This window comes from Lytechinus variegatus, chromosome 1, assembly GCF_018143015.1.
Source record: "Lytechinus variegatus isolate NC3 chromosome 1, Lvar_3.0, whole genome shotgun sequence".
NCBI classification, from domain to species: Eukaryota; Metazoa; Echinodermata; class Echinoidea; order Temnopleuroida; family Toxopneustidae; genus Lytechinus; species Lytechinus variegatus.
In genome coordinates, this window is record NC_054740.1 from 717,007 (window position 1) to 789,095 (window position 72,089).

The window sequence follows — 72,089 nt, forward strand, 5'->3', positions numbered from 1 at the left end:
TACAGTTACCCACGAAGACGGTATATATTTCAATAATGCGAGCGCGAAGCGCGAGCAAATTTTTTGACATTCCGACCTTTAAAAAAATGGTCATTCTAAGCACTTTTTGTATTAATCAATGTTATAGGTATGTGACTAAACAATTGATGGGAGCGCGAAGCGCGAGAGGAAGAAAATTTAGATTTTAGACCTAAAAGCAGGATACTCTATTCATATTTTGTAAGTCATAAATATGATATAGTCAATTGGGTATCATTAATAATGCGATCGTGAAGCGTGAGCAGACAATTATTGATATTCTGATGTAAAACTGGATAATTTAAGTACATTTTAAATAAAGAACATGCACGCTATATCGCGCATGTTAAATATTTAGACCTAAAATCTGGGCATTCTGAATACATTTGTTTAATGGAACATTATGGAATACACGTAGACAATATGAACTTGGCAAACCAAACAATGTGACCACGCAGCGTGAGCTTAAAATGCTGATATGTAGACCATAACACGGACATTTTACAGAGCACTTAAATTTTAATTGAAAAAAAAGAAATAAATAATGAAAGCTCGATGTCCGAGCTAAAATATGTTTTGCATATTGACTTCAAAACCTGCTCCACATCAGCCTATTGAGCAAGATATGAATCCCATCGAACAGGCAATTATGGCGAAGCGCCAGCAAAAATTTCATATAGTAATGAAAAGATGAAAACATTAAAAGATTTTTTTGGAATTGCAAGTCTTCCCCTCACATTATTTCATTCAGTCGTCTTCCTTCTCTTATTTTCCTCTTCTTTTTTCTTCTTCTTTTCCTTTTTCTTTCTCTTTTTTTTCTTTTATTTTTTTTGCTCTGCTAATTTTTTTCTGGGGGGCACCTGGGGGGGGGCACGCCAAATCTCAGGGGGGGGGGGGCACGTGCCCCCCCCAGGCCCCCCCCCCCCCCGTAGCTACGCCACTGTCAAGTATGAAGGATTGTTTTGCACACGTGTCAGTTCACTTGATCATGGTCAAACGCCATTTTGGATCAATGGACTACATAAGAATTTTTCTTATGTGAATATTTTATTCAATAGCTGTTTTCAAAGTCAAAACTGCTGGTATATCAAATCGAATAATGCAGGCGAGACTGTCTGAGGCGTTTCATTTAAATTAGCTCATTATGCTAATTAAGCTAATTTCAACATTAACATTATTTAAAGTGAAATATATCATAAATGAATTCTTTGTCTTAGAAAATCATGGGATAGCTGTACTATTCATGTATTGGGGCATTCTTGATATAAATTAATAAAGAAATATATATTTATATTTAGATCATTGCTCATTAGTTAATTAGCGCAGTATGCTGATTACACTAATCAAAACAATAAAATTTGTTAAATGGGAAAATGATATCACAAAATAATTCCTCATCATAGAATACCATAGGAAAGCTGTACTTTTTAATTTTCAGGTTGTTGTGGTAATTTGTTTTATTTTTAGGTTGTTGTAATAAAATATTTTCAGGTTGTTGTAGTAAAAAGAATTGAAAGAATTGAAATTGAAATTGACGAACAAATCTCTATTTTGTTAATCAGTGCATTATGCTAACTATGCTAATAATTCTAATTGCAGCGACTACATTGGTTAAAATGAACAAAAATAATGTCAAAAATGAATTCCTCGCCATAGAAAACCATAGGATGGCTGTATTATTCATTTTCGATATGAAATGACAAAGAAATTTGTATTTTAGAATACATTTTACACACATTTATTAGTGAATTTTGCTGATTATGCTTATTACAGCGACTACGTCGCTCAAAATTAAAAAAAAATGTCATGAATAAATTCCTCGCTATATAAAGCAATAAAAGGGTTGCATTGTATACGTATTGGGCATTTTCTGGGTAGACATCCACGTATACACATGCAGCGTATTACACTTATGCTAATTAGCTCATTTTGATAATTAGGCTGATTGCGACAATTGCATAACTTAAATATATAAAATATTGCTATGCATGGATTCATCGTCACAGGAACTCTTAGAAAAATTATATTGTTTATGTTTATGAACTCTCCTACTGTCGATGTATTCAAAAATCGACTCAAATCCATCTTTTTTATCTACCAAAACAAGTAAGCTGTTGCAAAGTCCAGTTATCTGTTATCTTTCTATTGATTTTTTGTTATATGGTTGATATTTCATTACCTCTTTATGTCTTAAACCTTAATGATTGCCAGTTATTTGTTATTTTCTTTCTATTTCATTTATTGATTTGTTGTTTAAACTGTAAAGCGCTTAGAAACTGTATTGTATTAAGCGCTATATAAAAGCTCCATATTATTATTATTATTATTATGTTTTAGTCTTTCTGGTTTAAAGAAGTAGCGCATTACACATTGTGCATATGCTAATTACATGATTATGCTAATTAGGCTAATTAAAAATGCTCAAGGTTCCAAAAGTAGCAATCAAGCTGAATTTACTTCAATACCCATCTAGAATACAAATAAAAAAAAACAATTGTACTTAACAACTGTTCTTGGTCTTGTACATGGCTTATAAGACCGTCCACTGGACTACAATCTTCACCTAAATTTGGGACTAGATATACATGTATATGCCCAACTCTGTGAAGGCATGTGTGACACATATAATATGCAAAGTCCCAACCTACTGGAAACTGCACAGTTGTACATTAGGTAAATATTTGTTTCTTCATTATCTAGATAGAAACTATATAGAAATAAATGACTCAACTGTCAAGCATTATATTTAGAAATGGGAGCAACATACATACAGACAATGATGCTTCAGGTCTGCACATAATATCAATTTTGTTTCTTGCGTCCCCCTAAATTCAAATGCCCCTCCCCCTGAAATGTTTGTGCCCCCCTTATAAAATTGAAGTTATGACCTAATTCTTTTTAGGGGGAGGGGGGCTTATCAACAATTTTTTGGCGATAGCCTCTTAAAATCTAGGATGATGCCCCATGTTTTTGCTCGTCATTTTTTTCCCTGTGTCCATCCCCCAAGAAATGCTTTCACCGCCAATGTAAACACCTAATTTCCAACTATATTTTTTTATCAGAATGGGATGTCAACAAGTTTCATTTCGCTCCTAAAAAGAGGAAAAGAAAGATAGTAATATTTTTTTATGAAGAGTTTTGTTCCATAAGAAGCTAAATCCACCCAGGCCCTTTGTCGCAATTAGAGGGGCAAAGTCCCTTTCACCGGCAATATGCAATATATGTATATATATATATGTATATGTATATATATATATATATATATATATATATATATATATATATATATATATATATATATATATAAACATTTAGGTTTATTGATATAAAAAATAAACGCATAATGAATTACGTACAGTACATAGGAAATTTTAGTATGTGGAGATAACTATAACTATAAAAGGAACGAATTATGTGGACATATGTGACGGGAAGAGAAGGTGAAATATAAATGAAAGAGTATGTCTGGTGTGAGCAAAAAAGGAAGATGCAGAAAAGTAATGAACACTTGTGATAGAGATAAAGTGTTAGTATAAGAACAAGCAAAAGAAATATGACACAAGAAATACGTAACAAGTATTGTAAGTGTAGAGCCAAATTCCCGGGCCACATTGTACATGACGTTTTGCCTATATCTGTTTTAAGTGGTTTTTCTAGTTTACATTTCATAGACCACAGATAATTTTGTAATTTTATTATACATATTCCACCGTCTGTAAATTTGTCGGTATGACTAGTCACATAATCATAATATAAATAGAAGTGTATGCGACTATAAAGGTATTTACGACTATGAATGATAGTCGTTCCCTGAAATTTATATACGACCATGCACGACTATATAATAAGGGTGTATACGACTATAAATGATTTCACAGATTTTTTTTTACGTTGATTTACTTTGATTATGTATATTACAGTCTGTAAATTGTCATAATACCAGTCTCATAATGACTGTAATCACACAATTCTAATTGCGTAATTATTGATTATATTTACCTTAATTTTGGTTACACAAGAAGGTCTATACGGGTGTCTCTTAAGCGATTCATTTGACCGACCAGGACCCCCACTTTTGTACTGATGTGAAAAGTAGTTCTAGTGTAGTGGAAGTAGTAGTAGTTTTGTTACTCTCATTATAATTCATTAGCTCACTGTAAATTATCATTTATTATTAAAGCACATAATTTATGCAAGGATACAAAATAAAATAAAGGGGAAAAACAACAGATGAAAAAGAAATTTTTATTCCATTTTTTTAATTTTCAGTTTTATTTAATCAGGGTGGCCTCATCATTTAACAAACTGCTATCCTTGAGGGCCCTGAGATAAAAAATCAATATGTGCAATATTTACAAAGAATGAATACATAAATCAAAAAGGCATACACTAAAACAGCAAATAAAAACATTAAAAATACAATCTAATAAAAGATCAACATTGAATTTCAAGAAACAAACAAAAAGGCTATTGGAAACTGCTGCATACGATTTAACGGGAGAAGGATGGATGACTGGTGACAGAGTTATGTTCACATTGATTGATAATAATTTGAGTAGAGATTGTAATAATTGCCAAATTAGAATATGAATATGATTGAATAACGCAATATTACTCCTCTTCGTTGCAAGGCCTATCAATTATTCATTTGTTAAACGAGACACGGAATGAATTGAGGGACATAGCCTGGCGTTGATCTTTTCTAAGATTATTCCATTCTATGGTCCCGATGTACTGAAAAGTCCTCTTGCCACTGTTATTATGTAGAGGAGCACTGTTAACCTGCAGGGAGGCAGTGGACATTGATCTAGTGCCTATATCATAATTAGGTTTAATAAACCGTTCACTTAAATATGGGGGAGAAATACAATTAACACATTTAAATACTTCACACATTCGATGGAAATGCCGTCTGGAAAAGAGATCTTTCCATTTTAGAACGGAAAATAAATCACAAATGTGAGTTCGCGGATGGGCTCCCAAGATCATCCTTGCCATTCTGTTATGCAATTTGGTAAGTCTATCAAGGAGACCGAGAGAGGAATTAGACCAAACTATGTCACAATAATCAAATTGGGGCATGATCAAAGCATTACAGAGTAGTTTAAAAATATCATCCGGGATATAAGGCTTTGCGGATCGACGTAGAAATCCAATTTTTCTCGAAATCTTTTTAGCAATGTGATCTATGTGACTTTCATATGTCAAATTTTCATCGAGTATAACACCTAGATACTTAAAATCGGATACTCTCTCAATTTCCTTATTTCCAATAGAAATCTCAACATTTTTGAAATTACTGAGTCGATGTTTGGATCCAAGTATCATGTATTTTGTTTTACTCGTATTTAGTGTTAACTTAATAACCAATTACACAATTCTTCTAATCCGGCTTTCATATTTGATTCTAGATCATTAGGTGACCTGGCTTTAAAAAGTAAGACTGCGTCATCTGCATACATGTTGATTTTACATTCGATACCTGATAGTGATTTAGGAAGAGTATTTATGTACATGATAAACAGCAATGGCCCTAAAATTGAGCCTTGGGGGACTCCATATTGAATAGCTCTCACATTAGATAATTTATCATCCACTTTTACCTTTTGTTTCCTGTTAGTGAGATATGATTTAAACTATTCATATTTAACATTTCTCACTCCTGCATTGCTTAAAATATCCAATAAAATCGCATGATCTACAGTGTCGAACGCTTTCTTGAGATCGATAAATAGTGCACCAGTTATAAGACCATCATTCATATTAGTTAATACAAAATCAGTTACATCAAGTACGGTGGATTGAGTCGAGTGCCTGAAACCTGACTGCTTGGGGCATAGGAAATTTGAATTTTGCAAAAAAAATCATACAACTGGTTGTGGACCGCTCTTCTCAGTAATTTAGATACCAACGGTAAGACCGAAATCAGTCTATAGTTTTCAATTAAGTTACGATTTCCGTCCTTGAATAGCGGTGTAACTATCGGAAGTTTCAATTCTTCGGGAAATTTTCCTGATGAAAGAGAAACATCTATTATGTGTGTCAACGAAGAGAGTATGGCCGGGCAAGTAACTTTCAGGAGCTTACATGTTATATTGTCCATCCCCGTTGCTTTTTTACTAGGCATAGCACGAATTTGTTTTTCAACAAAAGACGTAGATATCGGTTGGAATTTGAAAAGTGAATCATTGTTGCCATGATTAACTGACAAAACCTGGCAATCACTACAAAACCTTTGGCCAAGTTTGCTCCAATTTCAGTAAAGTGGTCGTTAAAATTGTTTGCTAAGTCTACTTTGTTATCTGCTAAGGGTAAAGTATTTGATTTCCGAATGGAAGCAGCTTCTTTTGTCACATTCCATAATCGGTTACTATTATTTTTGTTTTCTTTCACTTCTTTGTTGTAATATTGTAATATTGTTTCTTCAAATATTTCTCCATGTTGTTAACTTTGTTTCTAACTTGCTTAGCTTCCTTCCAATCATTGGTGGTTATTGCATTTTTGAAAAGGTAATCTCTATGTCTGCCTAGTTCAATCATTTCCTTTGTCACCCAGGGTGCCATATATTTAGTACGAATCCGAATTGATCGAAATGGGGCATGAATGTTGCAAACGCCATCGAAAAGACCTTTCCATATATTCCATGTAATATCTACGTCTTGACACTCAAGTACCTCATTCCATGGCCGTAGCATCATGTCACATAAAAACTTTTCACTTTCAAAGTGTTTATAATATCGGAATTTAACGATTTCACATACATTTTCTGTTTTATACTTCATCTTCCTATTCAGGAATAGCATAAAGTGGTCACTGAGACCATACGGAATAACGTGCTATCACACGTTCTGGATGTGACACCAATGCAAGATCAATGCATGTACTTGACCTCTCAGTGACTCTAGTAGGAGAATTTACAATTTGGGAAAGCTGAAATTCGCAACACATATTATCTATCTTAGATTTATCACTATCACAAAATATATTAAAATTGAGATCTCCTATGATCACGACCTCACGATTGTTCATGTCTATTTCAGATATAATATTTTTTAATTGATGCAGAAATTTGTTTTTCTTTTTTGGAAAATAACACCAATTATAAAAGGATTACTTTCTTTAGGTGATATTTCAATCCAACATGATTCGAATTCGACCGAACTATCACCAAGGTCCAAACATATGAAATTTAATTTATGACATATATAAAAAGCAGTACCACCATGAGTATCCCTACCGGGACGATCATGACGTACAATACTATAACCGGGTACATTTATCTCATTATCATCAATCCCATCATGAAGCCAACTCTCGCTGATTGCGAGTATATGGATTTCATTTTGAGCTAAAAGTATTCGAATTTGACCAATTTTCGGGAACAAACTCTGGGCATTTAGATGAACAATTTTAAAACCAGATATGTTTCCGATGTTATTAAGAGGGTTTGTTCCCAATCTTTTAGGATCACGTAATTCTATAGACTGTTTTGTATTGTCATCATTAATTTTCAAGTCTTCAAAAAAGCTTTCAGTAGCAGAATTTTCGGCAGTCTTTGTTAGGCTTTCTTCAGAAAGGCTTTTCAGTCGGGCACTCTCTTCTTGGCCAAGTTGCTAATAGTCAGGATAGTAGAAGGGACATGATTTAGCTTTGTGGCCATACTGTATGCAGTACCGACATTGTAGCTGCATTCCGTGTCGACAAGATCGAGATCTGTGGTTTGTTTCGCCACAATTTTCACAACCAAAGAAATATGCACCATCATTGAGTGGGGGGTAAGGTTCGAGTAGGGCACGAAGAACAGATGCATATGATGGCCTTTCACTCATATTCATTGATTGATAGTAAGGGTAATTTTCCATAGGGTAGGCCGTTCGGGGCTGTGGGTCAGCTGATGTGTACATAGAAGAAAATTGGTATGGCCGACTTGCGGGAAGGAAAGTTTGCCGAGGTTGGAGGGGGGTTTAGTTGGGAGGGGGCGTTGGAGTAGGGGAGGGCATTGGTACTGGGGCTGTGGATTATATGAAGCCGTCTGGTAGCGAGGTACGTCAGAGCGTTGCTGGACCAATGATGGAGTAGGCGTCTGTTGACGAGTAACTGGTTGGAGTTGGGATGATAGAGGGAGTAGGTACTGGGTCTGGGGCTGAATAAGAGCTGGGACCGTCTGGTAGCGAGGGACGTCTGTCCGTTTCTGGTTCGGTGGTGGTGTATACACCTGCGCCGACTGCTGACGATCGACCTGATGAAATTGAGAGGTCCCATCCAAACGAGGGCGCCGAGATGGGGCACGAGTTGTCCCAGGTGGGGTAGGCTGTAAACCAGGTGAAGCATTATCGTTTTGTGTCCGGGGCTTAGCAGACAAAGAAGACTTAGAGGACAAAGGGTGGTCATCATTTGGGGGGTCTGACAAAGCTTTAATTACATTTTGGATCTTCTTCAAATCCCTTGATAGCTCATCCAGACGTATCGGAATGCATTAACATTGCATGCAAGCGTTTCCACTGGCGTCACACTTGAGATCACAAAGTACACATTGATTGGTAGAACCATTGTTTGAGGGTACTTGAGTGACAATGGGTTCACCATCGTTATCACTGTCACTGACATTGACATGACCTGCGTTACATATACAGACAAAATGGCGACAAATTTCAGGGTTCAAACTAGGGTAAATGAGGATGAGATTGTTTTTAATATTTTCGAGATCAGTATCCTTATGTAAGATGTGGGATGTGCAGATGATATTATAAGCGTGACGAATACTGGTTACAGTGATACCTTTAGGGAGTTTGTAACGAAAATTGTCAGTTCCGGGTGTCCCCTTATATTTATTACATCTTACAGACATTGTTCAGAAACAATGCTAAGAATAAAGCAAAACGTACAGAATATAAAGGAAAAAGATACGCACGTATTATAAAATGTTCAAGAAATAGACTCACTCATTGGTATTGAAGATGAGCACAAAGACTGAGAAATACATGTATCACCGATGCGCTTGTACTATATGTTCCGGTAGTATATGGGACTGAACATTCTACACGTAGAAGGAATGGTGACGATGTTCGCTCACACATTGTGGAAAAGAGTCACATCAAATCCATTCACAATTGACGAAAAATGAACAATAATGTAGACAAGACAAAACATGCACATGAAAATGTGATAATATGATAAAAAAATATCAGTGTTCACTGTCAGAAAAGCTAGAAAACAATAGATTTCTTGAGATAAATCTTGAGATAAATCAGCGGGGTCGTATCGTTGTATCGTCGTCAAACGAACTTTATTTCGTTTTCGGAAATTTGCAGAGAGAGTGTCGAGAGTACGAGAGATAGATAGATGTATAGATAGATAGATGAAGAGAGAGAGAGAGAGAGAGAGAGATGTGAGATCAGTTACGTAATACTGATAGCGTATGAATATTATGCTAGAATTTGTATTGATTTTCTTTTAGTTTGTAACTGATCTGCATTTCCTCTTCTCAATTCCTGATTTTTTTTTCTTAGTTCTTTATACTTTGCCAAGAACGCCCACATTATTTTGTGTGATTCTACACCCGGAACCCGTTAGTACTGAATCTCTCCGATCCCTCTTTATCTATATTTCAATATATCATCTTTATTTTTCTATATATTGACTCATTGTGACTGGCAATTACTTTGTTTGTTACAGTACGAAAGCCCGTATTATTATGTACGACGAATAGACTCTGACAAAATATGACCAAAATTTGCATTCATTCATGCTTTAGAACAATAGTTAAGTGGGTCACAAGTGTTTGTTGCGACACTGGGTACAAATCCCCTTCATTATCCAAAAAAGTATATAGTTGAGTGCATCATGTGTAGAAAAGTTTCGTTATACAGCGTACGGGTAAAGAGTTATGACCGTTTTAAAATCAGTAGCTGCTCCCGTTTCGTTTTCGGCCTGGCATGGTAAGAGTTAAGAATGAAGCCAAATTACAATATTTTCAGTTATGCAATGACATTGAAAATATCACAAATAATCACATTTATACGGTAAAAAAAAATAAAGAAAAGGCAGAAAATAAGATCTTTTATAAGTAGTACCATTGTAAAGTTATATACATGTATATATATATACATAGGTTCGTATAAAGGGTAGTCAATATTACGCGCCCGACATTAGGCGCCTTGTCAAAGGTTTTTGCGCGCGTCTTTACCTTTATATTGTACGGCGAACCCGTTCAGCATGCCATTGTACATTTTCTTTCCGACTGGTCAGTGCTCTTGCCCTTTTGCAGCGAAAATGGAAGCGTGCACTTTTATCTTCTCTTTTGACACCCCTTTCCGTTTTACAACCTGGCAAAAGCATTTTCCGGAAAAGTAGCCAAAAAGCGACTAGTGAAGAGTCTACGTCTACGTTTGTTTACATTATCATCTGGGCGCGCGGTCCAAAAGTCCGCACCGAAGTTATCCGCAGAACATACCCTACGTGCAAATGCAGGTGAGCTTATACTTTCCAGGTTCAATACGAATGTTTGCATTGATCATTTGCATTGCCGATTTGCTGATATTTACCCTCTCACTAGTAGCATCATCATGGAAGAAGAAGATGACATTTTGTCACCGTTGTTGGTATGACACTGCATGCTTACATGAGTAGGATGAAAAATAGACCTATGTTTATTTCAATTTTAAATGATTATTTATAACGTAATCATGATGTTTGCATTTGCCTTTGCCGAATTCAATTGCTGGTATTTGCCCTCTCACAAGTATTATCATGAAGAAAATGACATTCCGTCAACATTGTTGGTATGAAACTGCATTCTTATAAGAGTAGGATGTAAAATAGACCTGTGTTTATTTTTAGATGATTATTTATAACGTGATATGCTAACGTCATTTTTGTTGACAAGATAGCACTATTAGTAAAAAAATTTGGGTACCAAAAAATCTTGCCCCCCAAACGAGATGTTTCATTAATTAATAATTATATTAAAAAAAAGACATTCAGTATCTTTTATTGGTGTATGGATGTGACCTTTGAAAGTTTGGTTATAAAGGTCTCAAATACAAATAAAAAAAATCCCAAAAACTAAACTTGGGCTATAACAGACTTAAACATTTGATTTCAGTTGTAAAACCTAACCAGTCCTAGGCTATCAATCTGTCTGAATGTATAGATTTGGGGTCTATTGCAGAAAGAGTTGCGTTTACACGCAAGTCAAAAAATCAAGCACACGTCCAAAATGTTGATTGGTTGAAAAGCAAGTTGCGCATTATTTTTAGAGTTGCGTTTGATTGCAACTGTTTCTGCAATTGGTCCCTGGTTTGTTATTTTGAAGATTAGAACAAAACAAGTGTGCATTTCTTACATACATACATACATAACAAGTGCTTATATTGCGCTTTATCAATAATATGATCAAAGCGTTTAAACAGCTAGTGCTGAGTTACACCTGATGGTTATTGGTCATTCAGGACCATATTCGATTTTCCACTAAGGAAAAATTGGTGTGGAAACGTTCATGGCTCACCTATGCCCATAGAGGGATTTTGATCGCCGTCAGAGTCATCTATCGATACGCTCTGTGTGATCGAAAAAAACTAGCATTTTCACAGCCGTTTTCTCAAATGCGAAACATTCTACGATCTCGCATAGGCGTAACTCTCGTGTGTATGAGTATGAGAGTACATTGTGTACCTGTCTTCCCGTACCGTCTTGTATACACAAAAGATTATCCGCTCTCTCCCTCCCTTCTGTATCCTCTCTTCCAGCCCATGGAGAAATCAAATGGGTAGCCTAGCTTAGCTAAGCATTTGTAAAATAAGCGCTATATACTATGATTATTAAAGCACATGAGTTCATGTATCCTACCTTAAAATGACATCCATTGCTTACCTGCCATTAGAACAGCGATACTTCACAGAAAATAATTTTATTCCAATTAGAGAGTATTTCACGCTTGTCCATCATGAGTCAATCATTGAGAAACGCATTTCATTATTAAAGATGTTCCAACAAATAACAAATGGCACATTTATCTTCGATTGTCCCAGTTTGGGACCAATGTCTTCTACAATCAATGGTGATAAACCCCCAAAATAATACATATATGGTTAATGAAAGTTCTCTCCATATAGCCCCTGTTCGTGAAAGCACACACAGCAAATATGGCACAGGTACACCAACCGAAGAGCAGCAGGTGGAAGTGTTGGCAGGAGTTTTATACTATGGCATATCTGGGGTCTGTTGCATAAAACTTCAACCTGCCAATCGATTTTTCAGATTGGAATCCCCAGATTCTGATTGGAGCCCAATCTCCATATTACCAGTTGATCTCTCAGTACTGCCAAACAAAGCAGCTGATTCGACCCGAAAAAAACTAAATTGCAATTTATGTAACAGACTCTTCTCTTATCCGTGGAATGGTAGTCTTATCACTGAAACATCTTATCGTATTTTTGCCAATTATTTGAGTCGTCACAAATAAATATTTTTCACCAATGAATTCTCCTCTCACACTCCAATGATACAGCAATTGTCTTTTGTATCTTTTTTCATTACGAATGCCTTGATGATATCTATTTAAAGAACGGGAATGCGGTCGGGAAGATAGTAAGGCACAGGGCAAGGTATAAATAATTCGATTGAAAAGCTATTCCGAAAAGACAAAGCAGCAGTGTTCATCATGTTCATGGTGTTACGCAATGCCAGCATGCCAGGGAGAGGACTTTATATCGCCTCCCTGAGCATTTCAGCATCTGTTTCAACCAAGGAGATATCACCTCTAACTTTCCTTGGTACACACATAGCTTGCATGTGAATAGCGTGTGCTCACAGCCAATGCATATTGCTACGCATACGTCGATCCTGTGCTTGCTGTATGTGCTAATGGGCTAAGGTTGACAGTCCGAACTTACGACGGTCCTTCCGAGACTAGTGTACGAACAACCAATGAGGATTTCTTAGCCAAAAAACAAACTTGTTGTTTCGACACGAATTTTCCCCAATGTACAAGTTGGTTTATTCTGAAATATTCTGAACCGCTAGTTCATTTATTCATCTTCCAACATAGGGAACAAGAAAATAAACCAACTTGTACATAGCGGGAAATAAATTTTTTTTTCATCGAATGTCAAAACCGGAGGTCGGTTTCCCATAGCTATAGCACAGCGGCCAAATTATTGCGCAATATTGCATAACAGGTTGAACCTCGAAACTAACGTTTTTTGCATTAACATTCTCGTTAGTCGTATATCGAATATGGTCCTGACTAGGCCTACTGTTAAGGATCAGCAAATCTAATTCTTATTATTAAGAACTAAGAAATTTGAAGGTTATGAAACAGATGTTTGGAAAAGCTTCTAACAATATGTAATATTTATTTATTTGTTGTTTTCTTGTAGGCAATTTTATCAGCAAGTTACAACTATTGTATGTCAGACTTCCAAATGCAAGGAACTGGGTTTGCTGCATCACTGAAAGTAGGTGCCCAAGATGCTGATGCTGCAAAGCAGTGGCTGACAGATTTCGAACAGTCTTCTAAGACTACTTGGCGGGCTATGGGAACATGCCCAACAGCAGGGAGATATGTGCTTGCCAAGGTATATGATAAAGGTATTGATGAAAATCCACTATATGAAAAAAAAAATTATAACATACAAGATGGAAACATTTTCTGACTATACAATTGTAACCCCAATAATTTTTTATTATAATTATCAGAATTAGTAGCTTGATAGATATTTCAATCCTTTGGGATGACAGGCTTGTACAGAAGCCCAGAAATATGGCAAACAATTTTGGTCAAACACTGGATAAACAATGGCATTTAATTGTTTTATGCGTCTGTCCACAAAATTACAGCTTTCAATTAGTATAAAGTAAGAAAATGAATCTAATGAAAAGAATTTTACAAGACAGCATGGGTTTGCATTCCCTATAAAGTCAACCAACAGTGTGCATATCGACTCGTCACTGAATGAACAGTGCAGTATAGCGTCAAGTCCAAGGGGAAAATGTGAGCATTAGATTTTTCACAAAAAGCAACAATAACTCGGTGACCAAACACAAATAACATTTGATGTTGAAAATAACTTTTACATGTACTTATTGCAATTTTATTATGAAGTTGTTCAATGTATTTAAAGGGCAGTTACATGATTGGGAGAATAAAAAAATGCCTCCTTCACCAAACTTGATGAAAGATATAATCAGTGGATAGGTTTTTTTTTTTGTTGTTGTTGCTTCAGCTTATACACCGTGTATCATTCAGTAGCGAATATTTGCACCAGCTACAGTATATCTCCTAGCTGGAAGGATTTATCTTGAATTTGTTTACTAAAGCCGAAAATCCCTGATAAAATGCATTCCATGGAACCCGACACAAACAGATTTGTCTGTCACAAGGCATAGAGATGGAAGTTATTGACTATCATTTTTTTACAATACATGTAGTAGGCTATTCTTGCACAGTTTACTTGAATCCTGATTAGTTTCACCCCAAGTTGATGACTACCCAAATCATGTCATTTATGTTTATAATGTTTGATTTCCTTTTATATGATTTATTTATACTGATAATAGAAGATTTACAGATGCCACCATGGGCAACAGAGGAAGGCCAAGGAAGGAACCTGTAGGCACAGCAAAGACACAGGTTGCTGTGCGAAACTTACAACCTCCATTAGGAGGGCAGACACATCCAGTGGGAGGAAAAGCAGGTACGAGTTCAGAAGATTAGATTAAACTGTTGTCAATATGTAGAAGTTATTCAGATAGCAATTATATCATTATTCATGCACTTGATTATATGTATTACTTCATGCACCATATTTTATATCAGTTGATACACTTTTTGTAGATTAATTGGTGTCAAATACTTCACCTGCAAACATTTTGTATGAAATATAACAAGCTATATTTTGGGGAACTTTCAAAATATTTGATAGTCACATCTTAATTATTCCAACCCATTTTCATCACAGAAACTCAGATCCCCAACTGGCAACCCACCCAATGCTGGTCAGCCTCAAATGGGTGCATAATCATGCCATCTCCATCCCTGCACCACTGAATGTGAGCGCTGAGACCTGCGAGAAGCTTGCAGAGTTTTACCGGAATGGGCATTCTCCAGCCAGTGCCCTTAATCTGCTGGAGATGGAGATGCAGGATAGATCTCCTGATGAATTTATCATGAAATCTGCAGACCGGTCTCTCTGCCCAGATTTGAAGTTCTGTTATAGGTCAGTGACTTTATTCATTCTGTTGATTATTCACTCATTCAGTCCTCTGTTTTGAGTAGCATTGTGTTTTCATACTAAGGCTGGACATTAGCAATTCGCCCACTTGCCCTGGGTAATTTAATTTCCATGTTGGGAAAGTAAAAACTCAAAATGTTAAAATTAACTGGTGCATTGCATAAATTAATTCTTTATCATAAATTGCAATCTATTTAATTATATTGATGTGTCTCAGACATGCTATTGTGATAAATTTCATATTTGTTTTTAAGATGCAGAATAAATTACTGTTAATATCTGTATTATCAAATTAATGATAGATAAGATCAAATGCTTGATCTGATTTTTTAGAAGTTTGACATCATGACCTAATTTCAAGCTACAATAAGCTTGATCATTTTCACGACCCCCCCCCCCCCTCCCCTTCACCTTGTTTTGCAACTGAGCCATGCATGTTCATGTACTACTGACACTTTTGAGATCAGCAGTCATAACCTGTAATGTAGCATATTGATTCTTAACCTGTTGATCCAGAGCTTCTGAAATTCCCATAGAGTTAACACAGGACACGTCCAGTTCCCATAGCAAACGTGTTGATATACCAACATCAGAAATGATATGCACCTTACAATCTATACAAAATCCATAGCTTTATAATTTCATGGAACACCAAGAGGTGAATAACAATGAAGATAGACTCTGTAATATTGCTCTGTATAAAGGAATTCTTTATTAAAAATCTTTAATTTTACAGACTCTATTACAAGATTTTCCAACGGGCCTATGGTTCCTCTGATGGAGCAGATATGATAGCTTCAGTGGAGGAGAAGGTCATTGCCAAATACAATGCCGAGGCTGGAATGACGTGTGCAAAGATGGAGAGAACCAGCAATGAAGATCTGATCATTGCTATTTGCACGCCATTGATGCAGCGTGTTCACTCTATAATTGTTGTAATAGATTCTACAGGTAGGCCTATGGTACAATGTAATATGGATGTATTTTCTTCAAAGCATGAAAACACAGAATTATCATATGTTAGTACTAGTAATAGCTTCAGGGCTATGATATTTCTTGTAAGGTTTTTTTTTGCACGCCATTGATGCAGCGTGTTCACTCTATGATTGGTCACAGCAGTGAGCTTGTTTTCATAGATTCTACAGGTAGGCCTATGATACAATGTAATATAGATGTATTTTCTTCAAAGCATGAAAACACAAAATTATCATGTTGTAGAACTAGTAATAGCTTCAGGGCTATGATATTTCTTGTAAGGCTCACTTTATTGGAACTTTAAAAAAAGTCTTCTTCTAGTCCGGGTAATAATTGAGTAAGGTGCCACACGGAAAAGGAAAAAAAATTCATATAGTGCTTCTGGACCATTTTTTTTACGCTGAATATGAATATACATGTATGAGGTAACCAGGCTATATACTAAAAATTGACTTGTGAGGCTCTTTTTTTTCAAAATGGCCGCCAAATTTTCAGAACATTTGAATTTTCGTATATAGATTTTGACATAAACATTCAATTTCTACAAAATTAGTGTCACATAAAAGACAAATAAATTTCATAAAATTTGGTACCATTTATAGTAGTGCGGTATGGTGTGTCATCCCGTAGGACTAGCGTGCCAAAATTGATTTTTTGGTTGTTTTGGCTTCAATAGGGTCCCCTTAGACTAAAATAGATGGGGTTCAAATTTTCAGACCCTCCTTCCCTTTTGTGGGGGGTCCTTTTTGGCGCCATATTGGCCAGTACAAAGCCCAAAAGGATAATCCATTGTTTTCAACCTTATTTCTCACTTTTCTTCGCCAATTTTATTTTTAAGTTGTCTGAGGTGTACAAGAATGAATATTTGAAGATGTTATGATGTCAATATTTGTTCACTTTTGCCATACAGGGGACGGATTTTTCGAAAAGTGCCCCAAAATTGTAAAATGTTACTCCCAAAATAAAATTTTCCCACTTTTTGGCACTAGAATTAGGACAAAAAAGATTACAAAATAAAGTGCATATGTCTTGTTGTACAGTCCAATAACAGAGGGACACACCACATGTAATTTATATGATTATTCTTGGTAAATTAATGAAAAAATTACCCCCGTTTCAGGATTTTATGCAGTGAAAACCTAACTACAACACTTGAGGGCGCCCTAACTTATAATGATGATACTAGTATGGTACGGTATATCATGACAAAGCTCCTGCAGGATTTTTGTGCCAAAATTGTTTTTATTTTTTGGATTCACTTTTGTCCAATCTATCAGCAAATGATAGGGTTCCAATTTTCCCCACCCTCACCCACTGCCTGAGGGGGGGGGTCACCAAAATCAAGACCCACTAAAATCAGGAGTATTAGTAATTTTGCGCCCGGTTAAAAATGAATTGTTTTATGGTATTTTATCATCCCTAGACAGCTAGAATGCCTATATCTGAAGGCTTCAAGTTAGACGAGCATCCTACCAACCATATCCCCTACTCCCCCCCCCCCCCCCCACTGACTGGCATACAACTTTCACCATTCGGCCACTCGTTCTAGAGTACAATTTACTATTAAAGGACTTCTATTCGATATTCGAATTGTCAATTATATACTTCTCGGCTAATTTCCAATTACTGATAGACAGCAAGAAACACATAAAATATATCTTTTAGCCCCTCCCCCAACACACGCACACACACACATGCACATAATCATTATTGAAATAACATGTGATGTTTAGAGAACTTCCGAACTTACATTGTTTTTCAACAGTTTTTAGTACTAATTGTCCTCAGGAATAATATACTAAAAATCTACCAAAATCTGCATCAGGGAAAGTGGTTATTTTCAAGATAGTATCCAAGATGGCCACCATTCACTTAAAAATAATGAATACGACTCACTCATTATCCACTCTAGAATCCTAATTATTTTTATACTCCATGGTCTAGGAGTTAGAATAATTTGTTGACACAGGGTAGAGTGAATATAAGGACCCCAGGATACCTGGAAAGTATAAGATGGCATCAAAAAAGGCTGCCGTGTGCTAAAAATCCGCAATTTGGTTTTGATTCAATGATTTTAAGGGTGAAGTAGTAAATTGGAAAAAAGTTACAAGGACAGTGAGTGGTCAGGTTGGTCCAAAAATCCATGAGGGCTTCAAAAAAATTATTCTGAAATAGCTGCTAAACTTAAAGCAGACATAGCTGATTTCATATCGTCCATGGAAATGTGATTTCGATGTTTAATTTTAAACCACTGGTTTGGGTCAAGTAATATATAAGGATAAGTTACAAGGACAGTCAGTGGTCTGGTATGTCCAAAAATCAAAGATGAATTCCAAACAATGATCTTAAAATGGCTGCTGATACTTAACTCATTGAGTGCTTCGTGCATGCTACGTATCCTACTGTAACATGCCACACGTGTGCTCGCACGCCTACTATTGATTGCTTTGTGCTTGCATTGTTTCCTACCCTCGCCTGCTTCGTGCATGACTGCGCACATTCGGAATTACAATGATTGTTACGCTGTTTTGCATTGTATTGCGCATCGCGTGAACGCCGTAATTATCATTATTGTGTGCAGTGCGAACTCGGCTTTCTGACAGATCAACTTACTCACGCGGTTTACATTCGACTTTTTCGAGTATTTCTACATTTTTTACAAGATATGGCTCCACCTCCGAGAGGGAAGAGACCCAGGTTTTTTGATCCTGATGAGGTTCGTGAGATGGTTATGAGAGAGACACCACCAGCATTAGCTAGGGCCGATTCTGATTCGGATGAGTCGCTAGAAAGTGCGAGCGAGTCAGAGCCAGACTTGGAGCCGGAGAGGTCCGGCGATGAGCAGGGCGGAGAGGTCGGTGGCGGTTTAGGGACGGACGATTATCAGCATGATTCTGACAGCGAGGTTGAAGATGATGACGATCAACCACAACAACAGCTACCACAACAGCAACCAGACATGTGGATTGATCTCGGCGATGAAGACTGGGCACCTTCGTGGCAGCAGAACTCGTACCAAGAAAGGCCAAAACTTCTCTTCGATCACACCGACTACGAGCCTGTCGACTACTTCTCACAGTTCTTTCCTGATGAAGTGTTTGAGCTGATGGCAACTCAGACAAATTTGTACGCAAAACAGACCATTGGAAGGTAGGTTTAATTATTTTTTGTATTTGAATCTTTGTGTATTACCCCCCCCCACCCATGAATGACAAAGAACTTCTAACACATGAATCAATAAGTGGGACTGTGCTAACAATTTGGTTGCTAGACTGAGTCTAGAGTCTATATTGTATAAATACATGTATATTAGAATAGTATAGACTGAATCTACACCAAGATTTTTCAGTTCAGTGTTTGACTGAGCCAGAAATCATACGGTCCCCCTATAAAATTCTTTGTTGATAATTTTTTTTGTTGCATAATTTATTATCCTGCGTTCCCCCCTAAATTCACGTGGACCCCCCCCCCTGAAATGTTTGTGGTCCCCCCTTAAAATTAAGATTGATGACTTTTTTTTGTTTTTGCTTGTCGATTTTGCAATTTTCTTTCCTGCGTTCCCCCCCCCTAAATTCACGTGGACCCCCCCTGAAATGTTTTCGGTCCCCCTAAAATTAAGATTAATGACCCTTTTTTTTGCTTGTCCCACCCCCCTAAATGTTTGGGCTTCCACCGCAAATGATGATCAAGATTTCGCAACAAAGCAAAGATTTCAACTGCATTTATAGACTAAAAAGAATTTGATTTCCTTACAAAATTTCTTTCCAATGGAACTTTACAGTCCCTTTCAGCTACAAAGTTGAATATTTGGTTAGAATTATTTTAGAAAAATGTCCTTGCCATTTCTTGATATTTTTTTTCTGATGGTCTGTCAAATGTTCCACTTCACTCTTACATTTATTTTTTCCATTATATTTTGGCTGTTAAGATTGTGCATGTGCCCGAGCTTCCTTTACACTCATGTTTAGAATCACAGCTGGTTGCAAAAATTAAATAAAAATCCAAAATACGCATTTCCTGTCATTTATTTGTTTTAATTTACTTGTGAAAAATGTATTATTGATAATCATTACGATATATACTTTGTATAATCATTGACTCTAATGTTACATTTTTTTCTCTCTTCAGGTTAGGTGTGCTGCAGCAACACTCCAGATTGAACAAGTGGACGGATACGACTCCTGCAGAGCTGAAAGCCTTTATAGCTCTTCAAATTGCGATGGGCCTCGTGACCAAGTCTGCTACCGACCAGTACTGGGAGGAAAACTGGCTTCTCGGCACACCTGGATTCTCTACAGTCATGTGTCGTAATAGGTTAGTATCTATCATTATCTATGTTTTCCATTTATTAGTTTATTATCTTGTGATCAAGACATTTGTGTTAACAATCTAGATTTATTGTGTGATTCATTTCATCATTTATGTTACAATCATACTGTAGGGTGGATATTGATGGGATGAGTGGGGTCCCAGCTGACTCGAAATTTCAGAGAGGAAGGGTTTTGGGCAGAAAGAAAATAAACCAAGTTTATTCTAAAGTCAGAGAGGGAGAAAGGAATATGAACAGTAACGTTTTGCTGTTTCTGTCAATTTAGGGGAAGCATTAAATTCAAAACATTTTTCTCTTGTTTGGAAAACATTTATTGTTTCAGATATATGCATTTCATATTTAAATTTTTAATTGATGTAAAAACAATATATATTTTAGAGTCAATGAAATCAGTTTTGTAAAAACTATAATAATGTTATATATTTTTTTATGTATTTTCAGGTACCAACTGCTAAACTCCATGCTGCACCTGGTCGACAATGAGCTGAGGATTCCCCGCGGACAACCTGGTTATGATCCTCTGTTCAAAGTCCAGCCTGTTATAGACCTCGTTCGCCCAACATACCAGCAGTCTTTTTCACCAGGTCGTGAACTGGCGGTCGACGAAAGCTTGGCACCGTTCAAAGGGAGACTCTCTTTTCGACAATTCATGCCTATGAAGCCAAAGAAGTTTGGTGTAAAGTTCTGGGTAATTACCGACTCATCCAACGGTTTCTGTCTGGATTGGAGCGTATACACCGGCAAGGAGGAAGGGAGAGGAGGAGACGGTTTGAGCACCAAAGTCGTCAAAGACCTGACTCGGCCTTATGCTGGGAGTGGACGCCATGTATACATGGACAATTTTTATACATCGCCACAGTTATTCGAGGACCTGAAGGAAGTTAATCTTGGTGCATGTGGGACCCTCCGTCTCAACCGAAGGGGCATACCGCCAATGATGAGGGAAGCAGCTGCCGCAGCCCGGAAAGGTGACGCACCAAAATTCTTCAGGAGAGGTGACATGCTGGGTGTCACATGGCACGACACAAAGCGGGTCAGCGCTCTGTCAACCATCCACCCATCTGGATGTCAACAGAGGCAGGTGCGTGACAGAAGATCGGCAGGAGGGGTTCGTCAGGTCACCAAGCCAACTGCAATCTGTGGCTACAATTCATCGATGGGAGGAGTAGACTTACTGGACCAGCGTATGTCCTACTATCGCTATCCTCACCGGCACATAAAATGGTATATGGTGGTATTCCACTTTTTACTTGAAGTTGCACTCGTCAACGGATATCTCGCCTATCGTTTGGCTACGGGCTCTTCTGTGTCAACAAGGAAGTTTCGGATGGAGGTCATCAATGGACTCGTCAATGGCTTCGTGAAGAAGCCAGCAGGTCGCCCTAAGGTACTAAGAGAATCGACACGTGACAACCGGGATGCCCTGAGATATGAAGGCCAACACTTCGCGGGGAAGAGATGCTCTGGTGGGAAGGGGAGATACTACCCAGACTGTGTTGTTTGCTCTAAGAAGAACGGAAATGGACGTAAGACAACTTCCTACTATTGCAAGCGATGCCAACTGCCCATGTGCTTGGAACCGTGCTTCCAGAACTACCACTCTCCACGTGCTTGAACACTGAATAGTTTACTGACTTGGCCCATGTGATGTCTTGGTTTTGTCACCTCTTTTAGTTTTATCTAAAGGACTATGCCATGGCAGTATCATTAGTGCAATCCTAATAATTGTGCAATGTTGTTTCTTATTGTTTTATCATGTATCCATTGTTTACTCTTAAATGATAATCTTATTATTTTTACGTTATCATTTATGTCTTATATAACTAAGTCAATGAATATGCACCGATTTTTCTGAGGTAGTTTGGAGGTGATGGCTGTTGTCTATTTTGTCTATTTCATAAGTTATTTTTCAAACTTTGTGCCATGATTATTGCCGTAATATATTAATTGAACACCTGCTTTATTTATGCAATATAGTTTTTAGTAATGGTAATCCTCTGACAAGCATTTACAAGGCTGAATTATTTTCTGATTACTGTAAATATTGTACATACAGTCATATTCAAATACATGTATAATGAGTTATTGACAATATTCCGTGATATTACTGGAGGCGTTGTACATATGTAACTTATGATGTGAAAAGCAATATTTCATTTACTTTGTTATTTATTGATAGCTGATATTTATTGTTTCTTTTGCACAGTCTGTGCATTTGAAAAACTTTATGCCATGAATATTGCCATACTTTACTGATTGAACTAATTGATAAAATGTTGTTTCAATTTGTCACATGTAGTATTCAACTGTATCACAAAGTTATTTGTCATTCTGTGAGTCAATAGTTATTATAGTTGGAGTTTTGTTGTTATACATGTATGGTGGTGATATGTGAAATAGTTAATTAATTTTGAATAGTTTTATAAGTAAATGAAAAAATAATATAAGACAGATTGAATAAGAAGATTGGACATAGTTCATTTCATATCGGCCTGGGAGATATCAGGTGGGTGTTTCATAAAGCTGTTCGTAAGATAAGACGACTTTAAGAACGACTGGTTATCCTTTCTTTTGGTAAATGGTATACACCCTATGGGATGGTCTAGCGCGTAAGAAAGGATCACCAGTCGTTCTCAAAGTCACTCTTAACGTACGAACAGCTTTAGGAAACGGCCCCCAGTTTAGTGTCTAAACCAATGGTTTCAAGGGTCAAATAACACATTTTGATAAGTAAATAAGGGCTGTCGATGGACTGGTATGTCAAAAAATGCGATATGGCCTCCAAAATGCAGGGTCTAAATTGACTGTGGTTCTTAAAAGTAGACATAGTTCATTAGAAATGCACGTTGTACATTTTATTTTGGTGTCTACACTAGAGTTTAAAGGATCAAATATTGTTTCAAGTTGAAAGAACAGTCGGATGTCAAGTTTATCGAAAATCCAAGATTGCTTAAATGACTGCTATTACTTAAAAGGGATATAGAACATTAAACATACACCTGGGGATATTATTTCGGTGTCTACACTAGTATTTCAAGAATTGAAATTAAAAATACTTATAAATGACTAGCTACAATGACTATGCAGTTATCTATTTTGCCTTAAAATCCAAGTTGGCTTTAAAAAATGGGTTCCAAAATGACTATTCTTACTTAAAAGAGAAGACTTTATTCAAACAATACCTACCTGTGAGAAATATTTTGGTGCCTACACCTAAGTGTATGGGATAAGTTATCATATTGATTCATGAGATTGTAATAGCACCCATTTGATGATTTTTTTTAAATCTACCATGGATTTTAGACAAAATGGATAACTAATTACCCTTGTTATTTGTTGAATGTATTATCTGACCCTTTATACCACCATGTAGACATCCTAATTATTCCTCACATATTAACAGTACTAATGAGTTTTAGAAATAATTTTAGATGCCATTTTGAATACTTTCTTGGATCTTTAGGCAAAATGGACAAGTGCATATCTTTGTAACTAGTCGAAAGTATCATTATAATCATGAAACCATTGAGCGGACACCAAAATCATATGTCCTTGGTGAATTTTAAATGAACTATGTCCATTTTTAAGTAACAGCAATCACTTTAGACTCTGATTTCTTCACGCCATCTTGGATTTTCCGACATAGACAAATGACTGACCTTGTTATGATATGATATTAATAATATAGGTATATTTACCTTGGGAAGGCACTTCAGTCCTAAAAAATGTTCTCCCAGCGGGCCTTGCCATTATACCCCTGTCTTAGATGGGCTGCCTATACGCTCTAGCATTCAAGGAATTTCTTCGCGCATTCAGGGAATTTCTTCCTACTGGGTACCCATTTACCTCATCTGGGTTGAGTGCAGCACAATGTTGATAAATGTCTTGCAGAATGAAACTATGCCATGGCTGGGATTTGAACCAACGACCCTTTCAAAGTCAAAAGACCAATCCACTGGGCCACAACACTCGAACGGTTGTAACTAATTTTCTGACTTTAAAAATCATGGTTTAGACATCAAACCATATTCTTGATGGATATTACATGTCCACTTATAAATAACAGTGGCTATTTTATACTCTTTTGTTTAACATACTCGACCAACGACTCTCCTTGTACCTTAATCTAATGTATTATTAGACTCACTTTTCTACGGTAGTCACACACATTCATAATCCCGGATATTGAACAAACTATATCGGTTTTTCAAGCAGCAACGGCAATTTCAAACTCCATTTTTGGAAGCCATCTTGGATTTTTTAACATACCGGACCACCGACTGTCCCGGTAGCGTATTTTTTTTCGCATACATTCGTAATTCCGAAGCTTCGTAATTCCGAAGGTTCGTAATTCCGAAGGTTCGTCAATCCGAAAACGAAATAAGGTTCGTAATTCCGAAGGTTCGTTAATCCGAAAACGAAATAAGGTTCGTAATTCCGAAGGTTCGTTAATTCGAAAACAAAATAAGGTTCGTAATTCCGAAGGTTCGTTAATCCGAAAACGAAATAAGGTTCGTAATTCCGAAGGTTCGTTAATCCGAAAACGAAATAAGGTTCGTTAATCCGAAAACGAAATAAGGTTCGTATTTCCGAAAATGAAAATAATTCATTTTGGTAACAAAAACGATGTTGTCATTACAAGATTACACGATATTATGCAATGATAGTAATAACGATCGATGATACATGCGTGTGTTGGGGCCAAAGCATGTATTTCATTAAGAATGGTGCCCTGATCAAGCATAGGCTAATTTCGATTTTATCTGAGCAATTGCTGCCTATAAGCAAATGGTTTAATTAAAGATGCAGGGGATCAAGTGTGTTGGAAGCGTGCGAGCAACCTCTAGATAATAGGATTTGTATTGGAGGGGATGTCATTTTTAATAACAGCTTCTGCTGGTAATAAAAATAATACTAATAATGATCCTTGTGATATGTTGAAAGTGCGAATCGCAAGCTGAAACTAGTAGACATTTCATGTAACAAGACGTGAAGTGAGCATTCGGAGCATTTTTTGTAATCGTGAGAAAGATGTGCATCTTTCTAAAGAATTAATGCGAGGGCGAGCTGTAATTTGTTTATATACTGACCTGAGGCCCGTTGCATGAAACTTTTTACCTGAGAAAACTCAGGTTGTTTTTACAGGAGTTTTTGCCCTGTGCTAAAGTCAATGGCGGAAATCAGACTAACCTTAGTTTTCAGTTTTACCAGAGTTTTCTCAGGTAAAAAGTTTTATGCAACAGGCTTCAGAAAGTAATCTTTTAAGGACTGCATTTAGTGACTCATGAATAGAATGTATATCTCACGAAATAAATAATGAGAGCGCGAACCGCAAGCTTAAAATTTGTGATATTCCAACCTGAAAACTGGACATTTCATACTTCTTTTTTGTAACCTGGAATAGAATGAGTTGCTCAATAAAAAATAATTGATGCGGGCGAGAAACGTGAGCCAAATTTTTCCGATTTCCAACCTGAAAACTGGACATTCTACGTGTTCTAAGCATTCTTGTAAAAAAAAATAATAATAGCTGGGAGAATAGTTTTCAGAACTGAAGTGGCTTCCCTGGGTAAATGATATCTATATCAATATTATCATTCTAGGCCCACATGAAATTTCCAAAAGTTTGAGCACGTGATTCGCTCGCAACATCTCACAAGGATGTCTTTTAACAGTAATTGACCAAAAAGGTGAATTATACATCTTCAGATTTGACTTTTTCCCCCAAACCGCTTGCGCTCTACGCTAGCAGAAATGAAACGTAAATATATAACTTTAGTGATCACTTAAAAAATTGTGCTCAATTTAGTTACTACAAAACACACAACCTCTTTACACAGATGATAATCTAATGGTGAAAATATCCGTTTGCACCAAATTGCCCCTATTGGCCCCTTATTGTTTGCTTTGCCCCCCCAAAAAAAAAAAAACGTTCCGCCGCCATTGGTTAAAACACGCATCATCTTCATGGCTAACTGCAAAAAGTTCTTAAAATGTCCCCTTTAGATCAGGTCAGAGCTTATATATTTAAAGATTCTGTTCGCGCTTCTTGCTAGCAGTTATTATCTAAATTTAGTTGCATGGCATCTCGCTTTGAAGATCACAAACAGATTGCCCATCATATTAACAAAAATATATAGCTCGCGCTCGCATTATTTAAAAAGGGTTTATCATGTTATTACATATTTACTTTATTTTATAAGGATAAAGCTAATTATTGACTGTTAGGACTACCCTTTCAAAGAAACAAAAAAAAAATCAACTTTAAACTGCCGATCAAGGAAAATATGGCTAAAACAAATTGCCCCCCCCCCCCTCTATTTGACGAAAGTTGGATCCGCCGGGAGGGAGGCAGGGGGCATCAAAAAGGAAATAAAAAACAGGGAATTAATATTTTCCAAAATGGGAAAGTTCCTTTTTCAAAAATAAATATGCCGTTATTCATGTTTTTTTCGAAATAAAATACTCTTTTTAAAGTATACAAGTTAAGTTAAGTTTTCAGGCTGGAATATTGAAAAATTTCAGCTGGCGCTTTGCACTCTCATTCGATTGGTGAAATATGCATCCTAAAGAGGTCACTAAATGCTTTTTTAACAGGTTCGTTTTCTGGTCAGTATGTTTAAGCTTGCGTTTTGCGCTCGTGTTAATTCTTTAGTTAGATGCACATCTTTTTAATGACAGCAGAAATTTGCTCGGATTTTTAAAAACTAATTTTCATTTTTTATTTAAATAACCTAAAGTTTTAGCTTGTGATTCACGCTCGCAACACCTCGCAATAATGCCATTTTAAGAATAATTGACCACAAAAAACGTTATACAACTTCACCTCTGAATTTGTTTTACCAAGCCGCTCGCTCATTATATTCTCCCGAATATAAATTTTGCCATAATAAGAAGTCACTTCAAAAAAGTTTTTCTCTACTTAATCACTATCAAACACACAATGACTTCAAGCAGATGATAATCTTAAGGTGAAAATGTCACCAAAGTGCCCACTTTGACGTATGAGTTTCATTTTTTGGCTTTACCCCCAACGAAAATTCGTTCGGCCGCCCTTGCCTTCCCATCCTAATATGATAATTGAACGGCAACAGTGTCCCCCGCCCCCCTCCCCTTGCCTCTGCCTCTGCTTTCCCGGTTTTCATTTTTCGGATTAACGAACCTTATTTTGTTTTCGGATTAACGAACCTTATTTTGTTTTCGGATTAACGAACCTTATTTCGTTTTCGGATTAACGAACCTTCGGAAAAACGAACCTTATTTCGTTTTCGGATTAACGAACCTTCGGAAAAACGAACCTTATTTCGTTTTCGGATCAACGAACCTTCGGAATAACGAACCTTTTTCCGTTTTCGGATTAACGAACCTTCGGAATAACGAACCTTTTTCCGTTTTCGGATTAACGAACCTTCGGAACAACGAACCTTATTTCGTTTTCGGATTAACGAACCTTCGGAACAACGAACCTTATTTCGTTTTCGGATTATCGAACCTTCGGAATAATGAATCGTCGGAATTACGCCACAAATGTTCGGATTAACGAACCCTTTTTCGTTTTCGGATTAACGAACATCGAGGTATAGGCAATTTACGTGTTTCGGAATTACGAACCTTCGGAATAAAGAACCTTCGGAATTACGAAGTGTAACCATTTTCTTGACATCTATTGCTCCGCCAAAACATAAAAAAAAACACAGAAACGGCTCGCGCAAGAGTCTAACACGTTGACCACGCAATACGTCGTGAACATCTCCATGAGTTCGTAAAAAAAAATTTAGCCTTAAAAAACAAACCTTATTTCAACATATGAATAAGATAATCTTTTGAAAAGCGTTTAGTTTGTTGGGACCTAATTCGCTTGAATTAAATATTAATTCCTACATATGTAAAAAAAAGATTGTATGAACATTTTGTTCGCAATTATGTTACCTGCAGATATTCAGATGCATGAAACAAAGAAATATGGCTTTTAGCTGCAGACTCTTCTCTTTTCTTCGTCTAAAAATTGCAGCACTCATCCCCTCTCTCTCTCCAGCATTCTCCTTTCTATATCTGGGCGACAGTGGCCTCTGCATTGCTCTCTTGCGATTTACCAACTCAAAAGACCTGCATTTTGTTTTTGAATAGGCTTATTTTGTACTTGAATTTTGTCTGTTTTTACGGTATTAATATGCACACCTTCTTGATACTTTTGCATTTATATAGCTATTTATAAAGCACATATACAGGGACTGCTTCCCGCAGTTATATGCGCTATCATGGCTATATAAATATGATTTTAAATTATTATTATTATTATGGGGTAGATAAGATGTGTGTGTGGGGGGGGGGGTGTGATCCCCCATCGCTCCACGGCCCTGTCTCAACCCCTCTACAGGACAAGAAAAATAAGATTGACAGAACTAAAAAGTTTGAGGGAAATCGGACCAGTAATAAAAAAGTTATGAAATTTTAATGAAATAAAAATCACTGGGCAATTACCAACTTTGTGACATCATACGTGCACTACTAACCATTATTTTATCTGCTAGTATATCATTGCTATGAAATTTTACTGTTTCGAAATTTTGATTTCCTCAATACTTTTACCATGCAGGATATCTCGATGATAGTAATTTTTTTGTTCATGTTTCCATTATTACAGATTATATATTAATTAATGATACAATATTTATATTTGAGTGATTAAAGGTATAAGTATAGACAAGCTCAATATTTTGAGTTCATTAGATATTTTAAGGCCTACGTACATAACAATATGAAAATGAAGTTTTGAATAAATTATGTGATTGGTCAAATGATGAATTTTTACAGTATGAATGCAAAATAAATGGTTAGTGGTACATTCATTCAGAAATTTGTCTTGTGATTTTTCTAGTTCTTCATGATTAAAATTTCATAACTTTCTTTTAGTTGTGCAATTTTCCTCAAACGTTTTATTGTTTTATTAATCTGTATTTTCTGCTTGGATAAACTTTCCCTTTCAACATTATTCCCTCTTGCTTAAGGCCCAATTCTGATTTTTTTTCTTCACAATGTACATATTTTGTTCAAAATCAATTACCTTGTACTTCATCAAACCCTTTCATTCTTTCTCACTCCTCTCCCATTTCCCCTCTCTATTCATCTATCTCAGTCTCTTTTATCACAGCTACTACTGAACTTTGTCCAACAGGTGCGTACTACCAAGCATTGCTGCAAATGTATACTCTGTGATTTGATAAATATTTCAGGTTGGGAAAACCTCAGAACAAGTCAATACCAGAAGGTCTATTAGGAAAATACTATAAAAACTAACCAGTTGCCCTCACACATTCTTTGAGCACTTTGCTCAACATCACTAGACAATATCTTTCATATGTTCATTTTCAATACAAAATCACATTGGAATGCAGTGGATTAAAAGACGTTGTTTCCTCTTTATTTGAAATGCATTTAGAAAGATATCTGATATCAGCTCTGTTACAAACTCAAATGATTTTCGGAACCCTTTTACGTAATATCAACAATAACCTTTAGACAATAATGTGGTAACAGGGTGACTTTAGATGGTTTTGGATATATGTTCAACTTCATACAAATGAGAACGTAACCCTATCCCTTTGTTTTTTATATCACTTTGAAACCGACTATACCATAATCATTCACAAAAAACAATTCATAAAATGATACAATACTAAGTTAATTGACAATGACATTTGACCTTAATCATGCAACCTAAGATTGGTCAGTGATGCTTGATTACCCCTACACAGTCAGTCGGCAAGGCCTAAAAAAATATCTTTTTTATCCAAGTGATATTCATGACTAGAGGGTTTTTGCATAGTTAATGAGCTTGGTGCGAACCAAAACACCTCTTTTTATTCGGCCATTGCTGCTCTAAATATTGACCAAATTTTTATGTTTTTGATATCTTTGTAAAGAAGAAGAATTATTCTTTTAGGTCATGTTTTTGGATTTTTAAAAGAATGTTGTAATATAGGGACAACTTTTGATATAAAACATGAAACAAAATATTTTTTCAGGCAACAAATGTTGTTGTCACACTTAATTTCTGTTTAAGCACAAATCATAATAAAGCTGAAGATCTATGCTTTAATATCATATGACTTTATAAGAAGATGTAGTTTAGATGGGTCAGCAGCCAGCTTTTCATAGGTCAAGAACATTTAGCAGCTCAAAAACAAGAATACTGCGCTCTGATTGGTCATAGAAACCACACACCCATGAAATTTACAATGTTCCCCACACTGATCCTTTGCAAGGTCACAGTCACCATGTGGTAATCTCTTCAAATTAGCCGCGACTGCTGTTCTGAAAACATTATTCAGCCAATCAGAACTCTGGATTTTATGTTACTTGGAAATTTTAGAAATCTCGTCTTGCATCTTGATGGAAAAAGCTGGCTGCTGACCCATCTAAAAGATGCCACATATCAAGAGTAACATTGTAAGAAAGTATAGTTTGAGCTTTCTGATGATATAAATAATGTTGGTGCCTAAAATGCAAAATGTTGCACAATTTGCAAGTGAAAACAGAGGAAGAAAATTCTGTTTAATGCATCTTTTCAGGTAAAAAATTCACTTATTTATCAAAATATTTCATTCAAAAGAAATGACCAATATAAAAGAGTAACATTTACTCTTGCCCATTGTACAAAAATAATCAATATTACTCAAGGAGAAAGTGGTAAATTATTTGAGAAAAAAATCTCACAATTCACGAGATTTTGCAGGGACATGAATTCAGCCACGAGAGGACTTGGATAAATCTTGGTAATTTGCTCATTAACACATGGGCTTGCCGACTGACTGTACAGTGCGTATAAAAAAAAACGGGACAGATTTGAAAAGTCAAATTATGTCTATATTTTGGTGTCAATAGGTGCTCTGAAGTCTTATACTTCAATTGTCATTAAAATGATTTAGTTTCGTTCATGCTTGAGTGGAATGTTTTTGTCTCGAACTAAAAAGGAGGCTTGCGCCAAAATGGCATGAAATAATAAATATGATGGTCGGACTTCTTGCTAATCAGCAGATTTATTCTCAACATTTTCATTTTTTTGCCATAATTTTCGAATTATATGGTCAAAATTCATTTCCTTCTTTAGGTTAGAACAATTTTTTTACCCAAGTATGGGAGATAGTGTTTTTTTTTCAAATCCTTTCATTGTGTGCTACAAAGATTATGGTACATTTGGACAGTGACATACTGACGGTTGGGGGCTCAGGGTGCTCCCCCCTCCAAAAAAAACAACAAGTGGAATGCCTCTGGCTGTCTCACCTCCATCACGTTATTCAATATAGCAGCAGTGCTGACTTTGAAAACTACTATAAAAATAATTATTCAGAAAAAAACACCATTCATATGATACAATACTACGTTCATTGACATTTGACCATGATCATGTGATCTAAAACTTGTAAGTGATACTTGATTACCCCTATATCCACATTTTATATCTTTATATTTCATATCTATAAACTTTGAAAGTTATGATTGCAATCTAATAATTATATTCAAAATGGCCAAAGTTCAATGACTTTAAATGAGATTTGACTTAGGTCTTGTTACCTGAAACTCGCATGAGATAATCAGTGATACATGATGATTTGTATGTCCAAGTTTCATGAATCAGATCGATAAACTTTTGGAGTTATGATGTCATTTAAAAAACTTAACCTTAGGTTAAGATTTGATGTTGACGCCGCCGCCGTTGGAAAAGCGGCGCCTATAGTTCAAAGTTGATGAATCTTAAACGACCTTGGTCATGTGAACCTGAAACTCGCACAGGATGTTCAGTGATACTTAATTACTCTTATGTCCAAATTATATGAATCAGATTCATAAACTTTCAAAGTAATGATGGTAATTCAACAGATACCCACAACTTGGTCAAAGGTCATTGACCCTAAATGAACTTTGACCTTGGTCATGTGACATGAAACTCTAATAGGATGTTCAGTAATACTTGATAAACCTTATGGCCAAGTTTCATGAAGTAGGTCTCTATACTTTCTAAGTTATCATATCATTTCAAAAACTTAACCTGAGGTTAAGATTTGATGTTGAAGCTGCCGCCGCCGGAAAAGCGGCGCCTATAGTCTCACTTTGCTATGCAGGTGAGACAAAAACTTTTGAATGAAGACCCCAGATTTTATAGTTAAGGAATCAAACTCTTCTTGGTCCCCCTGGGCATATATGCACTGTTAAGATTCACTTAGAACTGTGAGTCTTTCCAAGAGACTGGCACATTGTAGTGGCATGGCTCAGTGAGTGTAGTGCAGCTACTCTTGTCCTCTTTGGAATCGCTCATTGAGAGTGGGATCCTTTGGCATAACCATGTTCCTGAGTCGCAGCTCGCTTGGTTGGCCGGCCCCTTGTTAAGCTTCTCCTACCTCCAAGCTTCACTTTTCTCCTGGCGATTGACAATGGTTGAACACCAATGCTGGGCCCAGAGGTGAGAGGTGACTGATCAGTAGCCTTGGTCTTTGATGATGTACATGTGTGCTTTGCAAAGTTGATACCATTATACCGACCAAACATACTCATGGCTGAGGTTTAACTGTTATTCCCTTTCAACTTTGAATAGCTTTTCAACATTTTCTTGACAGGGCCCTCGAACATCTCAGGATTTCCTTGAAGTCTTCGTTTCATGTCTTCAAACATTTCCTGAAGACCTTCCTCCAAATGATTTGGAACTGAAACCAAAGAAAAGAAAATACTTCAAGTTAGCAGGCACATTACATAGATAAAAAATTATGCAAATGAATGATAAACATGATTTTGAAATAAAAATAACAGTGATTCAAAAATAGGCTAAATTTATTTTTTTTTATTTTTTTATTTTAAGTGTAACATGCGAGAGCTGTTTAAAAAGGCAATTGTAAATCAAAATGCTTTGAGGTAAATTCTCAAATAAGGTAACTGGTTGATTTCAAAGTGTTTTAATGAACTTTACTGCCTCATAAAAAAAATGCTGATGCATGCAAAGACATGATCCTCATCAAAATGGAACAAGTTGTACAATTTGCATAGTCTAGATATTATTGAAAATTTATTATAGGGAAAAATATCAAATGCACATACTAATTATTTTTAGTTAAACTGATAAACATATCTATGGATGAATCGATAGGTGCCTTCATAATTTTTTACTCACTTTGTTTTTTTTATCTGTGAAAATTTAACAAGCAATGACTGATTTTTATGATATTGTCTATCGGGACATGAAGATTAATGGTTTTAAAACACATTTCAAATAATTCTTCTTACTCATCAGGGTTGGCAATTTTTTTTATTTATTTTTTTTTAATAAAAAAATCGGATTTTTTTTCTCATTTAAATCAGATTTTTTTTATTTAAGTCAGATCTTTTTTATTTTTTAAAAGTTCCTTCGAAAAAAAAGAGTAATTACCCCCCCCCCCCCTTACTCTTACAATGACATCAATATTGATGTTATACATTTCACCCCTGATATTGTTCTTAACCACAAATTTTGTAATTAAAAACCAGTAAAAATGGACAAATAAAAATAAAGTTGAGGAATCATGTATCTGAACTTAATTCTATCATACATAGGCCTATGAAGGAATATTCCATAGGGAATTCCCAGTGAGTAGAGAAAATTCCCCTCTGGGATTTTTCATTCAAATATTTAAAAAATCCAAGAGACAAAATCCATCATAACTGCCAACAAACCCTTTGCCAATTACTAGTATTAATGTATATTGTAAGAGAAATAATTCAAATCAATGATTTTTTTTTTTCAATTAGTCACAGCTTTACAATAGTCAAAGAGAGACTACAACTGTATATGTTTAGGATCTTTTTAGTTTGATAAAAAGCTCTTCTCTTGCTACAGATATAGATGCAAAACTCTCAGTTTTGGAGAACAATATAAGAGATAGCTTAGTCAAAGGGTGACTATTTACGTCATTATGTTACTGTGATTTTTTACATTAATCCACAATTTTTATTCCCATATTCTCCACAAAAAAAATCTGTTTGATCCATGAGGTATGAAAAGAAAATCTACTTACTTTTACCTTAAAGGATAAAAACTGCAAAACTGCTTAAATTACAACATATGTATTACAAACAGAAGTGTTTTATTATAAATTACACACAGCTTACAACTGCCAATGATTGTAACTGAAGTACCTGCATCTTAACATTTAAATGCAGTGTTAAATGTTTATTCTGAGTTTTGCAAATTGTTGTTATAGAGCTCTTTCTATTATAACATGCAGATACAAAACTTCCATTATTTGTAGCACTGAACATAAAATGGGCTGCAGTGACTTAAAAGGTTTATAAGAGAAAGCTTTTCTCAACAGTCAAATTATGACTGTACTACATGATGTTAACGGGGAAGTTCACCCTGAAGAAGACTTTGTTGTAAAAATAGCAGAAAAAATAGTAAAAAATATTGGTGAAGGTTTGAGGAAAATCCGTTAAAGAGTAAGAAAGTTGTTAGAGTTCAAAGTTTTGGATTTGTGACGTCATAAACGAGCAGCTGCCCCATGTGTTATGTAATATAAAACACATGAATTTCAAATTTTATATGGTTCCTGATGACTTGATTTTGTTTCTATTCATGATCGGGTGTGAAATGATTTGTCTATTGATATACAAAAGGTACAGTAAAAACCATTTTCAATTTCCTGAGAAAATGACATTTCATTGATTTTTTTACCATTCGCTATGTAGGAATGCTGCTCGCATATGACGTCACAAATCAAATAATTGAAATTCTAATAACTTTTTAATTATTTGATGAATTTTTCTCAAACCTTCGGCAATATTTTTCATTATTTTTTCTGCTATTTTTACAATAAACTTTTTGTCAGGGTGAACTTTTCTTTTAATGTGATTTTCATAATTATGTTATTTAAAACATCAAATGTATGATAAATGTAACAATACGAAATAAGAGGCATGTTAAATATGTTGATTACATGCAGGTATCATTTTTTATTTTACATGACAGAAGTAGTTATGTGTAGGCGAAGGATCAAAACTGGAAAACTGCCAACAAACCTTTTCTCATTGACTTTTATATATTATATATTTTTTTTTACAAACTGCTCTCTGAAAAGTCTTTGGATTATGTGAAAACTTTATGTTAAGAAAGAAATTGACTAATAATAACTGACAAAGAATGTAAAATTTTAGAACAAAAACTAGACATAATTTACCAAAAAATGAGTACGTATTGACAACATACATCTGTAGTTTTTAAGGAATTACCTGATTTCATTAATTTGATTTTAATTTGTTTTAAGTAGATATGAAGACTTTGTTGATATAAAGTTAATTCAAAGTTTTCAGTTGACTTGAAGAATTAAAACTGCATTGAACAAATACTTTGTCCATGATTTGTACATTTTTCAATGGAAGTGATTTAAATCAATGTTTTAAAAAAATCATGGTGATTTAAATCGCGATTTAAATCACGATTTAAATCAAAGTCACTTAAAGGAGAAATATATTGATTATGAATGTGGTCTTATCATATATCAATGGAAAGGTAATGATGTGGGGATCATCAGTGGGTCATTCAAAAAATCCGAAAATAATACAAAAAGGTGAAAATCGCCGATTAAAAAACGCTAAAATGCCCCTCCGAAATATGCCTCGCATCGGTCTCTGAATTGACTGGAATTTGATGACGTCACTGTCTGTACGAGAGGCGTGATTGGCTCTCCCACGTGAAGCTCCACTTGCATGCAAAACCTGTTGCGTGGGTACGTTTTCTCCACACTGTCACTGAATACTTCTACCATGAAATGACAGAAAACCCAGAATTTCATCTCAAATTGATGATTTTAAAGATGAAGAGAATGATGATGAAGTGAACAACACAGTGAGGTAGTTGGAGGTAAATAATGGGGGAACAATGCCGGTGATTATGATGAAAATTCAACTTGCCTGACGATCACAAGTCATGTACATGCCGATTCGCTACCAACTCAGCTGCTGCTACAAGTGGTAGCTACGTACACCGCGCGGGCCAAATTAAATCCATGAAAATGAATAAGCACATCCAGACAGAGTCTATCATAAGAAGGAAAATAATGATATAACTGTACTTACAAACAAGTGAATAATTCGAACCTGAAAGCAAATCAACTCAACGAATAGCAGCAGACGATATGCACCGACGATAAACTTCATGTGGCTGGGATAGATTGTCACTCGTTCTGTTAGATGTAATTTGTAACTCATTAATTTGACAAAATTACGAAACTCGGGGAATTATTTATATATATAAAAATATAGTAACATCTCTTATTATTTTTGTATTACGATAAAACCTGTTTTGAAGGAAAACGTTGAGGTAAACTAAAATTACATGTAAAAGATCACCCCCCAACATGCGTAGCTTGTATGTCATTGCAAACAAACCATCGCAAACATGCACGTATTCCTTCCTTGCTGATTGAGAGCTGTGCAACACGTGCATAGATCTATTCTCTCAGTCTCAGCCAAGGCGAGCAAACAATACGGCATGTGTTGTTGTGATGGTTTGTTTACGATCACATAATGCTACGCATGATGGGATGATCTTTTACATCTAATTTTAATTTACCTCAACGTTTTCCTTCAAAACAGGTTTTATCGTAATTCAAAAAATAATAAGAGATGTTACTATATTTTTACATAGATAAATAATTCCACGAGTTTCGTAATTTTGTCAAATTAATGAGATAAAAGTTACATCTAACAGAACGAGTGACGATCTATCCAGCCACACGAAGTTTATCGTCAGTGCATTTACCATATCGTCTGCTACTATTCGTTGAGTTGATTTGCCTTCAGGTTCGGATTATTCACTTGTTTGTAAGTACAGTTATATCATTTTCCTTCTTATGATAGACTCTGTTTGGATGTGGTTATTCATGTTCAGCATGAATTCAATTTGGCCCGCGCGGTGTAGCTAGCACTTCCAGCAGCATGAATTGGTAGCGAATCGGCATGTACATGACTTTACTTGTGATTGTGTTGCAAGTTGAATTTTCATCATCATCATCGGCGTAATTCCCCCAATTTACCTCCAACTACGTCACTGTGTTGTTTCACTTCATCATCATTCTCTTCATCTCAAAATCATCAATTTGAAAATCCAAATCTAGATAAAATTCTGGGTTTTCTTTCGATCATTTCGGGATCGAAATATTCAGTGACAATGTGGAGAAAATCTACCCTTGCAACAGGTTTTGCATGCAAGTGGAGCTTCATGTGGGAGAGCCAATCACGCCTCTCGTACAGACAGTGACGTCATAAAAAATCCCCAATTTCGCGGACGTAATTCTGCGTGTTTGAAGCATTCAGAGAGAGAACTTCAAACTATCAATTAACTGAGTTTCATCCGTCTCCATGATAAATGATGTACACCATCGTGTTCTCCTTATTTTCTCCTTTATTGTGATATATGATTCTCCATTTTTACGATTTTCAATATATTTCTACTTTAAATCTGCCAACCCTGTTACTCATGCAAAATGATCAGATGCTCTTAATCCATTGGCACAATATTGAGGTAACACATCATAAAAGTCATGCAGAACAAGACTGGAAAATGAAGGTAATAAAAATGAATTATATTCAACACATGAATTACATTTAGAATCTGTTAGATTTTGAACATTCAACACTGTTGATCATTTATGATTTGCATCGTACCTGATTCATACAATTTTTTGGGGTTAAAATCATCAAACCGGGGGGAGGGGAAGAGGGGCACTTACATTGACGAGTGGATACCATGCGTGACCTAAAAACATGTAAAAGGGATGTCTTTTTCAAGATATAGGCCATGTTACGGACGTAACATAATAAGGGTGTCAAAAAACTAAAACAAATGAAAAAAGGGTTTTCATAGGAGAGCTACGCATTTGGGGTCAAAATTTGCGAGGGTATAAAAAATCACGACAAAAATGTTTTATAAAGCAAGTACTTTTTGCCCAAAGAATGAACACTATGTGTTAAGATTACGATTTGCGTGAGTGGGGCTGTACTAAAACCAATTATGTAGGTATAAAGGTAAAACCCACGACCGACGTCCATAACATAATTGAAATATCGCTGTACTTGTTTAGGGGTTCAATTCTGGGAATACCTGGGTTCTCAGAATATGGAAAATATGTGTTAAGGTGCTTTTTGAGATCTCAAGGTCACGCATGGTATCCACTCGCCAACCGACCCCCCCCCGAATCAACCCCCCCCCCCAACCCTTTCCCTGTTCAATCACCTGGAAATATTTCTCAATATATACTAGAGTTAAATTCACAGAGTAAAATGCTGAAAATAAGATTTAAAAAAAGTTATTGAATTTTAAAGATTTCTATTATTCTGGTGCAACAGTTCTAAGCATGTCTTCACAAATATTCATTAGGTGGGCTGATAATACATATCCCTATTTGTTCTTTTGTATTTTATTATATGAAATTAGGTTTATTCAAAAATTTTCTACCAAGACCTAAAACAATTGGATTGGCAACTGATTAAGTACATTAGTTATGTATGAAAAAAAAATGATTTCATGTACATGTAATAACATAAGAAAAAGGAAAGTGGGGATATGACATCATCAGCCCACTTGTTGCAGCGGTGTAACAGGTGCCTGTTATCAGAGGGGGGGGGGGGGCAGTGCAAAAATAATCCGGTAACTAAGTCCAGAATCAGTGGCATTGCGAGGATTTCATTTTAGGCATGTTAGGGGGCGATGGTGAGCACGCGAAGTGTGAGAATTACTTATAGTGAGCACGCGTCTTACGTTCTCCTATACCTTTTTATTTTCTCACTCACGTTTCCCCCTTTTTTATTTTTATTTTTTTGGGGGTAGCTTTTTTGGCTACGAAGTTGTTATCAATTAATACACATAATTGTTCATTTTTGTTATTCATTCATTTATTCAACTATTCATTAATAGATTCCCTTTTTCATATCAATTTTATAACATTTCAGCTTCTGCTGAATTAGTATTATTAGACTTGGAATAGTTTGCAAAAATGATTTTCATAATACTACGAAATCGGACACCCCATCCCCTCTCTTACTTTATCGTCTAACGAAATCATACCATAGTCTCTGAAGAAATCTACACAACGGAGGTGAAACCAAAAAATGTTACAATAATTAGACTGATGACCCAAAATACACTGGCGCCGCATCTGAAGTTGGCTGTTGCAAATTTCAAGATTTTTTATAGGAATATCCTAACCATATTTTGAATAGAAACGCACACACTGACAGACACAGAGCACATTCAAATAAATCAATTTGATATTCTTCCCAGTTCTTTTCCTTACAGCTTTTTTACTTTCAATTTCTCCTGTCGTTCCTCTTGACCCCCCCCCCCCCCCCTTCTCTCTCTCTCTTTCTCTGTTTTCTTTATTCATGATTTCGCTTCTTTTTTTCTTCGTAATTTTTGTCTACGTCTTTTCTCTATGCTCTAGGTGAACTCGGCGCTTCTATTAATTCATTTTCCTTCCTTTTTACGGCCATTTTTTATTATCATTTACCTCACCTACCATTTTTTTCTTCATCCAGATTTCAGAGACATAACTTTAACATACAGGACTGTTTATAAAACTTTGTCCGGTATTAGAAAAAATATTCATCCATTTATTTGGAGTGTCGGTTTTAAAAATTGATTGAATAAACTAAAGTGATGAATAAAACAAAGGAGACAAAATGAAACAAAGCAAAACAAAAATGCCGAATAATGTTAACAATTTAAATGATAGTAATAATAGTAAATATGATGATCAAAACAATAGTAATAATATAACTACAACAACTACTACTACGACTTCTACTTCTACTACTGCTGCAGCTGCTGATATCGTGATAACAAAAATAATAACAACACCAATACAAAATGGGTTTTAGTAGAACTCCCCGAGAGGACTACTCCTCCGGAGGGCGACTCCCCCATGAAAACTCCCCTGAAGAACCATTCTTCCGAGGACAGGTGTACGTTCTTTTCTTAAGAACTTTCACCTTCTTGTCCTTAGTATTCTGTTTAAATGAAAAAAAGCTAAGATAAAATTGCCCATAATGAAGGTTCAATGTTCCAGGTGTTTGTATTTCCATAATATTTCCAGTTTGCTTGTTAAACATTAAATGCACAAGATCATGAAGCAGAATTACCAGAAAAAAATAAACGTTAAGTGAGTAAAGTTAATGATTAAGTAGTGTCAGTGAAATAAGGCATCGTTAGTTTTATACTGTAAGTAGCAGAAACACCCCCTCCCTGCACCCCCCCCCCCCTAGAGAGACGTTTCGTGCGCGCAGTACCTCTAAAATGAAATCCTAGCAACGCCACTGGCACTGATTCTATTTAGTTACCGGGAATTATTTGACCCCCTTTCCGATAACAGGAACCTGTTACGCCGCTACAACGAGGCGTTTTAAACCACTCGACCGCGGCAACCGATGAAGGGTCTAGCGGACCCTCGGCCTCGCAGACCTTCGGTCAAGAGGTCGGACCATGTTCCAACCATACCATAATTTTGATGTGGCATTAAAAAAGGAAGTTCACATCAAAGCTCTCGTATCTTGTGAATAAAACTAAAAGAACCATTTTTATGTGAACTAGCATGTTTTTGTAGCATTGATAATGGCAAAATCCAATGAAAATACTCATTTTTCACCTTTCCTTTGTGATCAAGTGTCAGAATTGCTTTCATTAACCTTTCCCCACTAATCCAGAAAAACTTTGACATGTATGAGAAAGCTCAATGCAAAACTGCACACAAAACACCTGGGCCCCGTTGCATAAAACTTTTGCCGGAGTTTTTTTACGGCAAAAAATCAGGAAACTCCGGCAAAACTATTTCAAGGCAGCTGCTCAGGATCTGTCCCAAGTACCATGTAGAGTATTCACCTGTCTATGGCTTCAAGAATAATTAGAACGTTGACATAAGCCTTATATAGGCTACGCAATAAGGTAATTACAGAAAATTTCATTTAATTTAGTAAAAATATGGCCTAGGAAGGTCTACATTTTAAGTGAAGTGGGGAGAATAGTTGGTGGTTTAATTTTTTAAAATATATCAACCCTGTGACAGGACAATAAATAAAAATCATAGATAAAATCTAGTTCTAGTTTAACTTTAAGTAAATCTATATGATTACAGTGTTTTTTGAAAAGTTATGCTGTGAATAAATCGATGCAGTTGAACTTAACCCTTTAAATTATTCAAAACATAAGGCTTTAAAGTTGAACTTGGGCAGTCTGCTCTTTTCTTTGCTACCGTGACCTTTATCGCCAAAGCCTCCGGCTGGCGAGCTGGCCGCTGGATCAACCTCCATGCGATATGCGACGATGTGTTGTTGGAGTACCTTCTAAGCCGCCTCTATTTTTGCTGTTTTTTACCATTTAACCACCTTTACAAATCCAAATATTTACAAGTTCTATAAGACATACCCAGAAATACTACCCTAAATCAACTGAAATACTCAGAAGTATGAGCTAACTTTATTTTAACGATTGAACAGACTTGTACTGCAAGTTCAATTTTACGAGGAAAACTTGAATAGCAGTCGATACGGCCTAGTCCCACACTTGCAAAAATAAGTTGGAACTTCAAAGTAAGATAAGGACGCGCTCACTGGACATCTTAATTTCTCACCTTTGCCAGTCTCATTTTTCTTTAACAGGTCATAAAAACTGGGTGATGATTGAGGAGGGGCATGCTGGAGGAGGTCTATCTTTCACTAAAAACAGACCTAACTTATCTTTTTCTTCCCCGTCGCTCGGCTCGCTCCAGTCCATGACAGACGACGATCGAGCACGTAAACAAAAGGGAAAATGAAATATCCGACTGATATCAAAACTTACACTATATATACAGTGACCCGAAATTTGTGTGGATTCCTTTTAATTTCACACTTGTGTCTACATGTGTATAATAGAATGCTGGGAATAAAATGTAGTAAAGTAAAAAAAAAAAAAATAGCCATCATCGAAAGTTCCTTAAGAAAAATGAACGGGAACTGAGAGCTATGTTTTTTCTTTTTTTTCTAGATTTGTGGTTGCTTTATAAAACCCCGGGAATAAAACTAAATTAATGATATGATGGGACCAAACTGTCCAACAACTTACATGCAATGACAGGGGAAGAGAGAGATAGCAAGAGCGGAGTATTCTGGAAGGGGGGGGGTAAACAGCCTAGGCCTACACAATGTATTTACAAGGTACAAATAATAAAATTCAATTCAATCACACCCCCCCCCCCCTCAATGCCATTATTCAAAACATATTTTTAAATAAAGTGGAGGAAAACATTTTGTATCACATTGCCTATATTTCAAAAGGTACTTTTTTGTTGTTGGTGCTTTCTTGGCAATGTTAAAAATCTTTCCAAAATATCAAAATTAGTAATTTCATTAGAATATAGATCTACATAAAGCATTAACAACACCATGCTTGTTACTTTTTATGCCCCATTATACTTCAGTCAGACCATAGTGTTGAATAGTGTTGAAGGTGGGGCAATATACAGGGGGGGGGGGAATTAAGACTTGATGTTTTTCTTGGTAACATTTTTATGCAAAAATAAAAAATATTTTCCTTTATGGGCAAACAGGGATGGTGAATTTTATTTTTTTAGTCAGAGGCAAACCAGAAGGTTAAATTTTTGTTCTACTGTCAATTAAAATATTACACAACTCAGACGTCTCTGTCTTAATAATTCCTTTTCTTCTTCTTCTCTCTACCTTTCTCCTTTTTTAAACAATTCTCAATTATCATATGTTTAAAATAATCTAATTAGCAATTGAGAATAAGGAACACTTATCACTTGTTAAGAATTGTTTTCTTCTCTCAATTAAATTACAGTCACACAACTCAGATGTCTCTTTCTCAATACTTTATTTCTTTTTTATCACTTCTCTCGCAATTCATCCTCCTTTAAACAATTCATTTCTCATAGAATTATACATTTGAAATAATTTTATTTGCAATCACTTATTAAGAACAATCAGAGTGACAGTCCAAAGAACTCATTATGAACAATAATAATAGTTTGAATTTAATTGAAAATAATTCTTAGTCAATTCATATTTTAATTTCAATGCTAACAGTATCCCATACCATTGTATGCATATTGAAAGATGTGATTGAATGTTGACAAGGTCCCTTTCCTTTTAAATCAACAGAACAGTGCCATTGGATAACCTTTTGCAGATGGCGAATTGCAAGGCATCCTGTTGGGCAATGCAGGATATATAAGAACCATGGCTTATGACACCAGTGTGGGATCCACAAACAATGCTGACAGAAAATATAACAGACTTGCAAGATGAACATGTATAAATAAACTTTAAAACTGTTCTTGCACAGGGATTCCCTTTAAGATTTCAGAACCTTAATTTTTATGCTGCATTGCAAGGCACTTGTTCAAATTTTATTCAAGTATTGAATGAATAACATCTATCTACTGAGATGAGAATAAAGTTCAAGTTTAACTTTCTCAATCCTAAAGGATGTAGTCTTTGCCATTATTTTGTATAAAATTATGAGGCAATGACATCAGCAATTTATGCCTAGGTCACATTTGCCGGCCGGTGGCCTTACGGCTAGTCGAAATCAGCCATTTTATTCATCCTTGTACCAGCTTCATGTAGGTGGTTCGTATAATAATACATAAAACGGCTTATTTCTACTCGCCGTAATGTGACCTAGGCAAAACTCATTTTCATATTACTTGTTCAAACATATGCTTTTGGAAATTTCCAAAGTTCAAGGTGATTTTACTTCATTTTCTAAAAAGAATATTCAACAGGTTTTCAGTCTACTCATTTCTTCTTTTGAAGTGTTTCTGCAGTTCAAGTTTTACTAAAAATTCTACAGATGATGAAAACATCTAATAAAATAATTTCAATATTAATTCCAGAAGAATATAAATTGTATGTGGCATTGAAGCTACTATTTTTAGAGTTGACAGAAAAGATGAATTCATAAAAGCCAACATAGCCTGGTTGATTTTAGAATGTAAAATTTGCTTCTTAAAAAAACAATAGCAGCAGCAAACGATTCTTTTTGATGAATATTGTTTTTAAAATTTCTCATACATTTCATTTATTTCATTTTCAATGGAAATTGTTTGAGACACTATCATAAATAACATGACATTAATTATTTTAATTAGTAACTGTCAATGAAACAATCTTGCCCAATCTCTGTAATATAGATATTGCTGTATGGATTTCTACAGATAAAGATTTTTGTTCATATTTTGCTTAAGTTAAAGCTGCATTGAGCTTTTCAGCAGGAAACCAAGGGAACATCATAAAAAAGGTGGATTATATGCACCAATAAGTAGTTGATGCCTTCTTTAAAATTCAGCAAGATTTGCTCAGAACACGGGTAATATTTATTGTAGATGTTAATGGACATCAGTAGTAAAATACGAACAAAAAAAAAGGAAGTTGAATTGTTCAACATTACTTCTGATTTCCATTAACAAACTGCTGCAAACAATTGTGGATAATTTTTTATTTAAAATATTTGCAGCAAAGCTTGCTGCATTCTGAGTGTCTCCTGTTGAACTTGCAGCAGATCCATGCTCCTGGTACTCGGTGTGCTGGTCAAAACAGGAAGGGCACCTTCTCTTTCTTCTCTTATGCTGGGTTTCATCTTGGTGTCCTACACAATCAACTACCGGTAGATCCCATCTACCCTGGATGTCAATGGTGCCTCGGGAACAGCTTGAGGTTCCCCCTCAACCTCCTTCTCTTTCTCTGGCTTCCCCATGTCCAGAAGCAGGCTGCCTTATGTGAAAGCTGCACATCAAGAAAAAGAATCTTTGACTTAACTTTAATGACATCTTCAACCATTCCGCATTTTTTTTATTGACTTACTATGATTCAACATTTCTTATTTCATTTTAAAAACTTTAAATCATTTACCAACTCTGAACGAAATCTCTCAAGCTGGCAATAAATAGTAGTTGAAGCTACTTATACCTTGCGGAAATTTTCATGAGGAAAAAAACAACTGTCCCCTTTGACAAACAGATTTAATTAATTCAAAATGAATGAAAGGAATTCTATGGGTTACAGATGATTAATATTCTGGGTTTTAAATAATGTGAATTTTTCATTGTAAACCAGTTTACCTATTTTTTATAGGGAGATCCATCTTATACAAATTTCAATCAAAATTATGCTCATTTCTCAAGAAAATGAATGAAAGAATATAGAAAAAAGCGAAAATAAATAAAAGATCCTTTGATATATTTATTTCAAATTTTGTTATGCATCAGTGTAATAAATCTTTACTGTAAAACTAACCAGTTACTCAGATGTCTCAGTCTCTGTCTCCTGGCCATGGATGGACCCAATGCTTGGCCTAGTTCCTCATGACTGCCAGCACGATTTCCATTTTGACTTCACTTTACCAAACTGTTCACCTCCTAAAGATTTAACAAAGTACAGTAATGCCAAAATTATAAATGTTATAATTGCAAACAGGGATCAAAGCAGAAGGATCTTAAAAGTGGAGTGAACATCATTAATAAACTATGAAGGGTGATTTTGACTCGCCTCACCCCAGGCACAGATCCAGAAATTTCCAAAAGGAGGGGCACTTTTGTCCAGAAAATGTTGACAACCAAAAAAATAAAAGGTTATGACTTGCATATATACATGGTACTTCCAACAATTTTTTTGAGGGGGGGGGGGAGAAGAACACTTTGTTTTTTATTTAGAATTTAGCAGTGACACCCAATCCATCCTTAACCCGTTGAGAATCATGGGGGTACATTTGTAAGTTTCAAAATTTATGCATCCACTATTGCCACATCAAAAAATAAAAATATTAAACGCACAAATTTTCCAAAGATCTCTGGTGATTTTTTTACATTTGACCTAGTGACCCCAAAATATAACCTGATCATTGTTACTCCCAAATGTATATTTGCCAAGTTGAAGTTGAACCATCAAAGGGTTCTTCATTTATCACAGGAACGATGTATATTCAGTGAACAAGGCATGTCACCTTTGACCTTGATACCCTCAAAATAATCAAAGTATCATCAATCCTACATGCATACTTGGACAAAGTTTGAAATCAAACTGTTCTTTACTTATCAGAATAAGTTAAGAAATGATGGCCAGATTACCCAAAAACCTGCCCTCGGCCCCACCTCCGATGGGTGGAGGTAAAAAATTCTAGATATTTTGGATTAGTTGCATGACAATTACAACAAAATAAAATTTAAGAGATAGTGATCTTTATTTTTTTCTTGATGCATATAAAACATATTCTTAACTCTTATAAATAAAAATACACACCAGTCTTTGTCTGATTCCTAGCGTAACCATTCATTCTAATGTTAGATCACTCCAAGATCACCTCAGATTGGAGGCAGTCCGACCTAGGCAGCCAATAGCATCTCCACCCAGGCTCTCTGTCTGGTTTCTGCAAACCTTTATTTAAAATGCAAACACAAACAAATCATAAAATATGCTATATAATAATTGAAAAGACACTCTGCACTTAATGTCACGAATGTCTAAATTTATTTGACAAAAATCTCATTTCATGGCATATCATTAATATTTTTCTACTTTTTAAGTTATATAAAAAATTAAAATTGCAATCTATTTATGTAACTAGAGTTCAATTTGGGAATTTATAAGATAGATGTGTTGTACTATTTCAGTTTTATTCCATGAAAATCCAAACTTGTAATCGTAAGAAAATAAGATTTCATCATTTTCAATGGACATATCAAAAAATAAATAAATAAATAATAATTTTCAACGAATAGCAAGAGGTAATTAAATGCGCATACATTCGTAATTCCGAAGGTTCGGTTATTCCGAAGGTTCGTATTTCCGAAGGTTCGTAATTCCGAAGGTTCGTAATTCCGAAGGTTCGTCAATCCGAAAACGAAATAAGGTTCGTAATTCCGAAGGTTCGTTAATCCGAAAACGAAATAATGTTCGTAATTCCGAAGGTTCCTTAATCCGAAAACGAAATAAGGTTCGTTAATCCGAAAACGAAATAAGGTTCGTTAATCCGAAATTTAAATAAGGTTCGTATTTCCGAAAATGAAAATAATTCATTTTGGTAACAAAAACGATGATGTCATAACAAGATTGCACGATATTATGCAATGATAGTAATAACAATCGATGATACATGCGTGTGTTGGGGCCAAAGCATGTATTTCATTAAGAATATAGGCGCCCTGATCAAGCATAGGTTAATTTCGATTTTATCTGAGCAATTGCTGCCTATAAGCAAATGGTTTAATTAAAGATGCAGGGAATCAAGTTTGTTGGAAGCGTGCGAGCAACCTCTGGTAATAGGATTTGTATTGGAGGGGATGTCATTTTTAATAAAAGCTTCTGCTGGTAATAAAAATAAAAATAATACTAATAATGATCCTTGTGAGATGTTGAAAGTGCGAATCGCAAGCTCAAACTAGTAGACATTCCATGTAACAAGACGTGAAGTGAGCATTCGGAGCTTTTTTTGTAATCGTGAGAAAGATGTGTATCTTTCTAAAGAATTAATGCGAGGGCGAGCTGTAATTTGTTTATATACTGACCTGGGGCCCGTTGCATGAAACTTTTTACCTGAGAAAACTCAGGTTGTTTTTACAGGAGTTTTTGCCCTGTGCTAAAGTCAATGGCGGAAATCAGACTAACCTTAGTTTTCAGTTTTTACCAGAGTTTTCTCAGGTAAAAAGTTTTATGCAACAGGCTTCAGAAAGTAATCTTTTAAGGACTGCATTTAGTGACTCATGAATAGAATATATATCTCACGAACTAAATAATGAGAGCGCGAACCGCAAGCTTAAAATTTGTGATATTCCAACCTGAAAACTGGACATTCTAAGCATTCTTGTAAAAAAATAATAATAGCTGGGAGAATAGTTTTCAGAACTGAAGTGGCTCCCCTGGGTAAATAATATCTATATCAATATTATCATTCTAGGCCCACATGAAATTTCCAAAAGTTTGAGCACGTGATTCGCTCGCAACATCTCACAAGGATGCCCTTTTAACAGTAATTGACCAAAAAGGTGAATTTTACATCTTCAGATTTGACTTTTTCCCCCAAACCGCTTGCTCTCTACGCTCGCAGAAATGAAACGTAAATATATAACTTTAGTGATCACTTAAAAAATTGTGCTCAATTTAGTTACTACAAAACACACAACCTCTTTACACAGATGATAATCTAATGGTGAAAATATCCGTTTGCACCAAATTACCCCTATTGGCCCCTTTTTTTGCTTTGCCCCCCCCCCCCAAAAAAAAAATACGTTCCGCCGCCATTGGTTAAAACACGCATCGTCTTCATGGCTAACTGCAAAAAGTTCTTAAAATGTCCCCTTTAGATCAGGTCAGAGCTTATATATTTAAAAATTCTGTTCGCGCTTCTTGCTAGCAGTTATTATCTAAATTTAGTTACATAGGCATCTCGCTTTGAAGATCACAAACATATTGCCCATCATATTAACAAAAATATATAGCTCGCGCTCGCATTATTTAAAAAGGGTTTATCATGTTATTACATATTTACTTTATTTTATAAGGATAAAGCTAATTATTGACTGTAAGGACTACCCTTTCAAAGAAACAATCAAAAATCAACTTTAAACTGCCGATCAAGGAAAATATGGCTAAAACAAATTGCCCCCCCCCCCTCTATTTGACGAAAGTTGGATCCGCCGGGAGGGAGGCAGGGGGCATCAAAATGAAATAAAAAACAGGGGAATTAATATTTTCCAAAATGGGAAAGTTCCTTTTTCAAAAATAAATATGCCGTTTTTCATGTTTTTTCGAAATAAAATACTCTTTTTAAAGTATACAAGTTAAGTTGAGTTTTCAGGCTGGAATATTGAAAATTTTCAGCTTGCGCTTCGCACTATCATTCGATTGGTGAAATATGCATCCTAAAAAGGTCACTAAATGCTTTCTTTAACAGGTTCCTTTTCTGGTCAGTATGTTTAAGCTCGCGTTTTGCGCTCGTGTTAATTCTTTAGTTAGATGCACATCTTTTTAATGACAGCAGAAATCTGCTCGGATTTTTAAAAACTAATTTTCATTTTTTATTGAAATAACCTAAAGTTTTAGCTTGTGATTCACACTCGCAACACCTCGCAATGATGCCATTTTAAGAATAATTGACCACAAAAAACGTTATACAACTTCACCTTTGAATTTGTTTTACCAAGCCGCTCGCTCATTATACCCTCTCCCCCCCCAAAAAAAAAAAGCCTTAATATACATTTTGCCATAATAAGAAGTCACTTCAAAAAAGTTTTTCTCTACTTAATCACTATCAAACACACAAAGACTTCAAGCAGATGATAATCTTAAGGTGAAAATATCACCAAAGTGCCCATTTTGACGTATGAGTTTCATTTTTTGGCTTTACCCCCAACGAAAATTCGTTTGGCCGCCCTTGCCTTCCCATTCTCATAATAATTGAACGGCAAAAGTGTCCCCCTCCCCTTGCCTCTGCTTTCCCGGTTTTCATTTTTCGGATTAACGAACCTTATTTTGTTTTCGGATTAACGAACCTTATTTTGTTTTCGGATTAACGAACCTTATTTTGTTTTCGGATTAACGAACCTTATTTCGTTTTCGGATTAACGAACCTTCGGAAAAACGAACCTTATTTCGTTTTCGGATTAACGAACCTTCGGAAAAACGAACCTTATTTCGTTTTCGGATCAACAAACCTTCGTAACAACGAACCTTTTTTCGTTTTCGGATTAACGAACCTTCGGAACAACGAATCTTATTTCGTTTTCGGATTATCGAACCTTCGGAACAACGAACCTTATTTCGTTTTCGGATTATCGAACCTTCGGAATAACGAATCGTCGGAATTACGCCACAAATGTTCGGAACAACGAACCCTTTTTCGTTTTCGGATTAACGAACATCGAGGTATAGGCAATTTACGTGTTTCGGAATTACGAACCTTCGGAATTACGAAGCTTCGGAATTACGAAGTGTAACCATTAAATGAACTTAACTATTATTGATTCAGGTCTACACAATCACTAGCATAGCCAGGTGAGATTAGGTACAATATCTATTTTTTTTTTGGAGGGGTTGTATAAATTGAATAATCAACAGGAGGATTCTTACTCATTCCAAATATGCCTGAAAAACAATATTTTTTTTCTTTTCTTTCAAGAAGACAAAACCTGTTTAAAAAATTGCACTTTATAACTACTTATGTTCGACATTATCAGGCAGTAATGACTCCTTCTTCTTCACTTTTAGAAACTTTGCATTAAGATTATCAACATAAAAGATAAGCCTGTCTATAAATACTTAAAATGGTAGCAATTAGAATTTTGGCTAATTTGAAATTAAGCTGTATATCTTACCCTTTTACATGGTGATTGCTAACCAACAGTCTTGCGTGGTTTCTTCTCAAAAAGTCACACATGCACGTGAGTTGCTCCTGTGTATATACCTCAACAATTTAAGCTGTTAGATATTGAATGAGAAAATAAATAATCCTATTAGAAAGTCACAAATTAAGACTAGATAAAGCCATACAAATATTTGCATTGAGATTACTTTCAGTATAAATTATCAAATGAATATATACTAATAAGTTTGTGGTGAATTTAACCATTACTAGGATAGGACATTTTGATGGTTGATTCCAATTGTTGGACTTATTACAGCGATTAAAACTTAACAGAAGAAAATGAGCTCAGTACAAACTGGAAACAAATATTTGGATTGATCATTGAAATTCGCTTTTAGTCGTTTTAGATGATAAATAATCTAAAGGAATTTGTTAATTTCATCAACATAATTCAGAAATGCAAATTTATATGAACTTAGAATATCCAAAAGTGCAATATTTTAATGATTTTTTTACTTTCTATCTTAAACAAATAATCACTGATGTATATGCAATTGAGACCAAAATCAAATGTCTAGCCCCTTAACAACCAAAGTAATGCATGTTAAATACTAACAAATACAACATCCCATAGTCTCCATTCGGTCCCAAAATTACATTATATATATAATTTGTTTCTCTGCAAGAATTTTTTTATAAAGGATTTTCAAGATTCTTACTTTAATGGTAATATGATCATGTATTTCAATTAATTAAAAAAAATTGTAAAGAGTGTTGGATTATAACAAGCTTTAAATTGAGACCAATTTTTATTTCAACATTTAGCCACTGTACAGATTCACGTTCTCTGGCGTACAATTTTTTTTTGGGGGGGAGGGGACTGGCCCCCCATGGGTTAGACACTTAGACTATGGAGTATGGACCCTCTAAAAATGTTAAAAAACGAAATAAAGGGGGTAAAAAACAAATGAAAGGCAAAGGAGTGAAATATATTATTTTTTTAATCCAACACAAATTTCGATTTTTTCTTTTACTAAAAAAAACAATGGTAAAAGTTTTGGATCGCTCACGAAAAAAATTGCCCCCGATGCCATTGTCAGTGTCAGGCCCCCTCAAAATTCTTGGCACATTACGCTAAGTACTGTTGTTCATGATCGTGGTGTCGCAAATCCATGTGGGGTCATAGCAGATCCAGGGGAAGAGGGTCATATGGTACGAGTGCCCCCTATTTTATTTCAATTTTTTTAAGGGAGACATTAAGGCCTCCATTCAGAGTTGTCAAAATTTTTGGATCGCAGCACTGTAGGCCCTAGTGCATAGTGCCAATTCGTGCCCTGTATTAAGTAAAGACACAGGCTCTGGATCTGCGCCTGGTAACAGAGAGTCTATGCGCCAACAATCAATCTAGCTCTAGCTTTACGGTTACGCATCTTTTTTTAATTGAAGGGCCTGCATGTACCTTACTGAGTAGACCAACTGCTTCGATCTCTGTTTTGTTGGTTGTTCAACTGAACTCCGTTGGCTTCACTCACCAAATACAGAGACCGAAGTTCTAGCGCGATCTGTACAGGGGACTCAATGGCCATATGTCTATGTACTTAAGATCAGATACAACGGGGAAGTGAATTTGCGCGACAGCCGAGGTAAGTCACTGTTTTGGTCTCACCTGCGAAGCAAAGTGAGACTATAGGCGCCGCTTTTCCGACGGCGACGGCGGCGGCGGCGTCAACATCAAATCTTAACCTGAGGTTAAGTTTTTGAAATGACGTCATAACTTAGAAAGTATATGGACCTAGTTAATAAAACTTGGCCAAAAGGTTAATCAAGTATTACTGAACATCCTATTAGAGTTTCATGTCACATGACCAAGGTCAAAGGTCATTTAGGGTCAATGAACTTAGACCATGTTGGAGGATTCAACATCGAAATCTTAACCTGAGGTTAAGTTTTTGAAATGTCATCATAACTTAGAAAATATATGGACCTAGTTCATGAAACTTGGACATAAGGTTAATCAAGTATCACTGAACATCCTGCCTGAACAACCAAGGTCAAAGGTCATTTAGGGTCAATGAACTTTGGCCGAATTGGGGATATCTCTTGAATTCCCATCATAACTTTGAAAGTTTATGGATCTGATTCATGAAACTTAGACATAATAGTAATCAAGCATCACTGAAAATTTTGTGCAAGTTTCAGGTCTCATGATTAAGGTCAAAGGTCATTTAGGGTCAATGAACTTTGGCCGAATCGGGGGGTATCTGTTGAATTACCATCATAACTTTGAAAGTTTATTGGTCTAGTTCGTTAAACTTGGACATTAGAGTAATCAAGTATCACTGAACATCCTGTGCGCGTTTCAGGTCACATGACCAAGGTCAAAGGTCAATGAACTTTGGCCGAATTGGGAGTATCTGTTGAATTACCATCATAACTTTGAAAGTTTATGGATCTGATTCATGAAACTTGTACATAAGAGTAATCAAGTATCACTGAACATCTTGTGCGAGTTAGAGTAGTATTCAAAGTCAGCACTGCTGCTATATTGAACCGCGTGATGCAGGTGAGACGGCCAGAGGCATTCCACTTGTTGTTCCTTTTAACTTCATTTTTCTCCGTTTTTCGGCAATTAATGCCACGAGGGAATATAAATTTGCATTTTGGTAGCGTTAATTTTCAAAATTTTTATTCATTAAAGACAAAAATTGAAGAGCCCCGACGGGGGGATTTTGCATTGCAAGTCCCCTAATGGTGGCTGCACGATAGCGAGCCGTCTGTGTACGAGGAGAAAATTAAAAAAAAAATGTTAAAAAACTCCTCGAAACAGACGGCTGCCAGCTGTCTACTTACTGAGTTACTCAGGCTCGGGGGGGGGGGGGGCTTCGCGGTGGAGCCCTCAACTCAAGCTAACTGACTGAAGTCTCAACTTCTTTAAGAAAAAGTTAATTTAGATCTAGAATGTGGATTCTAGGCCTAAAGTTAGATCTGAAACTTTGATCTAACTGTTGTTGTTAGACCTAGAATCTAACCAACTTCAATTCAAGTTAACTTGTTTGACTTGGTGACGAACTAGTAAACTCCAAAGTTTGCAACTTTGCATTCAATTCTAACATGAAAAAATTGATTTAAACAACATGAAATTTTCATGTACTGATACCAATTATAATGTAGAATATGTGATCATAGCAAGAGAAATACGATAAATCGATAAATAAGCTTTCCAAACGTGTCGATGCATTTGGTGATTTCAGCTGTTTGCGCACCAAGTGCGACCAGCGCGGTCACATCACTATGCCGAAGCTCCGGCGGCAATATACATGGCCGAGACGCTGACCCCGCAGCCGCTTGCGACACAAAAATGGGACGATTCAAACGTGTAAAAAAATCGTGAATCTCACTTTCACGGTGCGAGCACGGATTAAAAACAATAACCAGATATTTTTGCAGATAATTCATCGACTTATAATGATAAAAAATAGCAAATATGAACACATTTGATAAAAAAAAATATCAAGCTTACGTTCTGTGGAGTCTCCAAGATTTTTTTTCAGCAGCCGCAGATACCGATCGTGATATCGGCTGATATCGGCATGCATCCTCGTCCAAGTTTATTCAGTCTTAAAAAACTCTGGCAAATTAAAAAACTCTGGCAAAAGTTTGCCAGAGTTTTTATGCCATGAAATTTTGACCGAATTTGAAACTGTGGCAAAAAACTAAAGTTTTTGCCATAGAAAAACTATGGCAAAAATAAGTTTTATGCAACGGGTGTTAAGGCCCTAAACCGCAAATTGCACCTAAACCGCAAATCGCCGCCTAAGCTTGTAGAAAAAAAGTATTTTTGAAACGAAGGACCTTGGATGAGTGGTTTCACTCCCCTGGTAACATTTAGTATTAAAGTTTGAAAATTTTTGAAAATAAGCTACTATTACTACTACTACTACTCCTACTCCTATACTACTACTACTACTACTACTACTCCTACTACTACTCCTACTACTACTACTACTAAAACTACTACTACTACTACTCTTACTGCTACTACTACTACTCTTACTGCTACTACTACTTCTACTACTGCTACTCCTCCTCCTCCTCCTACTACTACTACTACTACTACTACTACTACTACTACTACTACTAAAACTACTACTGCTACTACTACTTCTACTACTGCTACTCCTACTACTCCTACTACTACTACTACTCCTCCTACTCCTACTCCTACTACTACTACTACTACTACTACTAAAACTATACTACTACTCTTACTGCTACTACTACTACTACTACTACTACTACTACTACTACTACTACTACTACTAAAACTACTACTACTACTACTCTTACTGCTACTACTACTTCTACTACTGCTACTCCTACTACTACTACTACTACTACTATTTCGTACTGATTATGACTAAAATAATATGAGTACATGGCTTCATTACCCTCGTAACATTTTGTATTAAAGTTTTAAAAAGATTATAATAAATATTAAAAAAATTATTTATAGCGATTCTTTCTTTATTTTCCGCCTTTCATTTCTTCCCTTTTCCTTTTCCTTTGCTTAAACCTACAGGCGTTAGATTATACTAGGGGAGAATTAGGGATACACAAAAAAAAAAAAACACAAAAAAAAAACACAAAAAAAAACGGCACTATGTACAGCCCAAGTTGCCCAACTCCCACCATAACCAAGAGTCCAAAACCAACAAACAAGAAGAACAATAATGATAGCCTTTTAGGGCCCCATGGGAGACCAACTTTATGTTGAATGAGCACCCTGGTAAAATATTTAAATAAATAAACAAATAAATAAATACGTGTATCAACAAAGGGATCAACAACAACATTTCTCATAAAAATGAGATCAGCGCCCTAGTTCTAATTCCTCACTCTTCAACCTCTATCCTTCTGCGATTTATGTTTGCCGCCCTCTGTGTTCACGCCTCTTACGCGCACACGGTTATATTAACAAGGACCGTGTGCGCGTAAGAGGCGTGAACACAGAGGGAGAATATAAAGAATCGCTATAAATAATTTTTAAAATATTTATTATAATCTTTTTAAAACTTTAATACAAAATGTTACGAGGGTAATGAAGCCATGTACTCATGTTATTATAGTCATAATCAGTACGAAATAGTAGTAGTAGTAGTAGGAGTAGCAGTAGTAGAAGTAGTAGTAGCAGTAAGAGTAGTAGTAGTAGTAGTTGTAGTAGTAGTAGGAGTAGGAGTAGGAGTAGGAGAAGTAGTAGTAGTAGTAGTAGTAGTAGTAGTAGTAGTAGTAGTAGGAGTAGGAGTAGGAGTAGGAGTAGTAGTAGTAGTAGTAGTAGTAGTAGTAGTAGTAGTAGTAGTTTTAGTAGTAGTAGTAGGAGTAGGAGTAGTAGTAGTAGTAGTAGTAGTAGTAGTAGTAGTAGTAGTAGTAGTTTTAGTAGTAGTATAGTAGGAGTAGTAGTAGGAGTAGGAGTAGTAGTAGTAGTAGTAGTAGTAGTAGTAGTAGTAGTAGTAGTAGTAGTAGTAGTTTTAGTAGTAGTATAGTAGGAGTAGTAGTAGGAGTAGTAGTAGCAGTAAGAGTAGTAGTAGTAGTAGTAGTTTTAGTAGTAGTAGTAGTAGCAGTAGTAGCAGTAAGAGTAGTAGTAGTAGTAGTTTTAGTAGTAGTAGTAGTAGTAGGAGTAGGAGGAGTAGTAGTAGTAGTAGTAGTAGGAGTAGGAGTAGCAGTAGTAGAAGTAGTAGTAGCAGTTAGAGTAGTAGTAGTAGTAGTTTTAGTAGTAGTAGTAGTAGTAGTAGTAGTAGTAGTAGTAGTAGTAGGAGTAGGAGTAGTAGTAGTAGTAGTAGTAGTAGTAGTAGTAGTAGTAGGAGTAGCAGTAGTAGAAGTAGTAGTAGCAGTAAGAGTAGTAGTAGTAGCAGTAAGAGTAGTAGTAGTAGTAGTAGTTTTAGTAGTAGTAGTAGTAGGAGTAGTAGGAGGAGTAGGAGTAGTAGTAGTAGTAGTAGTAGTAGTAGTATAGGAGTAGGAGTAGTAGTAGTAGTAGTGGTAGTAGTAATAGTAGCTTATTTTCAAAAATTTTCAAACTTTAATACTAAATGTTACCAGGGGAGTGAAACCACTCATCCAAGGTCCTTCGTTTCAAAAATACTTTTTTCTACAAGCTTAGGCGGCGATTTGCGGTTTAGGTGCAATTTGCGGTTTAGGGCCTTAACAAACGGGGCCCTGCTGAGCAGAAATTAAAAAAAAATTACCTTCAGTTGAGTGGGGATGACATGACATGAGGATTGACAGTTTCATCTCGACTTGTACGGTCAGTACTCTCCATGACGAAATGGTGTTTTTATGAGCTCTAAAGTCCCAAGATCAGACCATGATCGTGATGATGATCAAGATGATATTTTTCACCTGATATCACGCACGCGGGAATAGAGGGAATCGAATCCACCCTGCATAGCGATCGCGAGCGCTTGATGCTGCTAGCTAGCTAGCTTGAATTGAGCGCACAATTTAGACTTGCCCGCTTCTTTCGTATTTTGGGGAATTTTGGCGGAGCAGTGGTGTAAACAAAAAATACGCGTCCCGGTATGTTGAGTCCAAGATGGCCTCCAGAAGTTAAATAAATAAAAAAAGGAAACAGTATTCTTGTCCCAATTTTGATCGTTGAAACCATGGTCTAGACACCGATTCCATCTATCTCAGGTATATAAAATGTGCTATGTCCATTTAAAGTATCAACAGCCATTTTAAACTCCATTTTTGGAAGCCATCTTGGATTTCTGGGTCCTTGTAACTTTTCCCGATATAATTCTTCACCCTTAAAAATCTTTGAATAGAAATCAAATTAAGGCCACTTAGATAACAAAAAAAAGAATCCAAGATTTTTTTATTTTTAGCCTAAGGCAGCCATTTCCCCCCCCCCCCGGGGTATAATCAAAACAAATTAGATGCCCATACTATGAATCGGCATTGGAAATAATTTCTCTTGAAATGTGTCAGCTTTCAAGTTTATTGATAAAATTACAGTGCCTAGAATTTGATTTTTTTAAGGGAAGTGATTATCATAAGTTATGGCGCCCTCTAGTGTTGTAGTAAGGTTTTCACTGCATAAAATCTTGAAAAGGAGATGATCTTTACATCAATTGACCAAAAATAATGATATACATTGCATGTGATATATTCCTCTGTTCTTGGATTGTATAACAAGACATATTCATTTCATATCATAATCCTTTGTCCTAATTTTAGTGCCAAAAAAGGGAACAATAATATTTTGGGGGCAATATTTTACAATTTGGGGGCATTTTATGTAAAGTCCGCCCCCATATGGTAAAAGTTAAAAAAATTGACATCACATCATCATCAAATATTCATTCTTGTACACCTCAGACAACTTAAAAATATAATTGGCGAAGAAAAGTGGGAAATAAGGTTGAAAACAATGGATTATCATATTGGGCTTTGTACAGGCTTTGTATGGCGCCAAATAGGACCCCCCCCCCCTAAAAAAAAATGAAGGAGGGGTATGAAAATTTGCGCATACATTCGTAATTCCGAAGCTTCGTAATTCCGAAGGTTCGGTTATTCCGAAGGTTCGAATTTTCGAAGGTTCGTAATTCCGAAGGTTCATCAATCCGAAAACGAAATAAGGTTCGTAATTCCCAAGATTCCTTAATCCGAAAACAAAATGAGGTTCTTAATTCCGAAGGTTCGTCAATCCGAAAACGAAATAAGGTTCGTTAATCTGAAAACGAAATAAGGTTCGTTAATCCGAAAACGAAATAAGGTTCGTAATTCCGAAGATTCGTTAATCCGAAAACGAAATAAGGTTCGTTAATCCCAAAATTAAATAAGGTTCGTATTTCCGAAAATGAAAAATTATTCATTTTGGTAACAAAAACGGTGTTGTCATTACAAGATTACACGATATTATGCAATGACGATCGATGATACATGCATGTATAGGCGACTTGATCAAACGTAGGCTAATTTCGATTTTATCTGAGCAATTGCTCTAGATAATAGAAATTGTATTGGAGGGGATGTCATTTTTAACAACAGCTTCTGCTGGTAATAAAAATAAAAATAATACTAACATCTCACAAGGATCATTATTATAATGATCCTTTTGAATAATGATCCTTGTGAGATGTTAAAAGCGCGAATCGCAAGCTCAAACTAGTAGACATTTCATGTAACAAGACGTGAACTTAAACATTATGAGCAGTTTTTTTAATCGTGAGAAAGATGTGTATCTTTCTAAAGAATTAACTCGAGGGCGAGCTGTAATTTGTTTATATACTGACCTGGGGCCCGTTGCATAAAACTTTTTACCTGAGAAAACTCAGGTTGTTTTACCGGAGTTTTTGCCCTGTGCTAACGTCAATGGCAGAAATCAGACTAACCTTAGTTTTCAGTTTTTACCAGAGTTTCTCAGGTAAAAAGTTTTATGCAACAGGCTTCTACTAAGTAATCTTTTAAGGACTGCATTTAGTGACTCATGAATAGAATATATATCTCACGAACTAAATAATGAGAGCGCGAACCGCAAGCTTAAAATTTGTGATATTCCAACTGAAAACTGGACATTTTATATTTTTTGTAACCAGGAATAGAATGAGTTTCTAAATAAACAATACTTGATGCGAGAGAGAAACGTGAGCCAAAATTTTCCGGTTTCCAACCTGAAAACTGGACATTCTAAGCATTCTTGTAAAAAAAAATAATAATAATAGCTGGGAGAACAGTTTTCAAAACTGGAGTGGCCTCCCTGGGTAAATAATATCTATATCATTATTATCATTCCACGCCTACATGAACTTTCCATAAGTTTGAGCACGTGACTCGCTCGCAACATCTCACAAGGATGCCCTTTTAACAGTAATTGACCAAAAACGCGAATTTTACATCTTCAGATTTGATTTCTTTCTCCCCAAACCGGTTGCTCGCTACGTTCGCAAAAATTAAAAGGTAAATATATAATTTATCAATCAGTGATCACTTATTTTTTTTTACTCAATTCAAATACTACATAACACACCGCATACATTCGTAATTCCGAAGCTTCGTAATTCCGAAGGTTCGGTTATTCCGAAGGTTCGTATTTCCGAAGGTTCGTAATTACGAAGGTTCGTAATTCCGAAGGTTCGTCAATCCGAAAACGAAATAAGGTTCGTAATTCCGAAGGTTCGTTAATCCGAAAACGAAATAAGGTTCGTAATTCCGAAGGTTCGTTAATCCGAAAACGAAATAAGGTTCGTAATTCCGAAGGTTCGTTAATCCGAAAACGAAATAAGGTTCGTTAATCCGAAAATTAAATAAGGTTCGTATTTCCGAAAATGAAAATAATTCATTTTGGTAACACAAACGATGTTGTCATTACAAGATTACACGATATTATGCAATGATAGTAATAATGATCGATGATACATGCGTGTGTTGGGGCCAAAGCATGTATTTCATTAAGAATGGCGCCCTGATCAAGCATAGGCTAATTTCGATTTTATCTGAGCAATTGCTGCCTATAAGCAAATGGTTTAATTAAAGATGCAGGGGATCAAGTGTGTTGGAAGCGCGCGAGCAACCTCTAGATAATAGGATTTGTATTGGAGGGGATGTCATTTTTAATAACAGCTTCTGCTGGTAATAAAAATAATACTAATAATGATCCTTGTGAGATGTTGAAAGCGCGAATCGCAAGCTGAAACTAGTAGACATTTCATGTAACAAGACGTGAAGTGAGCATTCGGAGCATTTTTTTTGTAATCGTGAGAAATATGTGTATCTTTCTAAAGAATTAATGCGAGGGCGAGCTGTAATTTGTTGAAATACTGACCTGGGGCCCGTTGCATGAAACTTTTCCCTGAGAAAACTCAGGTTGTTTTTACAGAAGTTTTTGCCCTGTGCTAAAGTCAATGGCGGAAATCAGACTAACCTTATAGTTTTTAATTTGTTACCAGAGTTTTCTCAGGTAAAAAGTTTTATGCAACAGGCTTCAGAAAGTAATCTTTTAAGGACTGCATTTAGTGACTCATGAATAGAATATAGATATCTCACGAACTAAATAATGAGAGCGCGAACCGCAAGCTTAAAATTTGTGATATTCCAACCTGAAAACTGGACTTCTTTTTTTTTGTAACCAGGAATAGAATGAGTTCCTCAATAAACAATACTTGATGCGAGCGAGAAACGTGAGCCAAATTTTTCCGATTTTCAAACCTGAAAACTGGACATTCTACGTGTTCTAAGAATTCTTGTAAAGAAATAATAATAATAGCTGGGAAAATAGTTTTCAGAACTGAAGTGGCTTCCCTGGGCAAATGATATCTATATCAATATTATCATTCTAGGCCCACATGAAATTTTCAAAAGTTTGAGCACGTGATTCGCTCGCAACATCTCACAAGGATGCCCTTTTAACAGTAATTGACCAAAAAGGCGAATTTTACATCTTCAGATTTGACTTTTCCCCCAAACCGCTTGCTCTCTACGCTCGCAGAAATGAAACGTAAATATATAACTTTAGTGATCACTTAAAAATTTGTGCTCAATTTAGTTACTACAAAACACACAACCTCTTTACACAGATGATAATCTAATGGTGAAAATATCCGTTTGCACCAAATTGCCCCTATTGGCCCCCTTTTTTTTGCTTTGCCCCCCCCCCAAAAAAAAATAATACGTTCCGCCGCCATTGGTTAAAACACGCATCGTCTTCATGGCTAACTGCAAAAAGTTCTTAAAATGTCCCCTTTAGATCAGGTCAGAGCTTATATATTTAAAAATTCTGTTCGCGCTTCTTGCTAGCAGTTATTATCTAAATTTAGTTACATAGGCATCTCGCTTTGAAGATCACAAATGTATAGTGACTGCACTTCGGAGTGCTGATTTGCACTTCAGTTTTTAGAGTGTAGGACTACCCTTTCAAAGAAACAAAAAAAATCAACTTTAAACTGCCGATCAAGGAAAATATGGCTAAAAAAATTGCCCCCCTCTATTTGACGAAAGTTGGATCCGCCGGGAGGGAGGCAGGGGGCATCAAAATGAAATAAAAAAAAAAACTGGGGAATTAATATTTTCCAAAATGGGAAAGTACCTTTTTCAAAAATAAATATGCCGTTTTTCATGTTTTTTTCGAAATAAAATACTCTTTTTAAAGTATACAAGTTAAGTTAAGTTTTCAGGCTGGAATTTTGAAAAATTTCAGCTTGCGCTTCGCACTCTCATTCGATTGGTGAAATATGCATCCTAAAGAGGTCACTAAATGCTTTCTTTAACAGGTTCCTTTTCTGGTCAGTATGTTTAAAGCTCGCGTTTTGCGCTCGTGTTAATTCTTTAGTTACCTTTGAACCCTGAATTATTTGGGGCGGTCGTGACATACACCCTGAATTATTTGCACATAAATGACTTCTCGACCACATTCATACAATCCCCCATGATTCGAGACCCAACGGCACCTTCCCCCCACTAGTACCCCGCCCGAGCCGGCTGAAGTTGTTTGGCTTCTCGTAGACCTAGTCTACAATCAGAAATATCAAATTTAGTGTCTGTTTTGGGCTCAAAATCACTGTTTTCACCAAAGTGAGATATACCAATTGCTTCCCCATAGTAAGCACGTGACTCGCCACGTATTACCGCACCTACGACACGAGCAATCACAAAAAAGTGGCATATTTTGGCCATTTTTGAAGCTAAATCCTTCCGAAATCACTGCCGACATTGACTGAAATTATCGACTAAATATTCCTACACGTACGAGAAAGATGACGTCATTTTAGAAGATCACCTGACATTTAGAATCCATGCTTTTGAAATCACATGGCTGGAGGCCGGTATTCCGGCCTATCGGGTATTTTCATGTTTTCTGGCAGGCCGGTATTCCGGCCTATCGGGTTCAAAGGGTTAATGACAGCAGAAATCTGCTCGGATTTTAAAAAACTAATTTTCATTTTTTATTGAAATAACCTAAAGTTTTAGCTTGTGATTCACGCTAGCAACACCTCGCAATAATGCCATTTAAAGAATAATTGACCACAAAAAAAAAACGTTATACAACTTCACCTTTGAATTTGTTTTACCAAGCCGCTCGCTCATTATAATCTCTCCCGAAAAATAAAGCCTAAATATACATTTTGCCATAATAAGAAGTCACTTCGAAAAAGTTTTTCTCTACTTAATCACTATCAAACACACAATGACTTCAAGCAGATGATAGTCTTAAGGTGAAAATATGACCAAAGTGCCCATTTTGACGTATGAGTTTCATTTGTTGGCTTTACCCCTAACGAAAATTCGTTCGGCCGCCCTTGCCTTCCCATCCTCATATGATAATTGAACGGCAACAGTGTCCCCCGCCCCCCTCCCCTTGCCTCTGCCTCTGCTTTCCCGGTTTTCATTTTTTCGGATTAACGAACCTTATTTTGTTTTCGGATTAACGAACCTTATGTTGCTTTCGGATTAACGAACCTTATTTCGTTTTCGGATTAACGAACCTTCGGAAAAACGAACCTTATTTCGTTTTCGGATTAACGAACCTTCGGAAAAACGAACCTTATTTCGTTTTCGGATCAACGAACCTTCGGAATAACGAACCTTTTTTCGTTTTCGGATTAACGAACCTTCGGAACAACGAACCTCATTTCGTTTTCGGATTAACGAACCTTCGGAACAACGAACCTTATTTCGTTTTCGGATTATCGAACCTTCGGAATAACGAATCGTCGGAATTACGCCACAAATGTTCGGATTAACGAACCCTTTTTCGTTTTCGGATTAACGAACATCGAGGTATAGGCAATTTACGTGTTTCGGAATTACGAACCTTCGGAATAAAGAACCTTCGGAATTACGAAGTGTAACCATAACACACAGCCTCTTTACACAGATGATAATCTTATGGTGAAAATATACGTTTGCACCAAATTGCCCCTCTTGGCCCCTTTATTTTGGCTTTGCCAGCCCCCAAGGAAAATATATTCCGCCGCCACTGGTTGAAACACGCATCGTCTTCATGGCTAACTGCAAAAAGTTCTTTAAATGTCCCCTTTAGATCAGGTCAGAGCTTATATATTTAAAATTTATGTTTGCGATCTTCCTCGCAATTAGTATCTAAATTTAGTTACATGGGCATCTCGTTTTGAAGATCACAAACATATTGCCCATCATATAAAAAAAAACTCGCGCTCGCATTATTTGAAAAGGATTTATCATGTTATTACATATTTACTTTATTTTATAAGTCGAAAGCTAATTATTGACTGTTACGACTACCCTTTCAAAGAAAGAAACAAAAATCAACTTTAAGCTGCCGATCGAGGAAAATGTGGCTAAAAAAAATATTGCCCCCCTCCCCCTTTTTTAAGAAAGTTGGATCCGCCGGGAGGGAGGCAGGGGGCACTTGCACCCCAAAAATGAAATAAAAAATAAGAAAATGAATATATTCCAAAATGGGAAAAGTTCCTTTTTCAAAATTAAATATGCAATTTTTCGTGTTTTTTCGAAATAAAATACTTTTTTTAAAGTATACAAGTTAAGTTTTCAGGCGGGAATATTGCAAAATTTCAGCTTGCGCTTCGCACTCTCATTCGATTGGTGAAATATGCGTTTTGCGCTCGTTTTAATTTTTTAGTTAGATGCACATCTTTTTAATGACAGCAGAAATCTGCTCGGATTTTTAAAAACTTATTTTCATTTTTTATTGAAATACCCTAAAGTTTTAGCTTGTGATTCACGCTCGCAACACCTCGCAATTATGCCATTTTAAGAATAATTGACCCCAAAACGTTTTACAACTTCACCTTTGAATTTGTTTTACCAAGCCGCTCGCTCATTACACTCTCTCCCGAAAAATAAAGCCTAAATATACGTTTTGCCATAATAAGAAATCACTTCAAAAAAGGTTTTTCCTATACTTAATCACTATCAAACACACAATGACTTCAAGCAGATGATAATCTTAAGGGGAAAATATCACCGAAGTGTCCATTTTGACGTATGAGTTTCATTTTTTACCCCCCAAACGAAAATTCGTTCGGCCGCCCTTGCCTTCCCATCCTCATAACAATTGAACGGCAACAGTGTTCCCCGCCCCCCCCCCCCCTCCCCCTTGCCTCTGCCTCTGCTTTCCCGGTTTTCATTTTTCGGATTAACGAACCTTATTTTGTTTTCGGATTAACGAACCTTATTTCGTTTTTGGATTAACGAACCTTCGGAAAAACGAACCTTATTTCGTTTTCGGATTGACGAACCTTCGGAATTAAGAACCTCAATTCTCATGAAAAACCTCCTGCCCCCTTTTTCGAAATGAATGTGGATCCGCCCCTGAATGAAATGTAATGATATATTTCCCTTCAAGTGAAGTGGTTTAGATCCCTTTTTCGTATTTCATGTACTATTCCAACGTCGGTTTCCGTGTGACACTACCCTACCCCGACTCCCTGTGAACATTATGGTGAATTTGGTAGGCCTATGAGATAAATGGATTGTGTGGTAGGGGTTTTGGTGTTTTTATGTAATAAGTTGGTGATTTTATATTCTATATGTATAAACTTTATATAATTTTTTAATTTTGTTTTAAAGAAAATCTTTATAAAATACTTCCCCACCCCAACAATCGTTGATTTTAATCAATTATAATAGAGAAAAATCGAACAAAACTTACATTTCCTCAAAATCGGGAGTAAAATAAGAATGTTGTGACATGCTGAAGTTTGGTCGGGATGCTAATAAAGGCCGATGACGTATTTATATTGTATTTTATGATTTTTATTCCAAGAAATATGAAATATTTGATTCTCTCGATATGATGTGATAAAGGTTCCTTTGATATGCGGAATTGTCGTTGTTATAACTTCGAGTGATATGATGAAGAGTCTCCTTATCGTCAAATTAGAGCTGTTTGTGAAAAATTAAGTATTTTGTTTTACATGTCGTTAAATCACTTTCTTTATATTTATCTTATTTTGGTTAAATTTTCAGCGAATGCTTTTTCGATGTATCTCTTTTTCTTTTGATCAAGTTTTCGGTGGGAGTGCATTTGCCCTTTAATTTTAACTGATATGATAGATTAAAGTTTCTGGCATATGAGGTCCTCCAGGGTTTGTTTCACCTTTTTTTTTGGGGGGGGCAAGTCTCAAAATATTGTTATAAACGCGAGAAGAATTGAAATTAGGTGTGTTTTTTTAATTTAATGTCATTGCTCTTGACTGTCTCTCAATATACATGTATTTGTTAGTTAACATTCATCTGATTTTGATTAAACTTTCAGCGTTATGCTTGTTCAATGTTTCTCTTTTTCTCCAGATTAAGTTTTTGTTTGGAGCGGATTTACTAATTAAATCTGAAAAGGAAAACTGGGATTCTCATATCGTTTTTCTCCTAAGGCAAATTCATTATAATATTTCATTGGCATTATATTTTCACTTTTATACACACAATTCAATAATTCCTCTAATTTTATACATAATCTGCCGCAAACACTTTACGCATTAAAGGGAATGGTCCAGGCTAGAGATATTTTTATCTTAATAAATATGGTAAAATTTACGAAGCAAAATGCTGAAAATTTGACCGAAATCGGATAACAAATAACAAAGTTATTGAATTTTAAAAGATTTGTATTATTCTGGTGAAACAGTTCTAGGAATTTTTTTATGAATATTCACTATATAGGTTGGCTGATGATGTCATATACCCACTTGTTCTTTTGTATTTTATTACCAGAAATGAGGTTTATTCTAAAATTTTCTACCAAAAACGAAATAATTGGATTGACAACTGATTAAATAAGTACAACATATTTTATCATAATGGAGACACATCATTAACTCATGAATGAAAGAATGTTACATTTATGATTTTAATGTAATAACACAAAAACAAGGAAAGTGTGGATGTGACTGTGACATCATCAGCCCACCTAATGAATATTCATGACTATGTGCATATAACTGCTATCACAATATATTGTTAAACTTTAAAATTCAATAAATTCTTTGTTGTCCGATTTTGATGAAATTTTCAGCATTTTGCTCTGTGAATTTCGCTCAATTCATTTAGATATAAATATTTTGAGCCCAGACCGTCCCTTTAATGAGCAATACGAGTTTGAAATTTTAATGCCAAAACCATGTTGCACAGAAAATTTGGACAAGATTGGCTTGTGTTACGACACCCGAACTTATTCGACGATTGACTCAATATCATTTCTTTTGTATTCATTATTCCAATTCTCACTGATCACTAAAATAAGAGTGCATTGAGAATGATTAATACCTTTCTGAACAAGTCGTTTCTGAAAGTCCTCGATATTTGTTGTTTTAATCTGTCTTGCGTGAATGATTTACCAAGCTTTTTGGTCTCAAATTAAAGATGAGATTTAACTCTTACCATGTATCAAATTCATAGTAAAAACATGTGAAATCTATCTCTAAATACGGGTTCCTTTTTTTGTTGGACGCACTATCTTACCCCGTCTATTATAGGGTCAAGACAATGATAAGGGGCGAAATGCAGTAAGATTTTAATCCGGTCTCCTCTGCAACCAAATTCTGAAATCGAGTGAAATTTGGACGCGGAAGTGGACTCCCTGTCTGAATATGATTGGAGGGATTTAAAAAATACCTACATTGGCGAGCTATAAAGCCCACATGGTCCTGGGAAGCGGGGTGCTGGTATGTGTGCCAAATTAGAAATGTCAGGAAAATCACCTTCATTTTTTTTTGTTGACCACCCCCCCCCCCCCATTTGTTTTTGGTTGTCAAGTTCTTGGGACCAAAACGACCCTCATTTTGTAGTGAAGACTTTCTCTTTATGTTTTTGGGTCAAATTTTCTTCAACACCCCTGCCCCCCCAGAAATCTTTCCCAGGGCCATGGATGTCGATTTGTGTTGTGAATTTTTGTCCAAGGGGGGGGGGTGATCTCTGGTTTCACCCCCCCCCCCTTGAATAGTATGATGTCACGGACCATAGAGCACTGATTTAAACATCATACCTGCGAGCTTATAATCTGTATTCTTTGGTTATGATCCCCGGGTTATGACCATGATGACCATGAGGTAATTCAGCAACCTTCTTGACTGATTCCCAGCACAACATCGAAATGCTTCCTCAAATCTTAATCTGAGTCAGGCGCGTACGCAGGATTTTTGAAAGGGGGTGGGGTTTTCGAGCTGATTTTTTTTTTAAATCTCCCGCCCAGTCTCTAAAAAGTGATGAGCGGGGGGGGGGGCATCCGCCCTCTTTTTGTCCTTACAATTTCTTGCGTCATACATTCTTATGTAGGGGTACCGTGCGTCTACCAGACCAACCTCTGGGGAGACAAGCAAAAAAAAAAGAAACGAAAGGGGGGTTTGAACCCCCTAAACCCCCCTTGCGTACGCGCCTGATCTGAGTAATTGAATATTTCTCTTTTTACTGATTTATCTCAACCTGATTATGGTCATCAAAATAAATCCCAACGATTTCCATCACAAAACAATTTTGATAAATTTGGAAAACCGAGAAATACATGACAAATCGAAAAGAAATACATACACAAGAAAATAATATTGCGATATTGATTTCTGTCAAGTGTATTTGATCAGACTGACCGACAGAGAGTCTGAATAAATAATGGGACTTAAGTTAGCTTATTAGAGCAAACCTTTGATTTTAAGCATAAAGTTGCATGATATAATGAAAAATTTCGAAGAATTTGTTCTTACAGTTTTGTAGATGATGCCGAATTTTGGGGTTGTGTGCGGAAATTTCTTATAGAATCCGATGACAGGGGCAAATAATATATCTGGAATCAAGACTTTATGTTTTTAAGGCCTTTTCACACCATACGTCTGGTCCATTTAGAATAAATCGTATTTTGCTTATTTTCAGAAAAAGTATTTGAGGTTAAAATTAGCTGTAAAGATACTAATATAATCTTTTTGGATGATTTATTTTGGACTCGGTAGTGGACCAAATTGTTTTCGAAAAAGAACCCGAGAATGAAAGAAAAAAAAGGTTACCAAATACTTAATTGACTCATGGTGTCTGAATTAAAAAATAAGATCATATATACACCATGCAAGTAACACATCTGCTCTTTAATTTGATAAATCAATTTAAAAAGTGTCTTTAAAAGAACAACGTTCTATTTCTTTAAAATTATGCTTGCACATGGGTAACAGAAGATGGCTGATCATCAAAAAAATGGAGTGACTATTTATTCCGAAAGCTAGCTTGTAAAAAGTCTTAATTTATTTCAAGATTTTTTTTAGATAGAACTTCACTAGTACTTAATCAATGGGGTATCAGATCAAGGAGCGGCCATGGTACATTAATTAGAAGACATGCGATTTACTTGTTTTAAAGTTCAGTTTTCGTCCGCCAAAAAGTGTTGTGGAAATCCTTTCTTGGAATCGATGTACTGGCCCTTGCGTTAAGTATATTATACAAATAAAAGAATATGCCCTAAGCTTTGCAAATATGTAGTGATCAACCAATCATTTTTTATGAATGGAACCTATAAATCTTAATGAAAAATGGATATGGAAAAAGGTGTAAGAGGATAATATTCGAGAGTACCAAAACTAAGAATTAAAGGGAAGTACACGAATTTGAGAATTTTTGCAAAGTTTTCAGAAGTCTTTAGGCCACCGCACACCTTACCATGCTTACATTTTGGAACAAATCGCGTTTTGCTAATTTTCTAAAAATGTGAATGGAACATATTTCATTTGAGGTTAATATTTATTGAAAGAATACTAATATAACCATTTTGAATGATTGCAAGCCTTTATTTTGGAGTTAAGGCCAAATTAGTTGCAAATTGAAGCCAATCGCACGACTGCTATGACGTCATTGCGACTAGATATTAAATCTTCGTGCGTTCACCTGTAAACCCCCTGTGTGTTGCATTATTTCAGGGTCTCATTCACATTCGTGCCATGAGTCACAGACTCCTAACAATAAACCTGGCCATGGTATTATTTGTGAAGAGGGTTTTATTGATTTTATCCTCTCCTTTTTCAATGAACTTCCTGGCTGTGATCAGGATGTATTGATTTTTTGGGAAAACTCAACGATTCTGTAATTTGTAAACTGCGATAATCCGTCGAACGCTAAACAAATGTCGCACTCGCTCCTGGGCGTGCAATTGTTCGAAAAACAATGGGACAGGGGACGTCTATGGGGAATGTTTGGTTGTGCAAAAATGCGAACGAAACACGCCTACGGATGTGCAATAATGCGAACGTAACGCATGAAGAGTTAAATTTGCTTGTATTCTAAGAAGGATGGTAGAATATAAACAGACTTAAACATAGGAATTCATACGATGATTTCGAACATTACGCGGTAAGATATTCCAAGTCTCAATTTTAGCATCAAATTCTACTACGTTTTATTCCAAAATTGAGTCGCAGACCAATCGTAAGGTGTGCGATCGCTTTTACACTACTTCAGCATAACAGGCTTTGATACTATTGCTCCAAATTAGGAATGTTTCATGCTTCACCTTTACACATGCAGAACGCATTTATATTGTACTTTACTTATTGCTCTCTTTTTCAAAATAATATCTGTTGGAAAATTCATTTTTGTCGAACCATGTCATATTGCAGCTATTTTTTCGATCCATTAAAGGGATGGTCCGGGCTGAAAGTATTTATAGCTTAATAGAGTGAAATTTACTGAGCAAAATGCCGAATATTTCATCAAAATCGGATAACCAATGACAAAGATATTGAATTTTAATTTCTAGCAATATTTTGTGAAAACAGTCGTCATGAATATTCAGTAGGTGGGCTGATGATGTCACATCTCCACTTGTTCTTTTGTATTTTATTATATGAAATTAGGTTTATTCATTTTTCTTCCAAGAACTAGAATCAACTGATTTAGTGCATTAGATATTTATTACTGCAACTTATTTCATTATAAGGGAGACATATTATTCACACAAGTATTAAATAATGAAAAAAAAATATGATTTTATGTTATAACATAAGAAAACAGAAAGTGGAGATGCGACATTTTCAGCCCCGCATACATTCGTAATTCCGAAGGTTCGGATATTCCGAAGGTCCGTGAATCCGAAAACGAAATGATTTTCGTAATTCCGAAGGTTCATTAGTACGAAAACGAAATGATTAACGAACCTTATTTCGTTTTCGGATTAACGAACCTTATTGCATTTTCGAATTATCGAACCTTCGGAATAACTCCACAAATGTCTGGATTAACGAACCCTTTTACGTTTTCGGATTAACGAACTTCGAGGTTTTGGCAATTTACGTGTTTCGGAATTACGAACTTTCGGAATTACAAGTGTAACACATCAGTGCACCTAATGAATATTCATGACGAATGCTTTCACAAACATTACTAAACTTTAAACTTCAATATCTTTATTATTTGTCATTCGATAATGATTTAATTTTCAGCATTTTGCTCAGTGAATTCTACTGTATGTATTTATAAATATTTTCAGCCCGGACCATCCCTTTAAGATATCTTTGTTGTGTGTATTTTTTCTTATTCTTTGAGGTCAAATACAACATATAATTATAAAGAAAAAATTAAAGTGTTGACATTAAAATTCTGTTCTTGTTGCTTCTAGTTAATTTTGAAGCTTTATTTTACTTGTGAGAAAATGTAGCCTATATCCACTAAGGTCATATAAAACTTGAATGACAGAACAGAAACAAATGTAGTTTTTACTTCCAGGCTATGGAGGCTCCAATCAGTCTCTCGTATGTTCTTTCTAAGGGGAAAGAACTGGAAGCAGAGGAAACCCATTATATTTCTCACCTTTCCGAGTTTTACTCCGCTTTAAAGGGGAATCCAACCCAAATAAAAACTTGTTTTTATAAGGAAAAGAAAAATCAGACAAGTTGATAGGTGAAAGTTTGAACAATATTGGACAAACAACAAGAAAGTTATGAATTTTTAAAAGTTGTAAATATTGGTAATCACTATACCCATGTAGACTTCAAATTGGCCGCATATGGGATGTCATAGTGATGTAAGGCAAGGACTACTCCAATACATATTATGGCTAAAATGTCATTTTTCCCAAAAGTTTTATTTCAAATTATATTTTTCTTTCATTAGGACATAAAACATTATACTACTGGGGTTATATTTAGATTACGGCCCCAGGGGAATGGGTTCTTAGGAGAAAACCACAAATACCTGATAATAA

The 72,089-nt window shown here is 35.8% G+C and overlaps 2 protein-coding genes, 1 long non-coding RNA gene and 1 pseudogene across 3 annotated transcripts; 2 read left to right on the forward strand and 2 right to left on the reverse strand.

Moving 5' to 3' along the window:
• Positions 1-13,599: 13,599 nt before the first annotated feature.
• LOC121406612 lies at positions 13,600-16,913 on the forward strand. Its single transcript, XM_041597620.1, has 5 exons — positions 13,600-13,608; positions 14,578-14,714; positions 14,979-15,236; positions 15,988-16,202; positions 16,903-16,913. Exons 1-5 carry the CDS (start codon positions 13,600-13,602, stop codon positions 16,911-16,913), a joined length of 630 nt encoding a protein of 209 aa, XP_041453554.1.
• A 1,921-nt stretch (positions 16,914-18,834) lies between these two features.
• LOC121408013 (piggyBac transposable element-derived protein 4-like) lies at positions 18,835-22,841 on the forward strand. The gene is made up of 3 exons (XM_041599351.1): positions 18,835-19,376; positions 20,355-20,540; positions 20,998-22,841. The coding sequence occupies exons 1-3, from the start codon at positions 18,892-18,894 to the stop codon at positions 22,169-22,171; spliced, it is 1,845 nt and encodes a 614-aa protein (XP_041455285.1). The 5' UTR covers positions 18,835-18,891; the 3' UTR covers positions 22,172-22,841.
• Positions 22,842-32,670: 9,829 nt separating this feature from the next.
• Positions 32,671-38,142, reverse strand: LOC121405793 (annotated as a pseudogene).
• A 6,885-nt stretch (positions 38,143-45,027) lies between these two features.
• Positions 45,028-54,478, reverse strand: LOC121408092. The gene is made up of 5 exons (XR_005969005.1): positions 54,447-54,478; positions 50,937-51,039; positions 46,867-47,001; positions 45,865-45,986; positions 45,028-45,354 (listed from the first exon to the last, which is right to left on the reverse strand). It is a non-coding gene; the product is annotated as an uncharacterized LOC121408092 (long non-coding RNA).
• Between the last annotated feature and the right edge of the window lie 17,611 nt (positions 54,479-72,089).

Bases quoted from the DNA above. Each gene is read 5' to 3' on its own strand.
- LOC121406612 (XM_041597620.1), top strand. The intron at 14,715-14,978 runs GTACGAGTTCAG...TTTTCATCACAG, and splicing joins TCCAGTGGGAGGAAAAGCAG to AAACTCAGATCCCCAACTGG. The intron at 15,237-15,987 runs GTCAGTGACTTT...TTAATTTTACAG, and splicing joins GATTTGAAGTTCTGTTATAG to ACTCTATTACAAGATTTTCC.
- LOC121408013 (XM_041599351.1), top strand. From the start codon at position 18,892: ATGGCTCCACCTCCGAGAGGGAAGAGACCCAGGTTTTTTGATCCTGAT. The intron at 19,377-20,354 runs GTAGGTTTAATT...TTCTCTCTTCAG, and splicing joins GCAAAACAGACCATTGGAAG to GTTAGGTGTGCTGCAGCAAC. The intron at 20,541-20,997 runs GTTAGTATCTAT...ATGTATTTTCAG, and splicing joins ACAGTCATGTGTCGTAATAG to GTACCAACTGCTAAACTCCA.